We start from the raw sequence: 69,592 nt of genomic DNA, 5'->3' as shown, positions 1-69,592 counted from the left end.
ATAGGACTGCGAAGAATATTATTATTAAGAATATTTATGTATAGGTTTTCAACAAAAAGTACATCACTTACATAGCTAAATAAATAAATGGTTTGCTGTCCCCAAAGAGTTTGTTGTTGTTGGCAACCTTCAGTCTCGAAAGACTATGGTCCTATTTTGTTCAATGGGGCTTACTCTCAGGAAAGTGCAGTTAGGATTGCAGCCTGTACCAGATAAATAGCAAGGGTCTCCACAGAGATTCTTCAAGATCCTCATTTCTCACTTGCTACCGCTCTAAACATTTATTTCGACCCGCTGCTTCCAGTTCTTCAACCACTGACCTATTCATAAGAGAACTGGGTCTCATTTCAAAACTGCTACATCAATATAAACTCATTGAAGTGTGTGTGTGTTTTAATGACTTTACTTATTGTTATATATGTTACATTTTATTGTGTAACATTGTAACCCATATTGGGCATTTGTTCTGGCATGGGAAAAGCAGGATATAAATTTTTCAACAAATAGTAGTTGGCAACCTTCAGTTTCGAAAGACTATGGTATTGCGCTCTGAAAGGTGGTTCTGGAACAGCGTCTAGTGTGGCTGAAAAGGCCGATTCGGGAGTGACAATCCCTTCCACACTGGGAGCAAGTGCACACTGTTCCTGGCCTGTCTCTCTGGCTATGGGCCTTCCTTCTTTGCCTCTTAGCCTCAGACTGTTGGCCAAGTGTCTCTTCAAACTGGGAAAGGCCATGTTGCACAGCCTGCCTCCAAGCGGGCCGCTCAGAGGCCAGAGTTTCCCACTTGTTGAGGTCCACTCCTAAGGCCTTCAGATCCCTCTTGCAGATGTCCTTGTATCGCAGCTGTGGTCTACCTGTAGGGCGCTTTCCTTGCACGAGTTCTCCATAGAGGAGATCCTTTGGGATCCAGCCATCATCCATTCTCACGACATGACCGAGCCAACGCAGGCGTCTCTGTTTGTAATCTTAAAAAAAAAGACACTAAAGAGACATTAGCAACAGCCCCTAGAAAAGACTCCATGCTGAGTTGAAATGGGACAGTCACTCTCCCCCTGCTAAGTATACTGCTGTAAATGCTGCCTCTTTGTGCATTTAGGTGTAATACATCCAAAGTGAGCCTGGAATTTACCTTTGAGTCACCTTCTCCATGTATTCTGAAGAGCGAAGCATGTGGGTTGATGAACAGAGGAGTCCTTCACGACGACTGCTATATTTATGGATTTTGTACTTATTTTATGTATTGGCTTTCAGCTCATCAGTCCATTAAGACTTTCCAAGCGTCTGCAAAAGAATTTTAAAATCACAATATAACTCAGGCAGACTAGCAAGCTGTATTTCAGCATTAAATCAGAGTAGAAGCAATGAATTGAAAAGAACTGGTGTTTTTTTATTTATTTATTTTTGAAACCCGCATGTTATTCACTGTGTGCTAAAAGGAATCACAATATTTCATCCCCTTTCCTATATTATGCTGTGGGCAGCTGTCAATACAAAAAAATAAAAAAAGATGTGAGTGTAATGATTAACCCAAAAGACTCAGATCAGCTGTTGAGCAGTAATGAAGGCTGTTTATTAATACAGTTAATTGATTTAAAAACAGTGCACAAGGAACCCATGGCAGGCATCACTACACGTATTGAATACAGAAAAGATATAAACAAAAGTTGATCAAGAATGACAAATATTCCATCATGATCTCATTTACCAGTTTTGTTCCCATTCCAATAGTTACCGCCAAGAATTTGCCTGTTAAATCTCTAACAGTACAATCTTATCCCCCCCCCCACTCCAGCCAGCTCCATGTGTGTACCAGGTCATAGACATGGAGCAGAAAAGGTGAAGGTGGGAGTGTAGGTGATTGGGGCAGGGAATGGACAGAATGCAGGTGATGCAGTGGTGAGAGGGTGTGGATCTCAGCAGAAGTTGTGCATGCTGGGATCCTTTCCCCCCTTTCCCAGCTTGTTATGCCCCCTGAGACTCCTTGGACTTAATGCCGCTAAGTAACTGGTGTAGATGTGTGGAGATCCATTGGCAGCCAGGCAGCTTAAGGGGACTTAAGAATTATTTTGAATGATCTCACCTGGCCCATCTGGTCATTGTCTCCCACTGGTCACACCCACACACCCACTATAGGATGCAGTGTTCTGTTGGTGCCTTTGCATTATGTGGGGGGGGGGGTAAACTGGGTTCATCCATTAAGGGTGCAATCCTAACCCATTTTTCAGCACTGACATAAGGACAATGCAACTCTGAGGTAAGGGAACAAATATTCCCTTACTTTGAGCAGGCCTCAGTGAGTGCCATCCAACTACAGGATGCAGCGCACGTCCCATTGGCTCAGCTATGTCAGTGCTGGAAAGTGGGTTAGGATTTGGGCCTAAGTAATTTTTAGCTGGAGACAAAAGCTGGAGACAAGCATAAAACTCTCCTGTAAAAATATCAATGGAATTTAAAAGTGCTTGCATGGAGATGGATTGTGTGGATTGTCTTGCTAGTTCTCTGAAAATTGAATGTACATTTGGGAATGACAAAAATGTAACAAAAGTTGAAACGGTGCAAAAAAAATTCCCTTCAGCAAGAACATGTGTCAACATCACCTCGAGCACTCTCTCTTCCAGTGACATCATCACTTGAATAACTGATCAGTGGCATGTTTCAGAAAGGGTATGCATGTTTAAAAAAATTTCAAGCTAGTTATAATCAGCTATTATATTGATGGAAGGTGTCTGGTTCATATCAGATCCCAGTTGGAAAATAACTCTCAACGATGACTGAAAAAGCCTCAAATATTCAACGACAAAAAAACCAGAAGTGAATGAGGTCAGAAAAGCTTGAAGTGAAAACTCTCACATCCATGGGGAATAGAAATGAATGTAAATAAGTTTAGGGTTCAACGAGATCATCCATTTAGTCTGCCATCACTTATACATGAGCTAAATTCTACAGCTTGCCTTTTCTTTAAGGAGCACAACTGAACTCCAAGATTTTCTGTCTGTTTTGGTTATTTCATACCCAATTTTCAGTGGACTGACCAGAGGATGAAAAGGCAAACTCAGAAAGAAATGATGGCTTACTTATTATTCTTTGTTTAGATTAGTATGCTATGTTTTGTCATAGAACCTTAGAGTAGCTGGAAATCTGGTTAAAACCAGAATGTAATAAAAACAACACAGTAAAACACAATAAAATATTCTTATAATATTCATAATATTCTTGAGTTTAAGAATATAGATAGGGGAAAACTGATAGCTAGCTGCCTTATATGGAGTTGTCCCCAGTTGTAATCATAGCCCATGTGCCATTCAGGTCCAGGACCACAGAATGCCACCCCACCCAGGAGACTGCCATTCCCACTTATCGGTTGTGTCCAGAGCCTCACTCAGTTTCCTCCAGCCCAGTGAAAGCCTTCTGAGGTCTCCGAAGGGCCTTTATCATCAGAAAAGTAGAACTAGTGTTTAACGTCCCTCCAGAGGCCTCAGAAGGCCTTTGGAGGTCTGGAGGCCCCACACAATGCCTCCCTGGCCCACAGAAGTGCTTTGGAGAGTGGGTGACAGCAATGGTGGTGGGGGCATTGGCGGGAGTGCCGCCCCCCACAGGCTTCACAGGCATGGCTCCCTGGGGCATTTGCCCCCCCACAACCCTCCCAGGAATGCCAATGGTTGTCCTATTGGTTCATCCAGCTCAGTAGGGTCAACACAGATGGGCAGGGTTTCTCTAGAGTTTTTGAGCACGGACCTTTCCGAGCACTGCCTGGAGATGCTAGGGACTGAACCTGGGCTCCACTGTATGCAAACCATGTACTCTATCGCTTTGCTATAGCTCCATCACATTCATAAACCCACCCACCCCAAATTCTCTCAATGGTGCAATGGGATAAATATATGTTAAATTTGTTGGGGATGAATGGTAGAAAGAAAACATAAATTCCTCCAGGTGTGAATTCTTTTCCTTCCTTCCTTCCTTCAATTCTTGTCTGGGGGCCTCAACTTAGTTTCTATATACCTGAAAAAAATGGCATATTTACATGCCTTGGGAAATTAGAGGGGTCAAAAGTCCCATTGTAGCTGTCACAGAAAGTTGCTTTGACTTACTTTAGAACACTACTGTTGCACAAAAGATTCACAGCACACTCTGACATATGCCTGTCTACTCAGAATTAGGTCCCATTCGTCAATAGGGCTTACTGTTCACTCCCAGGAATGCCTATAGCAGTGATTTTCAATCTTTTTCATCTCATGGCACACTGACAAGGCCCTAAAATTGTCAATGCACACCATCGGTTTTTTGACAATTGACAAGGCACACCACACTGACAGCAGGGGCTCGCATCTCCCAGTGGCCTTATTAAAAAATGATCATCCCCCAAACCTCCGTGGCAAACTTGCAGACCATCCATGGCACACCAGTGTGCCACGGCACAGTGGTTGAAAATAGCCGGTCTATAGAATCACATCCTTATTGACTTCATTTGGGCTTGTCAGGTTGAAATCTTGTTTCACTAAAGTACATTCAGATTTTCAGAATAGTGTCAGCTCTGCAGGGCCAATGGGGTTGGCCTGAGGCACCTCAACAATTGGATAGCTCACCTTCAGTATCCCCCATCATTTACACCATTCCATTCTGTCTGAGGGATGCCAAACACAAACATAGAATTTAAAATTTTTTTAAAAAAGGTTCCTAAGCCTGTAGGCTTATATCTCTCTGTTTAACCAAGAAGAATTTTGCCCCATTAGGCTTTGATAACTTGTTAATTGGAGTGCAGTGGGCACATGTGGGGCAGTTCCCCATATCCACAGTTTCTGCATCTGTGGGGGGGTGTCTCTGGAATGGATTCCCCCAGCGGATACGGGGCAGGCCTGTATTCTTCTATTTTGTCAATAGAGGTACGCAATGCTCAATGATCTAATTTACAGGTCCAACCTTGTTATACATGGATTTTTTATACATGAATTTGACTCAACACGAATGGCCACTGCAAAAGAGAAGGAATGTGCTGATCCCTGGAGAAGGGGAAAATGCATCTCTTTGAAATCACAGTTTAAAAAACTGCTTTTCTTACTGTTGTAGAGAGACAGTCATGCAAATGATCATTCCATTCTTCAACTGAGCCAGGTAAAGGCAGGGGGTCCTTTACATTTCTAAATGCTGACTGCCTCTCTACAACAGTAGGAAAAGCTGTTTTTACACCACAATTGTAAAGGGACACAATTTTTACTTTTTAAAAATTCCTTTTATTTAGCACATTTTATGGTATCAGCAGGGAGTCCCAGAATCAAATCCCTGTGACTATCAAGACATTAGGAGCAATGCAGGGGCAAGAAACCTGGAAGTAGATCTTTAAATCTATTTTTAAGTCTATTTTTTCCACTGTTTTTTTATCCACTGGGATTCTGGAATGGAATCCTAGTGGATAACCAGAAATAATACCTATGATACTCAAATATACTTATAGAACAATCCTATGCATTTTTACTCAGAAGTAAGTCCCATGGAGCGTACTCCCAAGAAAATGCATATAGCAGTGATTTTCAACCTTTTTCATCTCACGACACACTGACAAGGCATTAAAATGGTCAAGGCACACCACCAGGTTTTTGACAATTGACAAGGCACACCATGCTGCTCACCATGCTGCTCACATCTCCCATTGGCTGTATTAATAAATGACCTTCCCCCAAATTCCTGTGGCACACCTGTGGACCACTCGCGGCACACCAGTGTGCCATGGAACAGTGGTTGAAAATGGCTGGCATAAAGGGTTGCAACTTTGTGTTATCATAAATATTAGAGGCATGTTCCTGCTGACAGTAACCACTTTTACATTCTTTTGACAAGAGAAGGGCAGCCCAATCCTAAGCTGCCTGGAGTTCCCAGGCTCGATGGCCCCATGGAGGGCTCCCACCGGATCCTGCACCTCCCGCGCTACCACGGGAAGCCCCTCAGGAGAAGGGGACATTCGTCCCCTTCCCCCAAGTAAGCTAAGCAGCCCCACAATGGGGCTACTCTAGCAGCAACCAAAAGGTTGGCGCTAAAGTAAAGGCGCTCGTGTAGGGCGAACAGCCCTGCACGAGCGCCTTGGATCCTGTGGAGCTCAGCTCTGCGGATCCGCCTCTCTCCCTCCCCCCAACACACCTCCCCCACACTCCCAGCAATGCCTCCCTCCTCCCCAGAACGCCACCCCCATACCCCTGGCCATGCCCCCACCTCTTGTTCCGCAGCCTGGCGGTCCGGGAGACTGCGGAGCTGCGGAACCCAGGCGACCACTGCACGCTGGCGCTGGGCTAGCTCCAGCAGGAGCCTGGCAGTGAGCACCACAAACGTGCCTTATAGTGCCTTATGGTGCCTTATGTGACTAAGGTCCGCGGTGTGGAGGCATGCCGCGAACCTCAGGATTGGGCTCTTAAGTACTGTAATCCAGGATGGTGTAATGGTTCAGGAGTTGGACTTAGACTTGAAAGATCCAGGTTCAAATTCCTGCTGAACCATGAAGTTTCCTGGGTAACCTTGGGTCAATCACAATCTCTCAGCCTCAACTACCTCACAGGGTTGTTGTGAGGAAAAAAGGAGGGGAGGACTGTGTAGACCTTTCTGAGTTCCTTAGAGGAAGTGTGGTAAAAAATTTGAAAAAAAAAAGAATTACGTGCATTTCTCTCAATCAGAGAAAGTAAAACTATGTATAGAGAGATGGGTTGTATCTTAGTTTTCTGAAGTTGAATCGCTGGCATTCCTGGAGGGGGGTGCAAAGCAGTAAGTTTTGACAGTCACCAGGATGTCTGTGTAAAGCGGCCTCCCCCCTCTGCTTCCAAGCCAGACGCATCTGCAAAAGCAAAGTGGAGGTGACCAAAATGGAGAAGTGTCCATCCAAAGTGGATGGACAAAATGTTCTCACCTTCCCAAACAGCTTGGAAACTGAGGGGGAAGGGCCACTACACAGGCACCCTGATGCTTGAAGAAACTTACTGCTCCCCCCCCCCCACTGCATGAATGCCACTGAGTTGATTGATTAATTGGGGAATCTGAAAATGTTCCAAATATGAAAACTGTAAAAAAAATTCCTCTTCAATAATTGCTTACCCAGTTCAGTTGCAGGCAGGCAGAGGCTTTGGGCAGCTCAGGCCTCACCCCATGGGAGGAGCTTTGGGTGCATTTGCTCCAAGCACCCAGCATTGCTGCTCATTTGCAGCACATCTTTGACGCCTCCCACCCTACCCTTTTTTTCAGTCTGAGGTTAGCTGGTTGCCCTTGCAGCCAGGTCGGAATTTTTTTCTGTCAGCCTGATTGACCTTGGCTTTCAGTTTTTTTTTTTGTTTTTTTTTGTTTTTTTTTTTGCCTACCCCAGATTGTATGAGGAGGTTTAGGTTCTTGGTTAGTAAGGATGTCTGGTCACTTTTGGCAGGAATTGGCAGGTCCAGTAGGCAGGAATTTATTTTGGTATCCATACTGAGTTGGCCTCGTTGGAGGCTAGCCAATACAGCTCACACAATTGCTTGTCTAGATCTATGAGGCTGGCTGGCTGGCTGACCTTCAGGTGGTTTCATGCAAAGGTCCCAGGGGCTTGCTTTGGGGGCCTAAGCTTACTGGCTAACTCAACCCTTATGGGATTGGCATAGATAGGACCACCTTAAGGACCAGGTGAGTCCTTAAGCCAGTGTAATGCCTGGGAGAGGTAAGGGCCAGGTCCCTTCCCCCACTTAGTGTCCCGCCCACTTTGGGTTCCAGTTAGCACCCTGCTGCAGTTTTATCTTACCTGTTAAAAAGTTAAATAAAGTGGCCCTATTTAACTCCAAGCCTGTGTCTCCTGTGTTTATTTGATGTGTATCAGGGTAATTGCATGAACAATCAACAATTTCCTGGGAAGGTCTGAAGAGTCTCTTGGTGGCAGTGCTGAATCATTTTAATAAAAGGATTTCAAAAGTGGTCACAGTCTTTGCTCAGACACTGTGCTACAGCAGGGTCATTCTAATTACCATCAACCATCAGACTGATGGAAGGCAGTGGGCTCTGGCATTCTGCAGCACTCATATTTCAAGAGAAAATCATTCTAAGCTATAAGACTGAAGCAAAGAAATCCAGCAAGACCAACAACAAGGAATAGCAATGAATGTAAGCAGTTCATTTTATCTTTTGCAATGTCTCTCTTTCTTCTTAACTCTGCTACATGTGGTATCTAGCTGAGTGGTTCTCATACTTTGAGTCAGGACTCACCAGTGGGTTGTGAGCCAATTTTTGGTGGGTTGCAAAAAGTTTTTGAAACCTTAAAAAAAAAAACAACCCAAAAAAACACTTTGCAAGCACCCTTGCCTTGTTCGCAGAAGGATTTTGTTAGCTAACCTGTGATATGAGATAATCTCCATACCCCAAAATTAAAATGTCACATTTTCTAATTTTATTTAGTATTTGGTGTGCAATAGATCACATGTGAACCTAGCTTCAGCCTTTTGTCTGGCCTGGAAGCCCCTAACTGCATATTTTGCTTGCCAGGTCAGCATTCTGGGTATTTGGGAATGACAGTTTGGGCACAGTTCTTGAGCTCCATTTCTAGGAAGAGTCTAGCAAAACTATATGAGTCTATATGTAAGGTCTCTAGTAGCCTCTGGGAGTACAGGTCCCTAATTATTAATCATCATCATCACTATTATTATTATTAACACTCTCTCTTACTCTCCCTCTCTCTCTCTCTCTCTCTCTCTCTCTCTCTCTCTGGTCTAGTAGGTCGGAATAGATTGTCATTTTTAAAAGGGAGCCCTGGGGCTTAAACGTTTGGGAACCACTGATATAGCTATTTGAGTTTTGCTAAACTGACTTTTGATGTTGAAAAAAAAACCAAAACTGGTTTCAGATAATTTGTTTAAAAGTCTGCAGGCCCAATCCTATTCAATTTTCCAGCACCGATGCAGCCATGCTGACAGGGCATACTCTGCATCCTGAAGTCAGGGTGACCAGATACAATGGAGGATACAGTGCCTATCTATGAGCCCAATCCTATCCACACTTTCCTGGGAGAAAGCCCTATTGAATGCAATGGGACTTACTTCTGAGTAGACAAGCATAGGATTGTGCTCTATACCTTTAACCATTGCATAGAGGAAGAAATTTTGGCAGGTGTAGCTCAACATGGAAGGGTTTAAAAAGCTGCACCTGCCAAAATTCCTTCTTCTACACAATGGTCAAAGGTATAAGCACCCTGTCCTCCATTGAATCTGGTCAGTCTGCCTGTGGTGGGGGGGCAGTTATGGAGTTGTTCTCAAGGTAAAGGAATGCTTGTTCCTGTACATCTGGGTTGCATTGCAGCTGCATCAGCACTGGGAAAGTTGGCTAGGATTGAGTTCTAAATCTACTTCCTTATAGTTTCAAGTCATTAGTTCTAGCCCCACCCTCAGAAGCCACAAAATGAAAGTTCACTTCTTCAGTGTTGCAAGCCTTTCAGGTACTTGAAGATGGCTGTATTAGTCTTCTATTTTCCTGACTAAGCAGACCAAGCTCTTTTAACCATTCCACACATAACTTGGTTTCAATCCCCCACCACCACCATCTTAGTTACTTTTCTGAGAACCTGCTCCAGCTTATCAATGTCCTTCCTAAAACGTTGCCCCAAACTGGATGCAGTATTCCAAGTAAGGTCTGACTAGTGCAGAATAGAGTGCAATGATTTCTTTGTGTGAATTAGACTCCATGATTTTGCTAACAGATCAGAAACCCCAATGAACTTGGCTATTCTTCACCTCCATCAAGTAAGATGTGACCAATCAGAAGAGGCACTGGAGTCCAGAGGCTAGCAAGACTCTTCCTATCCTTCTGTGTATGTTTTACTTCTAGGCTCTGTATAGCTGATCTCTGAGAAAAGTACAAGAAAGCTGTATTTTTTCCATAACAATGGTGGTATTCTTTAAGAGTTAGCATAGTTTGCATGATGAATGCACAAACATGACAAGAGAAGGAGAAAAACTGTGTGTCAAAGAGGACTGTTTGCAATTGAAATGACTTCCCTCTCCATCCCCTTCCAGAGTTGGGGGGGGGGGGAGAGAACACATGACAATGACAACTCTGATCAACTCCCAAGTAAGCAAGCCTAGGATTACATCCTGCCCAGTGAATTTGCAGGTGGTGAGAAGGAGATTCTTCTCAGTCCCTTGCCACAAAAGATGCCAAATAAATATTACAACTAGTTTCCTAATCGATCCCAAACCCAATCTCTTTCTCTTTACCAAATGCCTTTACAAATGCCTTTGTTGGTGGAACCAGGAAGGGGCATGGAGGCTTTTTGGTGGCCTGGTGTGGCAAGGCACCTAACTGGAGGCTCCTTCACACCATCTGCTCCTGCACACAAGCTGTGAGTAAGCACTTTCTAGTTCAATGGGAATAAGTCTGAAGTAGTTCAGGGGCCTCCAAACCACAGCCTGCAGGCTGGATCCAGCATCACATGATTATACTCTGGGCGCAGCACATCGGTGATGAAGGCTTTCTGTTCCATGCTGTAGGATCTCCTTTATGCAGTCAATCATCGCAGCAACCCCCACTTCTGCCTGGACATCGGGCTGCAGAATATGCTGGAGCAATGGAATAGAAGTGGCTGCCTGGAGCAAATTGCTGCAATGTTTGGCTACAAAAAGAACAGACTGGTGTGGAATGGAAAACTTTTGTTGCCAAAGAGCTGTGCCCAGACAGGTAATCCAGTGATGTAGAGTCTTGGAGACCACTTAAGTAGACATACTAAGGGTCAGGTAATTAGTCATGGTTTGCCTTTAATTAAGGAGGCCAACTTTTTTATCTTCTTTGGCCTTAATTAGGGACAAAAATAATTTGCCTGAAACACTTCACTCAGATGTGTAAACTTATGCACACATATCTGGGATGAAATGCCACTCAACACAAAAGGGCTTACTTCTGAGTAGACATCCATAGGATTGAGCTGGGAAGGCAATGGCCAGGGATGGTCCTGATCTGTCTTTCTTTACTTCACCAACAGGCTTCTGGACCTTGCACAAGAGTGTTTATTGATTTTCTTAAGGTTATGGTGTCTTGTGCAACTCCACATCTTTCTCACATTTGTTCTCTTAATTGTGGACAGCTGGGAATCTGCAGAGTAGGCCTGTAGCTCCAGAAAAAAGGGGGGGGGATATGCCAATTCAGAAGTCTACAGCACTGTCATTCCTGGAAGGGGGGGGCAAAGCAGTAAGTTTCTCATTCCTGGAGGGGGGGGGGAAAGCAGTAAGTTTCTTCAGGCTCCAGGACACCCATGTAAAGCGGCTCCTCAGCCTTGCTTCCCAACCAGTCACAGCTCTCGCTTAATAACGACTCAGAACGTCTTAGAAGCAGAGGGGAAGAGGCTGCTTTACATGGGCGTCCCAGCTCCTGAAGTAACTTACTGGATTCCCCCCCCCCCCCAACACCAGTGGTCTAAAGCTATCACAAAGATCATATACAAACCCAACCTTCTAGTGGAGATGGGGAACTAGCCTTTAACATTTACTTTGTCCCTCTGACACAAGAGGTTAACAGTTGAAGATGAAGGTATAAACTTGAAGATAAAGAGAATGTATCTGAAACCATGCTTAGAGAAACACTCTTGCTTTGAAAAAACTTATCTGTCTTTCCCAGAAGGAAAGCTGAAGGTTAGGCTGTTAGGACCATACAAAACTTGCCTCTAGGACTGAGGTTGGAGTATTTTACCAACATTTCTCCATTAATGATAAATTGGGAAATTATGCAAGGTACTTGTAGGCTGTAGGATTCAATGGTAGTAGTCAGGCTTCATCTGTGGTTCCTACTAGCCTCACATCTTAAAATTTGCTTCTGAAGTCAACCAATGCCAATTTTAAAACTTTTACCAGGATAGGGCATGCGGGTGTGGGTGAAGAAAAGAAAGGACCTATTTTCACAACTCATTCAACGTAACACAGTTTCTCTCTCCAGGTCACAAGCACTGAAATGAAAAACCAGTCAAGCGTGGTGGAGTTTATACTGCTTGGTCTGAACAGTTCTCTTGAACTACATATGCTACTCTTTTGGCTATTCACGTTCATCTATGTTGTGGCCCTAACTTGTAATTTACTCTTAATCATCTGCATATGTACATACAAGAAACTCCACACTCCAATGTACTTCCTGATCATCAACTTGTCCTTGGTGAATGTCTTCTCCATCTCGGTGACCACTCCCAAACTGCTCCAAACCCTTTGGACTCACAGAAAGGTTATCTCATTCTATGGATGCATCACCCAGATGTTCCTCTTCATATGGGCTTTGGGGACAGAACTGCTGCTTCTTTCTTTTATGGCTTTTGACCGTTATGCTGCTATCTGCCACCCTTTGCAGTACACAATGATCATGAGGAAGGAAGTGTGTGTTGGGATAGCCACAGGGGTGTGGGTTACTGGCATGGTTGATTCTGTAGTTCATGCTGGACTTATGCTTCGGTTGTCCTTCTGCAACTCCAACATCATCAACCACTTCTTCTGTGATGTACCTCCACTGTTAAAGCTCTCCTGTTCAGACACCAGCCTGAATGAGACAATGGCTACTGTAGCAGATGGGATCATTGGGGCTGGCAGCTGTGGGTTGACTTTCATGTCATATTGGTTTATCCTGAGGGCAATTTTTAGAATCCATTCCACGGAAGGGAAGAAGAAGGCTTTTTCCACATGTTCCTCCCATCTCATCGTTGTCAGTTTTTTCTTTTCCACAGTAATTTATACATATATGAGGCCTGCCTCAGCCTATTCTTTAGACAAAGATAAGCTAGTTTCCCTTCTTTATTCAGTAGTCACCCCTGTAATTAATCCAGTTATATATTCTCTGAGAAACAAAGATGTTAAAGAGGCAGTCAAGGCATTCATTGGAAGAGATAGGATGCTCCAGATACGATAATATACAAAATCTTCTAGAACACTAATTTTAAATAAGTTAGTTGAGGAAATGTTTGGCAACAAAAGATTAATGTATTTTCATTATGTATAGCAGAAACTATTGCCCAATTATTGCCTGTTACACTGTGAGGTATTAGTGGTTTCAGTTATCCATAGTTATTCACTGTATCAGTGGTTTCAGTTACCCATAGTTCTCTGGGAACCCCCTGCCCCCCCACACCCATTACCTTATGTTTTCTTATTTAACAGTCAGGTTTGTTTCTTGCTTTTACAGATGCTACAAGAGGAAAGCAACAAGTAGGCAGGCAGCCTGCATGCCAGGAGGACACAATCAGAACATTTACAGGAAGCAAGATAGTTCGAGAGCATGGGGGAGAGCGCCGCAGAGCATTGCACCTATAGGGTTCCCCCCCGTTGACAGTTTCCAGATTAGTGGGGAGGGGACTTTAAACGGATTCCCTGTGGGGGGCACCTGTATTTTGCTATTTAAACTGCTTTATGAGGTTTCTTTTTTTGTTGAAAATTGGTATATTAGCAATAATTAGCCGCCTTGGGTGCCCTTCAGGGAGAAAGGTGGAATATAAAGCAAATAAATAAATAAATACCAAGAATTCAACCTGTGGCTTCTCTCTATGACAGCAATAAAGCACATCATCACAGAAATTAGAAAAGAGCCCCTTTGTGTGCCCATTTGAAAGAAAAGCAGGATGTAAATTGGATGGATGGATAGAAGACTGACATGAGAAGCACAGCACCATAAGGATTGACTCAACACGGTCACGGCTTGACAAACTTCACCTGTTTTGAGAATCTCATTTTCCTGTTGGCCTTTGGAACCCCTCCTACTGTGGCAATAGTGGAAATTTTCCTAGTCAATGGAGTATGTGGCTTCTGCATGGAATTGAGTGGTGGATTTAGGATGGGTGGGAGACAGACGGGATAATGAACTAAATGGCCCTTTGCTTGTGTGTTTCATGGTATGTAATTTTGTCTGGAAATCCAAGCCAGTATTCACAAAAAATGACCAGACAAGAATGTGTGGGATTGATAATAACATCTATTGCAGCTTTTTTGATGTAGTTTTTAACCATCTTAAGACTTGGACTGCACATGGTGGGGGAAGCACACTTGAGTGCAGCAGTGACACAGGTAAAAAGGGATTAACCCTTCTCATTCAGGTTGGTTTTGCTATCCAGATTCCGCCCACCCCCACCAATATACACAAAAAGTCCCTTCATGTTTGGGATAGTTCCTTCATCTTTGTCACTCCTTCTTTCCACCAAGACTTCTGTGAACAAATGCACAACATTCTTTGGAGTGTTTTTTTTTCTTCTTTTCTTTTTCTAAGCTCAAAGTGCCAGAAGAGTGGGCAGCTTAGCAACCCTGGACTACATTGCAAGTTTGTCATTCGCTATGTTCTCAGTACGCCTTGGGCAGTGACAATTCTGGACTCCTTAGCAGAACTGTTGCAACTCACATTCTATCAGACAAAATCTTTCACAAAGATTTTACAGCCCAATCCTGAGCTGCCCGGCTTGAAGGGCTGCAGCGGTGCTGAAGATGGCTGCCACTGCATCCTGCATGCTTCAGGCAGCCGCCGACAGCTCTGCGGGGAAAAGGGGACATTCATTAGCCCAGCACTGGCCAGCTAGGTGCTAGGGCCTGCAATCATGCCTTATGGCACATTTGTGACAGTGAGCACCGGCAGTGAGCCAGCGCGAAAGGCTTAGGATTGGGCCCTCGGTGGCCTTGGACAGAAGTAAAATACCCTAGACACAGGTTTACTCTCAAGATGAATCAGGGCTGAAGCACAGGGAGGTGGCAAAAGGGGAGATTTCACCCAGACCTGGAGTGCTAGGGCATAGGTTACTAGCCTATAAACATGAGAGGGGAAAAGAGGAGCCTAAGTTGAAGGCATCCATGCAAATTTATTTCCCCTATGTATGAATACATTTGCCCCAACTCATTGCCCTTTATCTGTAAGGGGTGTTAGGAGACGACAGCAAGCACCATTCTCCACAGTGAGTAGATTGCCTAGGTGCAGAAAAAATTTGAAACTTTGGAAGGAAGTTCTGTAGTTTGTTGTTTCAAAGACAAAATGTGGTCTTAAGAATTATGAATACCTGAGTTTCTTAATTCCTGCTGGCATTTTCTAGGCAGTGGTAGGAGGAGCCAACAAGGTTTGTTGGTCCAGACTGATAAGTTATAGGAGGGAGAAAGAAGAACTGTGACAATAAGAAGCATTGAGATGCCCTGGGAGCCTATGCTGCTGAGGTTGAAAATTGCAGCACTAGCAGCATGGAAAGCAGGTATGAACCTGCTCTCCCAATTACATATTCCTACCACCTCACAAATGTTAAAAGTTTGGATTGTGAACAGGTGCCAAACATTTCAGTTATGGAAAAATGCAGCTTCAGCAACAGACGGCCTCATCAGCACCTTCCAAGGGATGCCTCAGAGGTTTTTCTCCCAGTGGCACTTCTGAATTCTTAAAAGGAAGATTTGAAAGCTGCTCACTGGTATTGTTCAAAAAGTGAGGGTGTTTGAAAGAGAATTGGTTATCTGACTTCAAGCTAATGGAAGAAAATTGGCTCTGGTACTTTCCAGATTTTATAAAACGAACAGGAAATTGTTCTGTACCATAAGCAGGAAAGACAACATCCACCAAGCAAAAAACATCAGCACAAAGAAATGTCTGTAAGTATTTCATTTCATTCTTTTCCTATGCTCTGTGTCCCTTTCTTATTGCACCTACGAATTGTGGCATCTAGCCATTCCAGGTCCACAGTGAGACCCTCCATCCACTCTTTTCATTATTGTAAGCCTGAACACCATTTCATTTTACAAAGGAACACAGTTTGACTCTGAATCAGTGCAAGTCACTTCAGCACAGGATAAACATCCCCAACAATAATAATAGATTTCCTCCCTCACCCTGCCTATGAGTTATACTACAAGGAAGCCCACTGTACATATCTTCCGAAAGAAAGAAAGAAAGAAAGAAAGAAAGAAAGAAAGAAAGAAAGAAAGAAAGAAAGAAAGAAAGATGCATAACATTCACAACACTACATTTGAAACCAGTGATACCGGCTGCTTAACTACATCGTAGAGACACATGCTTAACATAAAGATATTTCAAAATGGAATTAAATAATTACTCCATCTCTCATTGTAAATGCCAATATTATGAAAATGAGGTTGAAAAGGGTCATTTTCTGAAAGCACTTGGTTGTTCTTGATAAGCAATGGAACATATCAGAAATGTCTGAGCAATTCCACCTATAAGAAAAAAAGATATTATAAATTACAAAGAAGTGGATAAAAATGATTAAAAGTACTTGGTTGGAACTTAGACATAAATTAACAATTGGTTGAATTTTCTCTAAGTTCTCACTGACCTCCCGTGATCTTGAAAATGACTTTTGAAGTACCAATTTTCTGACATTCACCAAATTGAAGTATAGATGGCAATGACCTAAAGATCTCTCTTGATAACTTAATTCAATGCAGTTTATCTCTGTAGGTTCCCATCATTGCATATGCTGAAATACAGAATCGATCCACTATAATGGAGTTTATACTTCTTGGTCTAACCAGTTCTCCTGAATTACAGACACTTCTCTTTGGGGTATTTACACTCATCTATGTGACTGCCCTACTGGGTAATGCTCTTCTAATCTTTACCATTTGGACATGTAGGAGACTCCACACACCCATGTACTTCTTGCTCATCAATTTGTCCTTAGTGAATGTCTTCTCTATCTCGGTTACAACTCCCAAACTGCTCCAAACCCTTTGGACTCACAGAAAAGCTATCTCATTCTATGGCTGCATCACCCAGATGTTCCTCTTCGCATGGGCTTTGGGGACAGAACTGCTGCTTCTTTCTTTTATGGCTTTTGACCGTTATGCTGCTATCTGTCATCCATTGCGGTATACAGTCATCATGAAGAAGGAAGTGTGTGTTGGGATAGCAACAGGGGTGTGGGTTGCCGGAATGGTCAATTCTGCAGTGCATGCTGGGCTAATGCTTCGGTTGTCCTTCTGCAACTCCAACGTTGTCAACCATTTCTTCTGTGATGTACCCCCACTTCTAAGCCTCTCTTGCTCAGACACCAGCCTGGATGAGTCTATGGCTTTTGTGGCAGATGTAATCTTTGGAATCTGCAGCTGTGGGTTGACTTTAACATCGTATGCTTTCATCCTGAGCACTATTTTTAAAATTCATTCCACTGAAGGGAAGAAGAAAGCCTTCTCAACGTGTTCTTCTCATCTTTGCATAGTCAGTTTTTACTTCTCTGCAGTCATTTACACATATATTAGACCCACCTCAGTCTACTCTCTAGACAGAGACAAGCTAGTTTCTCTCCTTTATTCAGTGGTAACTCCTGTTGTTAATCCAGTCATATATTCTTTGAGGAACAAAGAGGTTAAGGAGGCACTGAAGACACTTGGTAGAAGAGGTAGACTGCTTGACAGACCTCACAATTAATCTATAAGAACTACTAAAACACTAGTCTCCAAATAGTTATACTGCTGCTGATATATAAAAATTTATGTAGCTGTATATAAATCATAATGCATGCAACTTGGGTTCACTGTATTCTTGTACTCTTCAGAAAAATGTGTGATGATTCCAGATGCCAATGACTTCCTGTTCTACAAAGAAATGTGCTTTTTCTTGTTCTCCCTCTGTTTTTTGACCATGAAGAATAAAAGGAATATGTTATTTCATGTTCCAGTTTTGATATTTCTCTTTGTAAAGGTACAGAATCAGACCTTTTGGGATGGCAGTTTCTTCTGTTTGTCACTGCTGGCTGGCTGTGAATCCTTGGTGGACAGTACCTCACATTTTTAACAGCAGATGTGGGCTTCATCATTGGGGTAGCTGAAATACCCATCACCTGAGCTGTTGATGTGTCAAGCAGAGGGCTTTTGGGGAAGATCTTCTTGCTGCACCATGAAAGCTTTCTTAGTACACCCACCACCCGAACTTCCCAGTAAGCCTATGTTATCATGGGCTTACTGGCAGGTTCGGTTGGCACACCATATTGCTTAAGACTGCAGTGCTACGGATTTTCCTCTGTGGTGTCCACCCAAGGGAGCTGTTCGCCAAGGGTAAGTGAGGCCAGTCCAGCTATGTCTGTGAGAAAGCAGACCTTCTCCTGACAAGGCCAGAAGGGGTAATGGATGAAGGCATTCTGAAGTGGATAAAAGAGGGGGTGGAATATACTGAGCAGCCAGAGAAAACCAAACACCCAGTATGAGGCCTATTTTCTCTTTGTTCACTACTTGCATTGAGAGGTCATGGCTGGGTTGCTGCTTCAGTACCAAAGCAGCAGCCCATTAATACAGTACTGCGATTAAGAGAGCAGCCCAATGGAATGAGATTGTATTTCTTCTCTGTAGATAGAACCAGTGCAGCAGCAAAGATGGATCATGGTGAGATAAGCCTAGTGCCTTGAGGTGGTGGTCCAATGTGTGTACATATAATGTACGTAACGGAGCTGGTATCCTGAAATACACTGCTGACAGGAGGCTACTGCAGTGGTTGGATGGGCTTCCAGGTAGAGTAGGATCTGGTGGTGAATGCCTTTCATATTGCATGTACTTAGAGCCAGGTGGAGGCTGCCTGACAAATGGTTTTGCTAGTTCTCCATCGTGGATGACTCAACACAAGGCCAGTGAAGCCTCTCATGTATGGTATCTAAGAACCAACAAATGAACGAAGAACACAAAGTGTCTGTGACCCGGTTTTGCGGATAGAAGCTACTGTGGAAGTAATTATCAAGTGCTTCTATTAACATAGACCTCAATTTGATTTGGTGGTGGAGTTGGTGAGGGCAAGTAGGGTGGGGACCCTTCTTTTGTGCATCTAATAACGTCATTTACCCCAAGTTAGGAATGTGACTTTTCTTCACCGGTTCAAATTTGCTAGGCAAGCACGGTGTGGCCAGTCATGGAATTTGCCCAAAAGAAACAAAAGAAAGTCAAGGCTTCCATGAAGCCAATCACCTAGAGTGGGGTAGAGAGCAATTGCTCTTGAGGTACAAAATATGTGGCCTTTTTTGAGGCCCATGGGACCTGAAGCCTCCTGAGACCAATCAATTCAAATGTCATGAATCTGGCCTAGGCCAGGCTGTCCTGTAGCCTGGGGCTGTTCCACCCAGCCCCATATACACACACCACAAATAAATATGTCTGATATCAATAAAAAGAACATGGCCAAGGATATGTATAGAAGAGGGAATTTTGGCAGGTGCAACTCAACATGAAAGGGTCTTAAAAGCTGCATCTGCCAAAATTCCCTCTTCTATGCGGTGGTTTAAAAGTACAGGCACTCTGTCCTCCATTGTATCCGGTCTTCCTGAAGATGGCAGGAAACACCACCCCAAGGCTTTGTGCTTCGTCCAGCAAAAAGTGGGGGCATAAAGTCACTCCTCTTGATCCATGACCAAAATGGAAAACGGTACTGCAGATGAGTAGTCTGGGAAGTTTGAAGAAGAATTCACTACTATAACAATATCCATAAACCATATTGATCTATCAATCTAGAATCTACAAGCAATGTCCTAATTCAGTGGTCTTCAACCCTTTTTGTGTCATAACCCCAGACAGACAGACTGGGGAACCACTGCAGTTCAGGACCTGATCTGCCTACCCCCACCCTTTTCCTGCTACCTCTTATGTCTTCACTACAACCCTGTAAGGTGAGCAGGTTCAGCCTTAGGAGCTACAGGGCCTTACAGCAAGCAAAGACTGTGCAGAATTATATTAAATACTCAATTTTGATAAGGCACTATCATTACTGGTTTAGATCCATGCCTCCTCTTGCTTAGGCTTTGAAATGTTGCTGCAACTCCCAGAATGATGCATTGTGACCTCATTGGAGTGGTGACCCTCAGGTTGAAGATCACCTCCACCTCCTTCAGCTCTGTCACTTCTGAGCGTGAGATGAACCTGTACACCTAGCCCAGGGGTCGGCAACCCGTGGCTCTGGAGCCGCATGTGGCTCTTTCAGCTGTCTGCTGCAGCTCCTCCCCGTGAAAGTGGCAAAGGGGGTGACAGGAGGCAGCTGTGTTGGGAGGGCAGCCTGCTTCCCTCCACCCTCTGAGCTCACTGCCCTCCTCTCCCTTCACCCCCACCTGCCCCGCATTGGTTTCCCTTTTCAATTTTGCTTGCTCTGCCGGCTTAAGGTCCCTGTTTTTCCCTTCCCCAACTCTCCAGCAGGACACCCTCCTCCTCAGCCATTGCGAGCCCTTGCAGCCTGCCTTTCCCTGAGCAGGTCCCCACTCAGTGCAAGGAGAGACTTTTCCTCCACAGCAGAGGAGACATCCTGTGTGTCTACTCAGTAGTAAGCCCTATTACAGCAGATGAAGCTTACTCCCAGGAAAGGGTGCCTGGGATGGCAGCCTTAAAGCCTGCTCCCATGTGTGTCTACTCAGTTGTAAGCCCCATTACAGCAGATGAAGCTTACTCCCAGGAAAGGGTGCCTAGGATTGCAGCCTTGGAGCCTGCTCAAGGCCAAGTGCAAGGATGGGTGAGTGGGAGCCTGAGTCCGGCAGGTCTGTTCTCAAGCAAGCCCCACTGTAGTCCCTGGGCTACTCCCAGGCAGGTGTGGAGTGCTGTAGTCTCAGCCCCCTCCTGTGCAGGTCTACTCACAAGTAGTCGGTGAGGCTTCCTCCCAGGAAAGTGTGGAGAGAACTGCAACCTGAGAGCTCCAACCAACTTGTCTGCTCAGAAGTCCCATTGTAGTCAATGGGGCCTACTCCCAGGATAGTGTGGAGAGGGTTGCAGCCTGAGTGAGGGAGGACAGTCAGGCAGGCAGGGCAGAAGCTGGCCTGTGGCTTCCCCCCCACCTTCCCCCCAGCTCTGGCTTCTTCTCTTCCCCACCTCTGGAGTCTGTGTCCTTTTTTCCTTCCAGCAGGGTGCCTCTGGAAGGTGGGGGGAGTTCTTTAGTATCCATGTAAGATAAGCAGATGTCATAACTGCCATATGTATTGGAATCCTGGAAGATCTGGTGAGGAGGTAGATGTGGTGTCAGCAGTGGCCCCTTTAAGGGTAAGGCCTGGGGATCCAGCAGAGTGTGGTGCACAGCTGCAGCCACTTGAAGGCAATAGGGCCCTCAGGGATATAAGGAGCACCTGAGGCAGGAAGGGGGTGTGGTTTGGAGAAGGAGTGCAGGTTGGAGAGGAGACTGATTTAACTTATTGCCTTTGACTTGGATACTCTGATTTGATTGACTTACTTTGGAATCTGACTTTGACCTGTGACTTGGCTTATTGACTTTGGACTCTGCCCTGGATACTCTGACTGACTTTGTGACTAAGGGTCTGCTGGAGACACTGGAGTTTGGTGTGTGGCTGCTGTGCCCAAGACCTGCTGATGACCCATGGTCTGCTGTAGTGGAGGGAGGCTGCTGGTAGGAGAGAGGACCTCTGCAGGTTGAACAGGCAGATCCAGCTGCTGGAGTAAGACATGCAGGTCCAGCAGATTTGGCATGTCAGCTCCCTTCCCAAAAGGAGCTCCTCCCCCTCCCCCTTTTGTCTCTCATGCCTTCACAACTGGTGCTAGATAATGAGGCCTTTTAGTTAGGCCCAGGAGCGGATGGTGGGATTACACTAGCAACTTGCACAATAGGGAAGATACCAGCAGGTTTTAGTAGAGCCCTCTTTATAGTTGCTGATGGGCACAAGCCAGCTACCCCCAGCATCATGTCCGAGGATTAACATGAAATTTGCTGCCCTTTGGCTTGTAAGGCTTCACTGGGCAGCCTAGTATCTGGGTATCTTTAAGGGGGTGCATTCCCCCCCCCCAACGGGCTGCTTGCCAAATCCAGGTTTGCGCCCTCCCCCCAACAAGAATTGTGGCATGATGATTGCAGGTTGAGTCTTAACACAACATACTGGCACCTGCAGATGGATGAGACTGACCAGAAGGGGCATGGACAATGGTGCAGTGGTGGCTCCCCTAACTGTTGCATCTGCCCAGCTTACATCAGTCCAACCACCCGCAACGATCTCCTTCCAGGCACCTGACCTCCTCCTTGTTAATACTTCTTCAGTTTCAGAGGATATTTAGAGGCACATGGAGAGCCCCTGGCCATCTTGGATTGCTTACAACATGCACTCCATCTATGTGGGAGCCACTTTGAAAGCTGCCTGGCCAGGCTTCAGCACCCAAGGAATTGAGCAGAGTGGATGGGGATGCGCTGGTGCATTTAATACTATGTTTTCCCTGGGCATCAGCAGGGCATTTAGCAACTCACTTGGTGGGCATGCTGCCCCTGCTCCTTGAGAGAGAAGATATGTCCCATAGCACCCTGCTTAACGGGTGTGCTGCCCCCTACACCTTTAAGGGAAGAGTGGTGTTCCATGACCAACCTGCTTAACAGGCATGCTACCCCTTCTCCTTAGGGGAGGATGGCGATCTGTTACCAGCCTGCCTAATGGGTGCGCTTACCCGACCCCTGTGGGGGTGGTGGTGTTCTGTCAACAAAATGCTTACCAGGAGTATTGCCCCTACTCCTTTCAGAGAAGGGGGTGTTTTGTTGCAGACCCACTTAGTGGGCATAATGCCCCTAGGCCTTTGGAAGAGGGGAGGAGGTTTCTGTTAACAACCCGTGTAGCCGCTTCTCCTTAGAGAGGGGTGATGTTTTGTTACCAGCCCACTTAATGGGTACACTGTCCCGACTCCTGGGGGAGGGGCAATGTTTGGTTACAAACCCACTTAGGATTTGTGGCCCCTTCTTCTTCGAGAGGGGGGTGTTCTATTAGCAACCATTTAATGGGTGCTCTGCCCCTCCTCCTAGGAAAGTGGTGATGTTCAGTTACCAGCCCACTTGACAGGATTGTGGCCCTTCTCCTTAAGAGGGAGGATTTTTGCTGTTAACAGCACGCTTAATGGGTGCTCGGCCCCCACTGCTTTAGGGGTGATGTTATTACCAACCCACTTAACGAGTGTGCTACCCCTGCCCAGTGGGAGAGGGGTGACATTCTGTCAACACCCTGCCAGCAGGTATGCTGCCCCAGTTCCTTGAGAGAGAGGTGAGGTTACACAGCCCGCTTAATGGGCGAGCGGCCCCTCCTCCATTGGGTGATGGGTGACTTTCTGTTAACAACCCGCTGGCAGGTATGCTGCCCCTGTTCCTTGAGAGAGGGGTGAGGTTACTAACCCACTTAATGGATGAGCGGCCCCTCCTCCAGCGGGGGAGGGGTGAGGTTATGTCAGCAATGTTGCTACCAAACAGCTTAACAGGCAGTGTTACTGACCGCTTTAATGGGTGTGCTGTCCCTGCTCCAGTGAGAGAGGTGGGATGTGCTGTCAACAACCTGCTAACAGGTACACAGCCCCTATTCCATTGTAGAGAGGGGCGAGGCCACCAACTCACTTAACCGGTGAGCGGTCCCGGCTCTGGTGAGGGAGGGGCGATGGACTGATGACAACCTGCTTAGAAAGGGCAGGGGTTGTGGCAATAACTTTTCTTTCCCCTCCTGCAGGATGCATCGAGAAGCTGGTTCGTGAACTGTTCTGTGGCCATTCCATGGTAGTTTGGGTCTGTAAGTGGGCGGCTGCGAGGCAATTTGGAAAGCAGCTTGGGCTCAGTCCTGCCATGCAAGTTGGCTGGCTGGCCAAGCGGGGGATGCAGTGGGGCCAGCTGCTGCCTGCAATGGTGGAGTAATTGAAGGATAACTTGTCGCCGGACGTATTGGTGATCCACCGGCGTGAAAATGATCTGTGTTGGATGTCCAAGCTGCCGCTCAGGCCCAGAGCAGGCAAGGAGCTTGACACCTTTCAGGGTTGGCTGCCCGGCATCATGGTGGTCTGGTTGGACTTCCTACAGCGGTGTGGCGTGGTGCCAGCCACTATGCTAAGGTGGAGAGGATGAGGTAGGTTGCCAAAGAGATTGGTCAGTTTGTGGCCCGGACCGGTGGACAGGTCATTGTGCATCCAGCCATTGCCTTCTCGATGCCTGCTCTCTACAGAGGAGATGGGGGCACTTGTCTGAGCAGGGGGCAGACATCTTTCTCAGAGACCTGCAGGATGGCCTTAAGGCGCTTCTCCCCCTGTTTGGGAGCGGGGGGGTCAAGCGCTAGGCTGACCCCTCCTTGTGGCAGGTGGTGCGGTTGAGGCATGCTTGGGACTTTGGAGTGCACCTTCAGACAGTATAAGCAGGGCAGAACCCAATAGCAGGGGCTCAGCGGCATGAGGATATTGACTGGGGCCCTGGCTGGGACCGCGGGGGTCCTCCTCAGAGGATCAGCGGCGGCATAGCCCACAGTCCAGCTGCCTTCCCCTTATGGGTCAGACCTGGATGAGTTGCGTCGCCCAACAATGGGGCACAGCTTGGAATCGGGTGCACATCCTGCCTGGGGGACAGAGTTGGTTCAGGGGCCGCCCAGTGGTCCCGCCTCTGCACCACACAGGGGTTTCGCTGCCCCTGCAACTGCAGGTCTCAGCCTCCTTTTCTGTATTAAAATGCTAATAAAGTGGCCCTTTCTCCCACGTGTGTTGTCTCGGGTGTTCATTGGACTGTGCCCAGACAAAACATATGAAAACCAAAACAAAACATAATTTTGATCTTTATGATATCTTCAGCTTTCAAGATCTTTTGCCTCTTTCAAGAAACCGGGCTCAGTTAAGGTTTGCACATCTAAATTTAAGGGTGAAGTATTCCTCTATAATGTATAGTTCAAATAACAAGGTATGTGTGCGAGAAACTGCTTCTGGAACAAGATGTATTGAGTGGAAAAATGATTTGATTCATTATGACTTTTTGGGAAAGAATCTGCTTCTCATTCATTAAACAAAACATGGAGATCTATCTATCTAATGATATATTAATAGCTAGCTATAATTTGCTAAAATTCTATTTCATAATAGTTGAAAATCAATTATATATTTTTATTTTGTCATTTTTTCTTTTCAATAACAGTACATAAATGACAGCAACATTATTTACAATTATACGACTAGGAATTCTAAATTATCTTATGGCGCTATCCTAACTGGCACAGAGATGGCTTCTGGTGGTGGCAGGTCAGCACATGCCCTTGTGGCAGCGTAGCCTGCTCCCAAGGTGGCAAACATTTGTGCATGAAGGAGCCAGTACAGGGGCCTGCATCTGCACAAGTAAAGGTTTGGATCAGACTGCCCTACGAATATGTTTTATTTCCCTCTCTCAAATCCACTATTTTATAGCTTCATCGACAATTTTCTGTGATAGTCATTTAGAACATTGTCTTTGAATGAATGGCAACCTTCAGTCTCAAATGACTATGGTATTGCGCTCTGAAAGGTGGTTCTGGAACAGCGTCTAGTGTGGCTGGAAAGGCTAATCCCTTCCACACTGGGAGCAAGTGCAGTCTGTCCCTGGTCTGTCTCCCTGGCTATGGGCCTTCCTTCTTTGCCTCTTAGCCTCAGACTGTTGACAGAGTGTCTCTTCAAACTGGGAAAGGCCATGCTGCACAGCCTGCCTCCAAGCGGGCCGCTCAGAGGCCAGGGTTTCCCACTTGTTGAGGTCCACTCCTAAGGCCTTCAGATCCCTCTTGCAGATGTCCTTGTATCGCAGCTGTGGTCTACCTGTAGGGCGCTTTTCTTGCACGAGTTCTCCATAGAGGAGATCCTTTGGGATCCACCCATCATCCATTCTCACGACATGACCGAGCCAACGCAGGCGCCTCTGTTTCAGCAGTGCATACATGCTAGGGATTCCAGCACATTCCAGGAGTGTGTTGTTTGGAACTTTGTCCTGCCAGGTGATGCTGAGGATGTGTCGGAGGCAGCGCATGTGGAATGCGTTCAGTTTCCTCTCCTGTTGAGAGCGAAGAGTCCATGACTCTCTGCAGTACAGAAGTGTACTCAGGACGCAAGCTCTGTAGACCTGGATCTTGGTATGTTCCGTCAGCTTCTTGTTGGACCAGACTCTCTTTGTGAGTCTGGAAAATGTGTCTTTGAATACTGTGTCTTTGACAAAACTCCGCCCCCCCCCACACACACACATACACACACAAAGAAGAGGCTGCGGTAAGTAACAGGAAGAAGGTAGCACTTAGGATTATTTCTCCCTGACTACTTGGATCTTCATAAGCACTGCATGAGTGGGGAGAAGCAATCTGAAACTGTGGCAATTTTTTTTATCTCCTTCCATCAGCCCTAAAGGGAGATGGGGGGCAGCCGCTGCTGTGATCCTCTTTCTGCATTGTCTCAGCAAGTGGAACTCTCCCCACTGGAGTGGCTGACTGGAGGGTGTGGTCAATATCCATGGACTCCCCATCCAAGAGTTCCACTCCATGCAATTGATTCAGATGATTCAATGGTAAAGCCAGCTCTGTATGCAATGATCTCTTTTCTCTTCTATCTCATGATTTCCTTTTCCAGGGAACTGAACTCAGTCAGGGCTTGCTAGCATTTGCAATGCAAAGCAAAACAAAAATGTTGCTCTTTCATTAAATAAAACCTAGAAAGATAATAGTACCCAAATATATGAAATTTTTTTTTTCATTTTTGAAAGCTCCTACCCATAGAAATCATGCAGATAGATAGATAGATAGATAGATAGATAGATAGATAGATAGATAGATAGATAGATAGATAGAAATGTAAGTATTTATTTTGAAAGCTCTTATGCATAGAAATTTATTTATGTTAGAAATTTATTTCATTTTTGAAAGCTCCTATCCCTAGAAATCATGCTGCTAAACACTGAGTGATGCATGTACTGATATTCATGCACTGGCCGTTATATGTTGAACAAGGACAATTCCCTAGTCAGTATAGGATCTATTGTATGCAGTAGTCTTCAGAGCATACATGCAAAACATATTTTGGGGTCTAGTCACTTCAATGAGACTTTGAAGACAATGTATAGTGTGTAGCTGAAGCAGATGTATGTTATTTAAAAACAAATAAATGTCATAAAAGCATAGCTTCAACCCACTTTCCACCATAGCTGGTGAAGCCTGTACTGTCTTCTCCATTCACAGTTATGCAAAGTCCTTCAAAACAATGACCTTTAAGGCACACATAACTTCAGAAAGTTATGGCAGAAATAAATGAGACTCTGGGGATGATGCCCAATGGAAATACAGAAACGAAGACTGTGAAAAAAGCCACTCCTCTGTAAAATGTCATATGTATATACTACTTCTCTTAAAAAGGGAGTGTTCCTGTCCCTCTTTAAAACTCACATTCATCAGGTGGATGTTTTATTAGAACTTTCTTTCCTTTTCCATTTATTTTCTCAGCCCTCTCAGCTCCTGCTTCCACTTCTACTAACTGTTCAGCAAGCTTATCATATAACGGTCATATGAAAAGGAATATGAAAGGTAATTTTAATTTTTATGATATATTCAATGCTCAAAATTTTTTTTACTTCAAGAAATTAAATACAGTTAAGTTTTGCATATCAAAATCCAGGGGTGAGATATTCCTCCATAGTCTGAAGTTCTGAAAACAAGCCATGTGTGCAAGAAACTGGTCCAAGAACAAGACGAGTAGGCAAGTGATTTGATTTGATTCATTAATACTTTTTGGGAATGATTTCTATTAATGGCTCACAATACATTGTACAGCAGATTCTTCTGTTACTGTTATTTTCCTCTGCCAGTAAGTTGCCACATTTTGTCAAAAATCTGCTGCTATTTCGTAAAAAAAATTGATATCTGTCTGTCTGTCTGTCTGTCTGTCTAATTTGAAAGAAATCATCCTATTTTTTAATATTTCACAACCATTTATGTATTTTTTTATTTTGTCAGTGTATTTTCAATAATAGTGAGTAAATGACAGCAGCATGATTTGTAATTATGCTACTAGGAATTCTAAATTATTGGAAACGAAAATGTTTTGTCAAAAACTCTATTCTATGGTTTCATCCACAATTTTCTGCAATAGACATTTAGCACATTTTCTTTGAATATTTCAAGGGAAATTGGGACCAGAACCACCACCCTGCAAAAGAAGTCTTGAAATCTATTCTGTTTAATTATATTGCTAGATTTTGTTCATCTCCAGCAGAAGTAGTGCAGGGGAGGCAGAGAGGGTGCAGTAAATAAAAGGAAGGTGAGGTTGGCTCAGGATCACTTCTCCCTGCCAACCTGGTGCTTCATAAGCAATGGGTGAGTGGGGAGAATTATTTCATTTTTGAAAGGTTTTATCCATAGAAATCATTTTCCTAATCATTGGTGTGTATTGATATACATATATTTGTCTTGCTATATTGAGCAAGGACAATTCCCAAGTCATCATGGAATCTATTATGCACTTTAGTCTTTAAAGCATACACATGAAAACATATTACTAGGTCTACTCAGCAGAATGAGACTTGGTGGACAATGTACTGTATGTATCAGAAGCAGAAGTATGTTATTTAAATACAGACACTCAGGTAGTCTGATCCTATGATTCCCGGCACCCTGAGGAACAGCAGCCAAAATAGTGGCTGCTGTATTCTGCGGGTTCAGGAAGGCCTTCGGAGGTCTCCTTTCGTCCCCTTCCCTGAGGAAATCCACAGCCTCCACAATGGGGTACTCGTGTGTGTGTCATATGTTTTGCAAGCGCAGAAAACACAAGACATAGGATTCAGTGGAGGAGGCCTCTGCAGATTCCGCCACCCCGAGCTGGTCGCTCCCCGTCCCACCCTCTCCTCGCCTCCCAGGTGGTGTTACTTATCCCCAGCAACCATGCATTATCCTCTTCCCGGCATCATCATCAGTGGTGCTCCCTACTCTCCGGGGACCATAAATGTGCTCTATGTCATGTCACGATACCTAACGCTGGTGTTTAACTCCAGTGCCAGTACTTCAGGCCCATAGGATTTGGCCCTGAATGTCAGAGATAAAACCATAGCTGAAGGGAGAGACTGCGGCTTTCCCTGTCAGGCAGCCCAGTACTCCCTACATTCCCCACACTGATGCACTGGTACCACCATGGCTTGTGCTGCATCCCATGGGGGAGTTTAGCAGGTGAAAAGTCTTGTCAGGGCAAGGGAACATTTGTCCCTTTGCCCAGTGGAAAGTTTCAATCAGTGCTATGGGTAAACTCAGACCAGCATGAGCAATATTGCTGGCACAAGTCCAAGTTGATCCATATCAGCAGATGAGGCCTGGGATTGGAATAGGATATGGTGTTCACAGGTGCTGCTGATTCCCAAATATGATCCCCCCACCCACTGCCCCCATCGCTGTCCTCCCCCACCGTTTCCCCAACCACTGCCCTCCCCAAAGCAATTCTACCATTGCCCGGCTCAGCATGAATCTTATGTTCTCTAAAAGGCATCACTCCTTCTCATAGTATGCTCAGAAAAACTTTGGCCTTCCCACTGTTGGACCTGGATGGTGGTCTGCCTCAATATGCCTCATGGCAAGTTTGCGATGGTCTGTGCTGGTCAGGGTGACCAGACGTTCTCTTTTTCCAGGACTTGTCCTCTTTTTTAGCCTTGTGCACTGGTAAAGAACTTAAATGTCCTCCTTTTCCCTGTGAGCAGGCCCCTGCAGGCATCACATAGTCTCCTTGAAATTAATAAATTAATTAATCTTGTAAATTAATAAATCTTGTGATTAATAAATTATGGGCGTAATCCTAACCCCTTATGTCAGTGCTTTCCAGCACTGGCATAGCGGTGCCAATGGGACGTGTGCTGCATCCTGCAGTTGGGTGTCACTCACAGCGGCCTCCTCGAAGTAAGGGAATGTTTGTTCCCTTACTTCAGAGCTGCAGTGCCCTTATGTCAGTGCTGGAAAGCACTAACATAAGGGGTTAGGATTGCGCCCTAAATGTAATATAGTTTTAAATTTAATAATAAGTAATATAGTGCTTAAATAAACCTCATGAAATCAATATATGAGTGTTTTTAGCTTTTCTTTTTGTCATGTCTTACATTTTTCTTGGATGTCCTACATTTTGGGGTGCCTTATCCTCTGTGGTGGTAACTTATGACATCTGGTCACCTTGCTGCTGATGGAGCCACATTCCGCCTGCACAAACTGATGTAGATTTTTAAGGGTTAACCTAGTTTCTCTCGTTAAGAAAATAGCTGAAATTAAGAGCCAAAGAAAACATTGGAGTTTTCCGTAAAAAGATAAGAGATCATGTTATATCAAAGTGACCTAAAGAGATCATTATTGACAGAACATGTAAAATTCCAGGAACTTGTGTAACCAGAGTGGTGAGCCAAGAACATTCGATCTCAGAGCAAAATTTCAGAGCAAAATAACCTAATTAAAGCTCGAACCATGCAGTGTCAATATATGCCCAAATAAGGAGGTGGAAGTATGTCACATGGTTGTCTTGGAGGTGGTGGAAGTATGTCACATGGTTGTCTTGTTCGGCCCAGGTATTTAATGTGGAGTGGTGGGTGTGGAGTGGTGGAGAGGCAGGATGAGAAGGAAGGAGTGCACATCTGTATCCAAATTGAACTGAATTGGCTTGTAACTATGTCAATAAAACCTCCAGATGATATAGACAAGGTCTATGGCTGTCAGCATTGCGTCAGACAAAAGAATCTTAAAATCTCTCCATCAATGGCAATCCATATCATAGGATTATGCCCATAATGAGTTTTAACAACATTTCTGCAGAAATTGATTGCAACCATTTTTAAATTTAATTTAATTTCTACAGAGTCTGTTTTCACCACTTGTGAATTCTAACAGTGCTTAATTTGTATCATTTTATAATACTGTTTTTTTTTCAGATTCAGTCTTCTGAATTTCTCCTTGCTCTTCTTCCTCCCCTTGTTTTCACATGAAATCAGGAAAATTTTCCAGAATCCATATTTTACATGCCTAGGGCAGGGGTGGCAACAACAATGCAACCTCACGGCTAACAGCTCAGTCCTAGCCAAACTCCCCCACATGGATGCAGTGGCACAAGCCCATGCTCCGCTGCATCCTATTGGGGAAATTGCAATGCTGATGGGCTCATCAAGGTAAGGGGACATCCTTCCTCTTGTTCTGGGATAAGGCCCAGCTGCCACTATGGGACAACTTAGACCTGTGCCTGCTAAATTGCTGGCACAAATGCACACTGACTCATGTCCGCGGATCATGACCAAGAAAGGGGGATATGATATGGCATGGACCTCTGCCACCGATCCTGCCCCATGGGCCTGATCCACCCACGAATGCACCCCCCCACCACCACCCTGCCGTGTTACACCCCCTCCCATACTGCTCCCATATCCCGCTCTGCTTCCCAGTACGGATATTAATTGCTCCAGAGCATGTCAATGCTGCAGGTCTTCCCTCTGGCTGTACTAACTCCTGAGCTGTTGCAACATAGCTGACAGCACATTTGCAACAGTCTGCACGAGCAGACGTGTTCTGCTGGTGCAGAGGGGGGATAGGACTGGGCCATAACATTTCCATTGCAGTCTATAGTTATACTTGCATTCTCATATTTTCTATATTGTTCAGTTATGTTAATTTCATCTGTTCTTCTTTCCAGATTCATCCTGATGCAGGTAGCAGAAGAAAACGAGACATTAGTGACTGAATTTGTCCTCATTGGTTGCTCCCTTTGGATCAAGCAGAGGATGGTCTTGGTGATCTTCTTAGCTGTTGCCTACTCAGCAGCACTCATTGGGAATGGAATTATCATTATGGTGGTCATCTCTGAACCAAGGCTCCACAACCCCATGTATTTCTTCCTCTGTAACCTCTCCGTTCTTGATTTCTGCTTTGTAACTACAATAGTCCCACAGTCCATAGCCAATTGCTTAGAGGATAGACCAGTGATGTTGCTTCAAAGGTGCTACACCCAAATGGTTACTTCTGTCATATTGGGGATGACCGAATGTTTTCTTCTGATGTTCATGGCTTATGACCGCTATGTGGCCATCTCCACACCCCTGCACTACATGATGATCATGAACTGGACCGTTAGCATTCTGCTGGTGACTGTTGCATGGGCTGGTGCTCTGATTATTGTCCTAGTTCCTCTCTTTGTTATAAAGATTAAATTATGTGGAAACAACCTTGTTAACCACATAGCATGTGAGGTTAAAGCCTTCATGAAACTCTTTTGTATAGATATGCATTTATACCAAGTTGCTCTCTACCTTGTCAGTCTCCTTGTCCTGGTTTTCCCCATCTGCTTCATCCTCTTTTCCTATGTCCGCATTCTTGTGGCCATCCTTAGGATGAACTCAGAAGGAAGCAGAATGAAGGCCTTTTCCACATGTGGCTCCCACCTGGCTGTGGTGACCATGTACTACGGCACAGCCATAGTTAGCTACTCGCTTCCTCAGACCAAAGAAACCCATTTTAGTGATGTGATTATGTCTCTTTTTTATTGTGTGCTGACACCTGTGTTTAACCCTTTAGTTTATACACTCCGAAACAAGGACATTTTGGAAGCACTCAAGAGACTCTTTGGTCAGAAAAGGTGATGTGAAGGCTTATTGCAAACATTTTAATATAGTAAATGAAGTAGCTTTCATGTGATTTTCCTGCCTGGAGTGTGACTTATGGCTAAAATAAGTGAAAATGAATGAGAGAAACCGAAGAGCAAACTGAAAGGAGAGATCTTTGAGAGGCTTTAGCCTATAGCAGGGGTGCCCAAACCCCGATCCTGGGGCCACTTGCTGCCCTCCAGGATTCCCAATCTGGCCCACAGCAAGCCCCCAGTCTCCAATGAGCCTCCTCCAGAGACTTGCTGGAGCCCATGCTGGCCCAACACAGCTGCTCTCAGCGCAAGGGTGACTGTTTGACCACTTGCGTGTTTTGGGATGAGGGTTTCCTCCACCTCTTGCTGTTTCATCTCTTTGAAAGGAAAGGTCAGCCTTGCTTTGTGCAAGGCCTTTTATAGGCCTTGAGCTGCTGCAACACCTTCATTCATTCATATATGTTCCATCTCTAATATATTCATTTATGTAAATTTATTCAAATTTTAAATGTAAATTAATTCTTCTTTTTTTCCTGGCCCCCAACACAGTGTCAGGGAGATGATGTGGCCCTCCTGCCAAAACGTTTGGACACCCCTGGCCTATAGAATAAAATATTTACACCTTGAAATGTTTTGTTGACTTTTCTGAAGTATCCGTTGCTCCCTCACCTATCACCCAGCAGGGTTCCTGGGAAGGAAAATGATATTCCCTTACTCTGAGGAGACTCTGGCAGCTGCTGTAGACCCACAGAGTAAAGCAATGGCTATTTTCCCTCACTGAAGTATACAAGCCCCACCACCACTACAAGGTAGTGTCCCTTGTAGGTGTGGTTATTGTTGCTGTTGTAACTTAATGGACTTTTTGGTTTAAGATGTCATTTCAGGAGCTTTCGTTTTTGTGCTCAACAAAAGTGTGGAAATAAGGGCACAATCCTAACCAGGTCTACTCAGAAGTAAGTCCTATTTTGTTCAATGGGGCTTACTCTCAGGGAAGTGTGGTTAGGAGTATGTAAATTTCAGTTGAATTTAAGACCTGAAATTTCACATGATGCAAGCAATGCATACTTTGTGTAGTCTCCTAAATTATACCACCTTTACATATTAGGGTTAGTTCATCCACCCTATGCCTTCATCATTCAGCTCACCACTGGACTGGGGTGAAGATGCCTCCATGCAGAATTTCAACAAAGAAAGCATGCCAGTCTCTTGCAAGGCATGTTGCATGTGTGCCCGAGGCATTTCTACCTACAGTCTGAAGTGATCTGATCCACAGCTCTGGTTGCTTCCTACTTCCGGAGGTCAACTGGAGCTGCATTTAAGACATCAGCCCTAATAGTAGGAAAATCCCCCAGCACCTTCAGAAATTCATTAGGATATATAAGCCTCTGGGATGCCCCAATACAGAGGTAAGGGGTCAAAAAGCCCAGACCCCACGACAAAGTGGTTTTTCCATGATCAAGGACAATGCTGGTAGGAATTGGGCTGGGAAGGGGAGGAATAGGGAATTATGAATGGATTCTACATGTTTCTACACATTTCTAAAGTGGTCCTGCAATATCCATGGAAAAACGGTGCATAACTAAAATCACAGATGTCAGATCTGCAGATATGGGGGGATGACGACGCTTGTGTGTGTGCGCGTGTGTGTTTTGTATTTTCACTGAAAATATTCAGTAAACAGTCACATAGCATAGCCTGCATGCTAGCAGGAGGCTCCCCAAATGTTAACAGGAAACAGGAACTTCCTGCTTCCTGTTAACAATTGGTTAGTTTCCTCTCTGTAGTGTGCAGGCTGCACATCACATTTTTCAGTTAACAGTTTCCTCCCAAAGGTGCGTTTGCAAACCAGTGCTAAGTAAGGGCTAAAAAAACCACTCCCACCAATGTTTCACAATTTTTTCTGTGAAAAGTAGAGTCCTGGTACTGCATTTCAGAACTTTTCCAGAGCATTAGGGTCACCCCATTTTTTGTCCCAAGGCAGCAAAGATTACTGTTTTTGGCATTTCGGGGTTCTCAAATTGTTAGCAGGGTATTTCCCTCCCTCCCCCACTGTAAGTGAAACTAAAGTTTGGCATATTTTGTATAGTAAGGGACTACGCTTTGTAATCAGAATTGAATGGAGATGTCTTACTGACACGAAAACATTTGTAATCACCTCCTGAAGGTGATGATGCATTTTCAGTTTAAGCCCAAGTATGACCTTTGTGATGCTGCAGGCTCACTCACAGCTTCTTTATTGACTGAGGGCCCAATCCAATAGAGCACTTGGGCTAACGCAAGTCCCTTGCTCCAGCCCGGGAATGTTGCAAAGGTACCCTAGGGCACTTGTATGCAACTTGCTGGGGAGATAGGCTGGCAAACGGGCGTGCACGCTGACATGGACCACAGACGACAGGTGAGTTGCACTGGCCAAGCTCGGCCAATGCAGGGGTCTGGGGGGCATGGGGAGGGTGGGGAGGAGGCAGGACGGAGCCATTCCGGGGTGGGGGGAGGGTGGACAGCAGGCATTCCTGGAGGAGGGGGGAGCAGGAGGCAAGGCTAGTATCCAGCAGTTATCCTGACCGCTGTCCTGAGCAGCATAGTTCAGGCTCTGGGCTGCTCAGATCTGTGCCACCTCTTCAAGTGGCAGAGATCCAAGTAGACCCATTGGGGCTGCTGCAACGTGACATGGGGTAAGGGGAAACATTTCCCCTTGCTGCGGGCTGCACTGCTTATGGCCCCAAATTTGTGCTGGATGAAACAGTGCATTTCATAAAGTTGCAAGAAATGGGCAAAGAGCTGTGTTGTGAAATCTCACTGGAAACTGGTGAAAAGTCACATTTTGGGAATTTGTTGGAAACGGGTGAAAAATCGTACTAAAGAAAAAGCAAAAGTAATGACCAAGGGCCTGGGGGATGCTACTATATTTACATAGCATTCCCCTGTACCCTCAGTTTCCATATCCGTGAGGTTGACCAGAATGGAACCCCCATGGATATGGGGTGATGTCTGCACTGTCTTCCCCATTCACAATTATACAAAGACGTTCACAACAATGGCCTTTAAGGCACATATAACTTCAGCAAGTTACAACAGAAATAAATGAGACTCTGGGGATGATGCCCAATGGAAATCCAGAAGCAAAGACTGCGAAAAAGCCACTCCGCAACAAAATGTCATACGTATATACTACATCTCTTGTAGTATATACAAGAGATGTATATACTCAAGAATTTGGTGGCATGTGAAATAACACGCCATCAGCGTTTGCCCTGCCCCCGCACGAGGCACAGGAGGGGCCAGCCCTGCAGCCTATTAGCTGGGGGCTAATTGGATTGAGGCCATGTGCCGGCTGCACGGGGGAGCCCACTCAGTCGGGATCAGGCAGTGATCAGGGAAGGATCTTCTTTGCGCTGCTCCCCGACACAGGCCACGTTGCTGTGGCCTCTGAGCCCAGCGGACTTGGCTGTGGGCAAGTGCCTGCCCACCTGCCCTCTTTTGGGATCTTACCTGGGGCAGTGAGCGGCTGCAAGCAGTTGTGCCCAGGTTGGGGCTGCTTGGCTTGGCTGTGGGGGTTTTCCTCACAGTGGCAGCGGTCTGGCTGTGCCCCTCCTATGCTGCATGAGCGCAGCTGGTGCTACCGCTGCACTGGTTGGGGTTGGCATGCGTGAGGGCTGGTGCAAGGGGGAACTCGAGCTCCCCGCTCATGGGCTGAGCAGCGGCCAGGCGTAGCTACCAGCTGGGCTACCCGCTGAGCGTGCGACCTCCCCCCCACCTCCTGCGGGCAGTTTGGCAGCCGACCCTGGGGTGCCTAGCTGCTCTGATTGGGCGGGTCCGTGCCTGAGCTTGCCCTTCGCCCCACTGGTTGAGTGGGGTGGCTGCAAGGAACGGGCCACCTGCTGGGTTTGCAGGCGCCCCGTGGGAGTGCAATCCAGGCATGTGCCTTGCCTGGAGCAGCGTGGCTGTGACTGGTTCCTGCCTGGATTGGGGCCGCTGGAGCATGCTGCCTGGGCTCCTCACCGGCAGTCTGTTGCGCCTGTAGGCAAAGGGCAACAGATGCTTGCTTCCACACTTGCCCTCCTGCTTGCAATTGAGGCTTGCGTGTGGCACTGGGCAGTTCGCCTCCCCCTGTGCGCAGTGCAAAAGCGCAGTTTCTCTCACCTCCTTCACTTGGCTGTGAGGGCTGGTGGCTGTGTGGTGCTGATGCTGAAGCATCAGCAAAGCTAAGCAGGGTTAGCTGTGGTCCTGGCTTGGATGGGAGACCTAGTTTTGGTTGACAGTTTTGCTGCAACCTTCACATTAAAAAAAAAAGGTTAAATAAAGAAAAGACAAAGGGGGAATAAGTTTTAATTCTTTATTAATAATTAGGGAAGTTATAATTAAAAATAAATAAAATTAAAAACAAAACAAAACAAAAAAAACAAATTAAAATTAAAAATAAATTGGTTATTTTACAGTGGCCACCCCTGCCCAGTTGTTCAATTGTAAGTATGCCTAAGAGAAACAAGAAATCCGGGGGGGGGGAGGCCCCAAGGCATTGCCCCCCAATCCCACACTGGCTTCTTCCTCGGATGAGGAGGATAATTCAGCTGAGCTGTAGCCCCTGGTTGCACGGGGGGAGGTGCTCGAGAAGGAGAAATCCATGCGTGAGGCTGGTCTGGGAAATGGTGGCAGCACATCAGGTGCTCCCCCCCAGTCGGAGGCCTACCAAGAAGGGGCGTGGTGCGAAGCTCATGCAAATCCTCTCTTCCAGATTCACCGCTTTGGAGAAACCTATTGAGCAACAGTCTCCAGCTGGACTTCCAGTTGTTCAGACACTGGCATTGGACCCTGATGAGCAGCAGCATTCACAAGCGGCATCTTCCCAGGCAGTGCCCATGCCTCCAGTGGGTGAGAGCGGGCAGATGGGTAGCTCAGCTTGGGCTGGAGTAAGGGATGAGAGAGAAGGAGTGAATGCCCCAGTGTTGGCACCTACGGCTGTGACGCCCTATTGGCCAGCTTAGGGTTATTCTCAGGTGTTGCAAGCCCACCCATTCCCGTATTCAGCAGGCATATGGCAGCAACCTGGGATCTCCCCAGGGGTGCCAGCACCCCAGGTGGGGAAGACTGTAGCTGCCGCTCTTCCATTTATGGGGGTTTCCCCGGTCTCCAGTCTCCCTTATGGCCTTGTCCCTTATGCCAATGTGCCGTATGGGGTTTCTTCTCAGGGAGCCACAGAAGGGTCAGGTGAGTGTCTTCAAGTGGCTTATGAGGATGTGGACCTGCCTTGGGGTGGTCACCTCACCTTGGCAGTTAAAGAAAAAAATTGGCGGGGCAAGTTTGTTGATGTGTTTTGTCTATTGCACAAGGATCCTGAGCCAGCCTTGAAGGTGGGTGACCCAGCGCCTGACCCCCAAGTGGTACGAAGGCGGAAAATTGATAAAAATTGGAATGATTGGTTGAATGGATTCATTATTTACGCTGCACTTGTTATCCAAATGCAGCCAACACGGGCGACTGCGCTTTTTAAGTACCTGGATATTATCCACAGAGCTTTCCGCGAATATGTGGGCACGGCCTGGCTTGCATATGATGAACATTTTCATTTACGTGCTTCGCATGACCCCGCCCTCGACTGGCAGGTTCCACAGTGGGAATTGTGGGTCCAAATTATCCTGCCGGCCTGGTCCAATTTAGGCGATCGATTCGATAGTGGGCATTTGATTGCTCGGAGTACAACTGGGACTGTGGCAAGGATATCAGGAGTGCATTGGGTTTAATCCCCCTGCTCCTGCTACGAGTTTAACGCCACGGGGTGGTGCGGCAAGGCAGGCTGCACTTTTGCACATGACTGCTGGCAGTGTAACGGCCAGCACTCGGTGTTCGTGTGCCCCAAGTTGGCAGGATTTAGGAGGGGTCCCAGGCCCCAAATGGGGCAGGCCTAGATAGGTGGCAGTCAGCCTCCTCAAGCTGGAAAGGGGGCCCACCCTGATTAGAGTAGAGGTGTTGGCTGCATTTTTGAAGGGGCATCTGAAGTTTCAGGATGCTCAACTGTTAATTGAAGGTTTTGACAAGGGATTTCGGATTCCTGCACCCCCTCCCTCTGGGCCTACCTGGGCCTGGAATCTCCCGTCAGTCAAGGGTATAGAGGAGATTGTTCAAGCTAAGATAGATAAGGAGTTGGGAGCTGGCTGTTTGGCAGGCCCCTTTAAGTTTCCATCGTTTCCCAATGTTCAAGTGTCCCCTTTAGCTGTAGTTCCCAAAAAGGTCCCTGGGACCTTCCGTCTCATTCACCATCTGTCCTATCCTTAAGGGGGCTCAGTTAGTGATAGGATCCCTGCACACCTAAGTTCATTACGACATATTCTTTGGACCAAGCTATCGGGGTGGTACGTGGCTGTGGGTGTGGCGCGCTCATGGCCAAGGCAGATATTCAGTTTTCAGTTTAATGGTTCCTTATATCTGGATACAGCGCTACCAATGGGATGTGCAATTTCCTGGGCCATTTTTGAGAAATTTAGCTCCTTTTTGGAGTGGGTAGTAGTGAGCAGGGCAGGACTCACCTCAGTGGTCCATTACCTGAATGATTTTCTTTTCATGGGCACAGATGGATCTGATCTGTGCCTGCACCTGCTGCATACCTTTGTGTCTGTGTGTAAGGAGCTGTGTGTTTCGCTTGCCCACGACAAGACTGAGGGCCCTGCAACTACCCTTACGTTTTTGGGTATTGAATTAGACACTATACAGCAGTGCAGTAGGCTGCCTGGCGACAAGTTGCTTAGGCTGCAGCAGCTAATTCCTGCTGGTCTCCAGGCTCGGAAATTGTCCTTGAGACATTTGCAGGTTCTGGTGGGACATTTGAATTTTGCCTGCAGGGTAGTTGCCCCTGGTTGAGCTTTCTTGAGAAGGCTGTGCGATTGCATGGCAAGTATTAGGAAGCCTCACCACCGCCTGCAGATCATCCAGGACATGAAAGCAGATTTGGTAACCTGGTTACAGTTTTTGGAGTCTTATAATGGTGTATCCTTCTGGTGGCAGGAGTGTTTACTTGAGGCTGAGCTGCAGGTTCACTCTGATGCTGTGGGTGGTTTTGGAGTTTATTTTAGAGGGAATGGTGTTCCGCCCCTTGGCCGGATGCATGGGTTTCAGAAGGGGTTACCACAGACATGACTTTTCTAGAGCTGTTCCCCCTTGTGGTGGCAGTTCATTTATGGGCAGAGGAATTTGCCAAATCCACCATGTGTCTGGTGCGACAACCGAACTGTGGTGCTTGTCGTTAACCAGCAGATGTCCCGGTCCCCATGGGCGATGAGGCTGCTGAGGGTGTTCGTTTTGCACTGCCTTAAAAATAACACCTTATTTTTGGCCAAGCACATACCGGGTCTTGACACCAGTATAGCTGACACCCTATCTCATTTTCAGGTAGAGCGTTTCCATCAGCTGGCACCAGGGGCGCTGCGGGACCCCGACCCGATGCCCCTTTGGCTTTGGACCCTTGGCTGTGCAGAGCACAACACGTAATTTGGTCTACACTCACAGCTTCTACCCATCACAGCTACCAAAGTAAGGCAAGGGAATTTGAGGCCTTTCGGGCAGCTCTGGCCTTACCCCAAGTCTGGCCTATTCTGCCAGAACACCTGATGTGGTTCCTTTTATACCTGCATGGGATTAATTTATCCTGTAGGTCTATCAGTGTACTTGGCGGCATTGGCATTCTGTGCCAAGGCCTCAGGTTTTTCTGATGCTACTACAGACTTTAGGGTAGACAAGTTGGTCAAGGGTTTGAAGCGAGTATGTCCCCCTGAGCCTGACCGGCATAAACCCATTACCCCCGGGATTTTAGTTAGGTTGACCAATCGTTTTGAGGTGCTGTGCCAACTCCTTATGAGTCCTTGCTGTTTCGAACCATTAGCATTATTATGTTTTTTCGTGCCTTCCGCCTCAGTGAGGTTTTATGTGCCTCAGTGGCGACGAATCTGGAAGGGCCTTGCAGCTGCACGATGTAGTTATTAAGGCTGACATGGTCATTATCACCCTCCATCGTTCAAAAACTGACCAGCAGGGGGTGGGTTTCAGGGTGCAACTGGGCCAGGCACAGAACCTAGTCTTGTGCCCTGTAAGGACACTTCGGTCCTATTTGGCTGCACGTCCTACAGTTTGTGGTGCCTTGGTCATGTTGATGCCTCACCTGTTACATTTTTCCAGTTTAGGGTCCTTTTTCACAAGGCAGTGGCAGACCTTGGATTCCAAGCGGAAGACTACGGCCTGCACTCTTTCAGGATTGGGGCTACATCGCCTGCAGCTGATATCGGCCTCCAGGACATTCAGCGGATTGGCCATTGGCGCTCCTGCACATTTAAATACTATGTCAGGGAGCCTGACGAGCATTGAAAGGGATTGGCTTGGCCATTTCCCCCTCCCCTGGTGGTAGGGCGAGGGGTGATGTAGACACCACAAAAATTTCCAGGTGCAGCCCATGACAGCGGTTGGGTGCTCTTTGCACTGGCATTGCCAGGTGTTTATATTGGCACTGCTACATGTTCATATATTGCATATTAATTTTCCAGGCTTGCCCGGTGACTGTGGTTGGGTGCTCACATCTGGTTCGGGAAGGAATGTAGGATACGGCATCTTCCCCATCTTCCACCTGCCCTAATACACCTCTCCTCACACTTCCCACACCTTTCTGTACCTGCTCCGGTGCATGTGAACACTTGCACTGCTGCCGGCAGGTGGCATAGACCTTCCCGCTGGAGCTACTAACTCCTGTACTATTGCAGTGTGTTTTATGGCATGTTTGTGCAAGTCTGTGATGGTGGATCATTCTCTCTGCTGGCACAAAGGGGGGAATGGAATTGGCCATAACATTTACATTGTAGTCTACTGCTATACTTGCATTTTCCCATTCTCTGTGTTGTTCAGTTACGTTAATTTCATCTGTTCTTCTTTCCAGATTCCCCCTAATACAGGTAGCAGAAGAAAATGAGACATTAGTGACTGAGTTTGTCCTCATTGGATGCAGCATTTGGATCAAGCAGAGGATGGTGTTTGTGATTTTCTTAGCTGTTGCCTTCACAATCGCATTCATTGGGAATGGAATGATTATCACGGTCATTGTCTGTGAACCGCGACTTCCACAACCCCATGTATTTCTTCCTCTGTAATTTATCCGTTCTGGACTTCTGTCTTGTAACTATAGCAGTCCCACATATCATAGTGAATTGCTTAGAGGACAGACCAGTGGTGTCGCTTCAAAGCTGCTACTTTGAAATGATGGTTTATGGCATACAGCAGGCAACTGAATGTTTACTTCTGACGTTCATGGCATACGACCATTATGTGGCCATCTCCAACCCCCTGCATTACATGCTCATCATGAACAAGACAGTTTGCATTGTGCTGATCTCTCTCACTTAGGGTGGGTCCACGAGTGTTGCCCTGCTTGATTTTTTCTTAATGGAAGTGAAGTTTTGTGGAAACAATGTTACTAACCACATAGCATGTGAAGCTAAAGCCATCATTAAACTTGTGTGCACAGATTTCCATTTATACGAAGTTGGTTTCTACATTATCAGTCTACTTGTCCTGATCTTGCCCCTCTGCTTCATCCTTTTTTCCTATCTGTGCATACTTGTGGCCATTCTAAGAATGCACTCAGAAGGAAGCAGAATGAAGGCTTTTTCCACATGTGGTCCCACCTGGTTGTGGTGGCCATGTACTATGGCACTTGCATAGTTAGCTATTCGATTCCTAAGACCAAATAAACCCATTTAAGTGACTTGATTGTTTCCATTATCTATGGTGTTTTGACACCCTTTAGTCTATACACTCAGAAACAAAGAAATTTTGGGAGCTCTCAAGAGCCTGTTTTGTTGGAAAATGTGATATTATTGGGAACATTAACTTATTGTAAGAATTTTAACAGAACAAATGCAGTCGCATTCATGTCATTTTCCTGCCAGGGGTTAGACTAGTGGCTGAAATAACTGAAAATGGATGAGAGAAACATGAGGAACCTGAAGCTGAGATCTGTGTAGGCTTTAGCCTTTAAAATAAAATATCTACACCTTGAAATGTCTTTTCTGAAGTATCCCTTACCCCAAGACCTACCATCTAATCCTACCCTCCCTTGCTGGTGCAACTACACCAAAACCGGGTGTGCTGTACCCTGCGGAGGGGGTGTGAATTAGAAGGTTTTGGAGTGGAAAGGGGATTTAAGGGAGCAGTCCTATGTTTCCCTAGAGCCCAGAGGCACAGCCGCTCCAAAATGACTACTGCTGAATCCTATGGTATCAGGGAGACAGCCGTAGTTATCCCTGTGTAAAGCAATGCCTTCTCTAATAGGTCTCCTCTGGTCTGTATCTGCTATTGAGCAGATGCAGAACCAAGGAGCCACATGTCAGGTTTTTTGGCTAAGGAGGGAGCATAGGATTTGGTGACAGGATCTGTCGCTGTCTCTATCCCCCTCTTGGGCCTGGTCCTCCCTGTGGACGGCCCTCCCTCTGCCCCGTTCTGACCCCTCCCCACCTTCCCTCTGACTACCCTGAAAAAGTCTCACTGGCCACTTGCAGGAAACTTACTGTTCAGCACTCCAGTGACACATCATTCCAGCACTGAAGCCCAGTGCCAACTGGCGCTGGCCTCAGAGTCAGACAAGCATTTTTACCGCTGATTCCAGAGAGACTTACAGCATGTTTTGCACCACCCAGTATGTCTGGAGCGTGCAGGGGTAGCCCGATAGCTTTGGTATGAAAATCTCCTTATACTTCCATGAGCCGAGCCCAAAACATTACCAAGCATTTTTCCCGTGATTAGATATTGATTCTGTCTTTCCCTAACATGGTTGTGTTCTGTAGCCAGTTTCGCTTAATAATTGTTTAATCATTTGATTGTGATTGGGATTATGTTATACTTTGATGTATATTGTTGCCTTGAGCATGACCCAATTAAAGTAGAGATAGAAAAACCATTAGCACGATATCCGCACTGTTGCCTGCCTCGCCTTGTGTACCAGGCTGAGGCTTCCCTCCGGAGGAGATGCGCTGGGGGTGGAACCAAGCTCTTTTAGGCGTGCATCTTTTGCGCCCAAGCTAAGTCCGACTTGGTGACTTCTCCCAGCTTCCTGCCCCACAGGCAGTCTGAGATTATCTGATCATTCCCCAAGGGCCAAGTAGGAATCTTTTGCTGTCAGCATTGTTGGCCCTGGTTGGTGGTTTTTTCGCTTACCCCAGACTGCAATGGGTCAGGTGCCATTTTAAAAGACTAGGTTTCTCCCTTTGTTGGTCATTTCATTTATTGGTTAATTGGCATGATGCGTGTGGGTTTGGGTAGGGTTTGGGTTCTGCTACATCTGGTGTCCAATCAGAGGCAGCAAGATATGGGGTGGACCATGACCACTCTTATGATGGCTCTCAAGGAGGCTGGTTGGCAAGCCCTTGACCAAACTGGCAAAGCTTGGCAAGGCTTGTCCATCTGGCTGAGCAGTTCAACTGCCTTGACCCTTTGGGGGGCTCCGAGCATGGGCTGACTCAGGCGTTGTACTGGACTTGACCTTGAGTCGGGTGGTGCACCCAAGATACTTACAGGGGAGGTGAATGACTAGAGTAGTTTCCCCTTACTTAGGGTCTCGCACCGTGAGAATTGGCATTTTATAGCCTATCCTGCCCTGCTGCATTTGTTGTAAATTCCTCAATAAAAGGGCACCAGTTAAAAGCCAAGCCACAGTCTAGTGTCTTATGGGTGGGTGCGGGGTAAGTATACTCATCCATACAATAATAAATACCTGTAATCAAAATGTGGAAAGAATAGAAAGAGGTATGATTGGAATATTTGAGAAGCATATCAGTGGAAACATGTAAGTTCTCCAAGAAAAAGTAATGTTCTTGCCTTTCTCTAGTTTACTTATGGTACAGGTGGCAGGACGGCCAGTGGTAGAATTGATTTCCCTTCTTGCTACTGGATTGCACCAAGGGAAATGCTCCATCACACTCGGATTGTCCGGTTACTCCTGCATTTCAAATGGACATGGATTGGACGTGATTTCAGATGATGATGAAGGACAAAGCTTTCTGCAGAGCCTGTCATCTCTGCTGGCACAGAACAGCATTTGTGTTGCATGGTTGCAAAGGAAAGGAGAACCAGATCTTGTCGAAAGTCAAATTTCAAAAATGAAGACAATGAAATCAGCCATGTTACCAACTGAAGTCAAAGTGATTATTGTTGGTGGGGACTCAAAGTTTCTTGCTTTGTTTATATTTTTCTTGGAAAGGATTAAATCTGATATGGGGATCCATATAAAGAAGGATTGAATCATGCCTTCTAAGTGGAATTTTGCTGCTTTAAGCAATGGGGTATTGGTGGGGTCAAATATTCTGCATGGAGCATTGTCTTTCTTATTCCACACAAATGCTGTGCCAGCATATAAGGATTTTCTTCTGACATTAAAACCTGATGAGAATCTCAGGAACTTTCCTATGGGAATTGGAAATCATACAGTGTCAAAAATGTAGAGGGGACAATAAACTGAGAAAACCACCTCTGTTTGAGATGAGTATGGTAAGAGCTACAGCATCTACAGTGCTGTCTATGCTGTGGCACATGTCCTACATGCTTTATACTTGACCAGAGATCCCTGCAACACAGAAGCAAACCTGAGTGTTTCAGTATATATCCATGGCAGGTATGTCAACCAGTACAGTAAATATGAGCTGGTTTGGCATGATGGTTAAGAAAATGAGCAGATGTTCGAAAGTGAACATCGCTGGTGCATGTTAAAGTAGACCCACTGGGCAGTGGAGGCTTACCCTGGTGCAAAGGAACTTCGCCTTTTCTGGAAGAGACCTCCTTCACTGCCAACTCCCCCCCCCCCAAATGCAGCTTGCTCTCTGGTGGTTCCATTGCATTGGGGGCAGGAGGATTTTGATAGGACTGGTATATTAATGGTTTTCTGTTCCACTCTGTTCCAATCAGAAGGCCACTGCCGCTGCCACTACCACCTCCTTCAGTGCTGTTGTTTTTGAATGTGATATGAACCTGTCCACTGATCGGGTCAATAACATAACGTCCCGTCCCAGTATTGCCATTCTGGAAAAGCCAGTGTGGGCAGCTGCACCTGCTCAGTGAGGCTGCTCACAGCCTTTTCCTGGTCCCTGCCAGCTCTGTCCCCTTCAAGCAGGTGTTCAGCCAAAGTGGCTTGATGATGAGGCCTAGGGGCATCTGCCTAGTGTCACTGTGCAGGCCTGGTTCACTGTGCCGAGGCTTGCCTGATCCAAGGGTGTAGTTGCAAGATGGGTCCTGGTCCAAAGCAGAGGGTGCAGCTGCTTCCTGCAGGGAGTACATGACACTCCTCTGGTCTTTCCAGAAATGACCTGTTGTTGCCTTGTCCTTGTCAGGGTTGGTTTCTCCCAGCCTCCTACAGGTGGTTTTTTTGGAGCAACTGCACACCCCTCCTGTATGTATTCCATTCCTGAAGATATGACAGGCCTTGGCTACTCGTACTCATGAATAAAGGCCATGAATGGGCAGGAGGTCTGGTCTAGAGGGTTAAGCCTCCATTTGCCTGAAGATAACATCCAAAGGTCGCCAGTTCGAGGCCACTGGCACTATGCGACCTTGAAGCAGCTGTCAAGCTGAGCCGAGTTATTCCATCTGCTCTAAGCGGGGGAGGATGGAGGCCAGGATGGAGACCAGATCAGAACGAAACATCTGAATTGTTGTAGCTCTTGAAAGATAGAGCCTTCTTTCAATTGTAAAAATCCCTATGGGGATTTAAATTAGCCTGCCTATGTAAACCGCCTTGAATAAAGTCTGAGGAGAAATCTGAGGACCTAGAAAGGCGGTATAGAAATACCTGTATTATTATTATTATTATTATTATTATTATTATTATTATTATTATTATTATTATTATTATTATTATTTTTCCACGTGTGGGTCCCACCTGGCTGTGGTGATGATGTACTATGGCACAAGCATAGTTAGCTACTCACTTCCTCAGACCAAAGAAATCCATTTAAGTGACTTGATTATTTCTCTTTTTTATTGCGTGCTGACACCTGCATTTAACCCTCTAGTTTATACACTTCGAAACAAAGACATTTTGGAAGCACTCAAAACACTCCTTGGTCAGAAAAGGTGTTGTGTGGGCTTATTGCAAGCATTTTAATTGAAAAAAAATGAAGTAGTATTCATGTGATTTTCCTGCCTGGGGTTTGACTCATGGCTAAAATAAGTGAAAATGGATGAGAGACACAGAAGAGCAAACTGAAAGGAGAGATCTGTGAGAGGATTTAACCTATATAATAAGATATCAACACCTTGGAATGCTTGGTTGTCTTTCTGAAGAATCCATTGCCCCACACCTATTGTCCACCGGAGTTCTACACAGTGTAAGGGAACGGAGCAGACTCCCACAGCTGCTGTGGACCCACGGAGTAAAGCGGTGGCCATTTTGCCTTTGAAGCATGCAAGCCCCACCACCACTACAGGGTAGTGTTCCTTGTAGGGAGATTGTTGTTGCTGGTGTAACATAAAGGGCTTTTTGTTTTAAGATGTTATTTCAGGTGCTTTCAATTTTTGCTTGTGCTCAATAGAAGTGTGGAAATTTCAGGTGAATTTACGGTGTTCACCTTAAATTCAACATGATGTAAGCAATGCATACTTTGTGTAGTCTCCTAAATTATACTACCTTTACAAATTAGGGTCGGTTCATCCACCCTATGCCTTGATCACTCAGCATAACACTGGGCTGCAGAGAAATTCATCCAGGCTGAATGTCAAGAAATAAAGCTTGCCAGTCTCTTGCAAGGCTTAATGTACCTGTTGAATGTGTGCCTGAGTCATTTCTACCTACAAGTGATCTGATCCACAGCTGTGGTTGCTTCCTACTTCCAGAGGTCAACCGGAGCTGCATTTGTGACATCAGCCCTAGTAGTCGGAAAGTCCCCTGGTGCCATCAGGAATCCATTAGGATCTATAAGTCTCTGGGATGCCCCAATATGCAGAGGTAAGGGGTCATGAAAAGCCCAGACCCCACAATGAAGTGGTCTGTCCATGACTAATGGCGGTAATACGAGGAGTGCGGCAGGGAAGGGGAGGGACAGGGAATTGCGTCTGGCATGGAAGGGGGGGAGGAAGGTGAATTGGAAGAAGGAGGGGTGGATGCTGCAGGGACTGCCTTTTTACTTCCCCTTTATTGGAGAATAATAAAAGAAATACAATAACATAACAAAGCTACAAATGCAACAAGAGGAAGTTAAGGGGAAGTTAAAGAGACAAAAAGGGATAAAAGTGTAAATTTCACACACACACACACACGTAGACACACATAACATATACATATATGTATAACTTGTATATACTGGCATCCCATGTATCTGTAGGGGGTCAGTTCCAGACCCGCTCCCCCTGATATCACGAATCTGTGTATTCCACTTTTAAAACGTGTAAAAAATAAAGGAAAAAGTCAAGTAAAGCTTCACTTAGTTGTGCATTTAGAGGGCTCCAGTCTTCTGAGTGATGTGTTCTGGGGCGAGACTCATTGAAGGGCCTCATCCTTCAACCTCTGTGTGTTTTGTATTCAGATCGCATTGCCTTGCACACCACATTTTTCAGTTGTTTCCTCCCAAGGTTGCATTTGTGAACCAGTGCTAAGTAGAGGGATTAAAAAAAAAAAAACTGCCCCCACAAATTTCACAATTTTTTCTGTGAAAAGTGAGGCCTGAGACTGTTTTTCAGAACTTTCTCCAGTCACCCCATTTTTTTGCCACAAGGCAGCAAAGATGACTGTTTTTGGCATTTTGGGGATCCCTATTAGCAGGATATCCCCCACCCCACTGTAAGTAGAAACTCAACTTCGGAATATTTTGTATGGTAAAGGATGACACTTTGTAACGACATATACATACATACATACATACATAACTGCTAGAGAATCAGAGCCCAAACCTGGGCTCAGCACGTCGGCTCACTGCTGGGCGTGTGCCTGTGGTAGCCCAGTGCCTCCCAGTGCTGGGCTAGTACTGGGCGAGTGCCCGAGCTCCGCCACTCAGCAGTTGCACAGACCGCCAAGCTGTGGTAAGGTAAGTGAAGGTGTGGGGGGAGGTGGAGAGGAGGTGTTCTGGGGAGGGGGAGGGGGCAGAGGGCAGGTTGGAGGCGTGTTGGGGAGGCGGGGAAAGAGCATGGGAGGCATGGCGGGGGAGGGTGTGGGGAGTGAGGGAGGCAGGACCGGTGGAGTTAAGGGTTCAGCACCCAAGGTATCAACAGAGAGACCCAGGGACTGAGGGCACAATCCTAACACCTTATGTCAATGCTTTCCAGCACTGGCATATTGGTGCCAATGGGACATGAGCTGCATCCTGCAGTTGGAGGCCTCCTCACAGTAAGGGAATGTTTGTTTCCTTACCCCTGAGCTGCATTGCTCTTATGTCACTGCTGGGTTAGGATTGCGCCCTGAATTTTGTGAAAAAATACTTAAGTCCCGCTGGTTGCACAGTGTCTGAGATAATAGCTCTGAGTAAGGTTGCCCACTCAGACACATAGCCAGTATTTAAGAAACCTGGCCCAGGCTAATGTCTTGAGGCGAGTTTGTCCAGTCTCTAAACACAGGGTGACATATGAGACACAGTGCGGTACTCCCATAATTTTGTATAGAAAGACTGACTGAGCTCTCTCTACCTCAACGTTGAGATCAGGCCTCCAGATCTGTATTCCATATGAAAGTTGGGAGACAACCTTTGCGTTCAATATGTTGATAGCAGCCAGGACATATGAGCTGTCGAGAACAGAAGAATCTAGATAAGGCCTGGGTGGTAATTTTAGCAGTTTTAAGTGCTGACATATGAAAGGCCCATTGGCAACAGGAGGCCTCATCAACACCTTCCAAGGGGTGCCTCAGAGGTCTTTCTCCCAGTGGCACTTCTGAATTCTTAAAAGGAAGATTTGAAAGCTGCTCACTGGTATTGTTCAAAAAGTGAGGGTGTTTGAAAGAGAATTGGTTATCTGACTTCAAGCTAATGGAAGAAAATTGGCTCTGGTACTTTCCAGATTTTATAAAACGAACAGGAAATTGTTCTGTACCATAAGCAGGAAAGACAACATCCACCAAGCAAAAAACAGCAAAAAGGAATGTCTGTAAGTATTTCATTTCATTCTTTTCCTATGCTCTGTGTCTCTTTCTTATTGCACCTACGAATTGTGGCATCTGGCCATTCCATGTCCACAGTGAGACCCTCCATCCACTCCTTTCATTATTGTAAGCCTGAACACCGTTTCATTTTACAAAGGAACACGGTTTGACTCTGAATCGGTGCAAATATATTGTGTTCAACTTGTTACATACAACAAGTCACTTCAGCACAGGATAAACATCCCTAACAATAATAATAGATTCCCCCCTCACCCTGCCTATGAGTTATATTACAAGGAAGACCACTGTACATACCTTCCGAAAGAAAGAAAGAAAGAAAGAAAGAAAGAAAGAAAGAAAGAAAGAAAGATGCATAACATTCACAACACTACATTTGAAACAAGTTATACTGGCTTATTAACGACATTGTAGAGACACATGCTTAACATAAAGATATTTCAAAATAGAATTAAATAATTACTCCATCTCTCATTGTCAATGCCAATATTGATTATGAAAATGAGGTTGAAAAAGGGTCATTTTCTGAAAGCGCTTGGTTGTTCTTGATAAGCAATGGAACATATCAGAAATGTCTGAGCAATTCCACCTTTAAGAAAAAAGATATTATAAATTACAAAGAAGTGGATAAAAATGATTAAAAGTTGGAACTTGGTTGGAACTTAGACATAAATTAACAATTGGCTGAATTTTCTCTAAGTTCTCACTGACCTCCCATAATCTTGAAAATGACTTTTGAAGTACCAATTTTCTGACATTCATCAAATTGAAGTATAGATGGCAATGACCTAAAGATCTCTCTTGATAACTTAATTCAATGTAATTTATCTCTCTAGGTTCCCATCATTGGATATGCTGAAATACAGAATCGATCCACTATAATGGAGTTTATACTTCTTGGTCTAATCAGTTCTCCTGAATTACAGACACTTCTCTTTGGGGTATTTACACTCATCTATGTGACTGCCCTACTGGGTAATGCTCTTCTAATCTTTACCATTTGGACATGTAGGAGACTCCACACACCCATGTACTTCTTGCTCATCAATTTGTCCTTAGTGAATGTCTTCTCTATCTCGGTTACAACTCCCAAACTCCTCCAGACACTTTGGACCCACCAAAGGACCATCTCATTCTATGGATGCATCACCCAAGTGTATCTCTTCATATGGGCTTTGGGGACAGAATTGCTGCTTCTTTCTTTTATGGCTTTTGACCGTTATGCTGCTATCTGTCATCCATTGCGGTATACAGTCATCATGAAGAAGGAAGTGTGTGTTGGGATAGCAACAGGGGTGTGGGTTGCCGGAATGGTCAATTCTGCAGTGCATGCTGGGCTAATGCTTCAGTTGTCCTTCTGCAACTCCAATGTTATCAACCATTTCTTCTGTGATGTACCCCCACTTCTAAGCCTCTCTTGCTCAGACACCAACCTGAATGAGACTATGGCTTTTGTGGCCGATGTAATCTTTGGAATCTGCAGCTGTGGGTTGACTTTAACATCGTATGCTTTCATCCTGAGCACTATTTTTAAAATTCATTCCACAGAAGGGAAGAAGAAAGCCTTCTCAACGTGTTCTTCTCATCTTTGCATAGTCAGTTTTTACTTCTCTGCAGTCATTTACACATATATTAGACCCACCTCAGTCTACTCTCTAGACAGAGACAAGCTAGTTTCTCTCCTTTATTCAGTGGCAACTCCTGTTGTTAATCCAGTCATATATTCTTTGAGGAACAAAGAGGTTAAGGAGGCACTGAAGGCACTTGGTGGAAGAGGTAGACTGCTTGACAGACCTCACAATTAATCTATAGGAACTACTAGAACACTAGTCTCCAAATAGTTATACTGCTGCTGATATATAAAAAATTATGTAGCTGTATATAAATCATAATGCATGCAACTTGGGTCCACTGTATTCTTGTACTCTTCAGAAAAATGTGTGATGATTCCAGATGCCAATGACTTCCTGTTCTACAAAGAAATGTGCTTTTTCTTGTTCTCCCTCTGTTTTTTGACCATGAAGAATAATAGGAATGTTATTTCATGTTCCAGTTTTGATATTTCTCTTTGTAAAGGTACAGATATCAGACCTTTTGGGATGGCAGTTTCTTCCGTTTGTCACTGCTGGCTGGCTGTGAATCCTTGGTGGACAGTACCTCACATTTTTAACAGCAGATGTGGGCTTCATCATTGGGGTAGCTGAAATACCCCTCACCTGAGCCGTTGATGTGTCAAGCAGAGGCCTTTTGGGGAAGATCTTCTTGCTGCACCATGAAAGCTTTCTTAGTACACCCACCACCCAAACTTCCCAGTAAGCCTATGTTATCATGGGCTTACTGGCAGGTTCGGTTGGCACACCATATTGCTTAAGACTGCAGTGCTATGGATTTTCCTCTGTGGTGTCCACCCAAGGGAGCTGTTTGCCAAGGGTAAGTGAGGCCAGTCCAGCTATGTCTGTGAGAAAGCAGACCTTCTCCTGACAAGGCCAGAAGGGGTAATGGATGAAGGCATTCTGAAGTGGATAAAAGAGGGGGTGGAATATACTGAGCAGCCAGAGAAAACTAAACACCCAGTATGAGGCCTATTTTCTCTTTATTCACTACTTGCATTGAGAGGTCATGGCTGGGTTGCTGCTTCAGTACCAAAGCAGCAGCCCATTAATACAGTACTGTGATTAAGAGAGCAGCCCAATGGAATGGGATTGTATTTCTTCTCTGTAGATAGAACCAGTGCAGCAGCACAGATGGATCATGGTGAGATAAGCCTAGTGCCTTGAGGTGGTGGTCCAATGTGTGTACATATAATGTACGTAACGGAGCTGGTACCCTGAAATACACTGCTGACAGGAGGCTACTGCAGTGGTTGGATGGGCTTCCAGGTAGAGTAGGATCTGGTGGTGAATGCCTTTCATATTGCATGTACTTAGAGCCAGGTGGAGGCTGCCTGACAAATGGTTTTACTAGTTCTCCACCATGGATGACTCAACACAAGGCCAGTGAAGCCTCTCATGTATGGTATCTAAGAACCAACAAATGAACGAAGAACACAAAGTGTCTGTGACCCGGTTTTGTGGATAGAAGCTACTGTGGAAGTAATTATCAAGTGCTTCTATTAACATAGACCTCAATTTGATTTGGTGGTGGAGTTGGTGAGGGCAAGCAAGGTGAGACCCTTCTTTTGTGCATCTAACAACGTCATTTACCTCAAGTTAGGAATGTGACTTTTCTTCACCGGTTCAAATTTGCTAGGCAAGCACGGTGTGGCCAGTCATGGAATTTGCCCAAAAGAAACAAAAGAAAGTCAAGGCTTCCATGAAGCCAATCGCCTAGAGTGGGGTAGAGAGCAATCGCTCTGAGGAACAGAATATGTGGCCTTTTTTGAGGCCCATGGGACCTGAAGCCTCCTGAGACCAATCAATTCAAATGTCATGAATCTGGCCTAGGCCAGGGTGTCCTGCAGCCTGGGGCTGTCCCACCCAGCCCCATATACACACACCACAAACAAATATGTCTCATATCAATAAAAAGAACATGGCGAAGGATATGTATAGAGGAGGGAATTTTGGCAGGTGTAACTCAACATGAAAGGGTCTTAAAAGCTGCATCTGCCAAAATTCCCTCTTCTATGCGGTGGTTTAAAAGTACAGGCACTCTGTCCTCCATTGTATCCGGTCATCCTGAAGATGGCAGGAAACATCACCCCAAGGCTTTGTGCTTCGTCCAGCAAAAAGTGGGGGCATAAAGTCACTCCTCTTGTTCCATGACCAAAATGGGAAACGGTATTGCAGATGAGTAGTCTGGGGAGTTTGAAAAATAATTCACTACTGATAAAACAATATGCATAAACCATATTGATCTATCAATCTAGAATCTACAAGCAATGTCCTAATTCAGTGGTCTTCAACCCTTTTTGTGCCATGACCCCAGACAGACAGACAGACAGACAGACAGACAGACAGACTGGGGAACCATTGCAGTTCAGGACCTGATCTGCCTACCCCCACCCTTTTCCTGCTACCTCTTATGTCTTCACAACAACCTTGTAAGGTGAGCAGGTTCAGCCTTAGGAGCTGCAGGGCCTTACAGCAAGAAAAGACTATGCACAATTGTATTAAATACTCAATTTTGATAAGGCAGTATCATTCTTGGTTTAGATCCATGCCTCCTCTTGCTCAGGCTTTGAAATGTTGCTGCAACTCCCAGAATGATGCATTGTGACCTCATTGGAGTGGTGACCCACAGGTTGAAGATCACCTCCACCTCCTTCAGCTCTGTCGCTTCTGAGCGTGAGATGAATCTGTACACCTAGCCGGTCAATAGCATAATGTCCCATCCCAATGTTGCTGTTCTGGAAAAGCCACTGCAAGGCAGCTGCACCTGCTCAGCATGGCCGCTTGCAGTCTGTTTCTGGTTCCTGCCTGCTCTGCCCCCTTCGAGCAGGTGTTCAGCCAAAGCAACCTGGTGATGAGGCCCCACTGCAGCAGGCTTGGGACCGGTATCCTAGAGAAGACTGTCTTCCTCAAATGCAATATGACTAAGTTGGCCTGACCACCAGGCAGTATTAGCGTGGCTCTTCAATAAACAGAACCTGTTCCAGCAGTAGTGTCACCCATGTCTGACTGCTTCATCGCAGTGTAGTCATGGGTCACTTGTAGGGGCAGGGGGATGTTCGCCCTTCTTCTCCACCAGGCATCTAACAAGCTGGTGCCAGCTGGTGGACAAGCTGGTGCCAGCCACGGCCACAGTGGTTCTCCCAGTCCACTGGACTCTTTGGTTGTAGTCTGTCTCCTCCTGGGCATTTGCCCCACCTAGTGGGCATCTGCCTAGTGTCACCATGCAGGCCTGGTTCACTGGGAGGCCAGATGCAACACAATAAACACTGATAAGAGGCTCAGGGTGGATGGGAGGGCTTTTATGAGCATGACAGGCCTTGGCTACTCGTGCTCATGAATGAAGGCCTTTTCCACGTGTGGGTCCCACCTGGCTGTGGTGACGATGTACTATGGCACAAGCATAGTTCCCACTCACTTCCTCAGACCAAAGAAATCCATTTAAGTGATTTGATTATTTCTCTTTTTTATTGCGTGCTGACACCTGCATTTAACCTTCTAGTTTATACACTCTGAAACAAAGACATTTTGGAAGCACTCAAGAGGCTCTTTGGTCAGAAAAGGTGTTGTGTAGGCTTATTGCAAGCATTTTAATTGAAAAAATGAAGTAGTATTCATGTGATTTTCCTGCCTGGGGTTTGACTCATGGCTAAAATAAGTGAAAATGGATGCACGGACCACAGTTGCAAACATGCCGTAAGGCACGTTTGCGGGGTTCACCGCTGGAGGTTCACCAGCTGGCGCTGAGCCAACACCCAGCAGGAGCCTGTGTTCTGCAGCTCAGCAGTATCTGTGACCGCCGGGTTGCGGAATGGGGAATGGGGCGGGGACGGGGGCATTCCGGGGGCGGGGAGGCCAGTGTGACGTGGGGAGGGGGGCTTGCCAAAGGCGTGCCTGGGGTGGGCAGGAGGAAGATCAGTGGAACTCTGCTCCGCAGGATCCTAGGCACTCGTGGAGGCTGCATGCCTTACACGAGTGCCTTTACTTTAGAGAGTAGCCCCATTGCAGGGCTGCCTCCCTTACCCAGGGGAAGGGGATGAACGTCCCCTACTCCCGAAGTAGGATCCAGTAGAATCCAGCAGGAGGCGCTGGATTCGGCAGCAGCCCTCGTGGTGCTGCCGAGCGGGGGCTCCTCAGGCAGCTCAGGATTGGGCTGCCCCTTAGGATTGGGCAGTGAGTTTTTGTAAGGGTGCAAATTTGGATTATCAATATAACTGCAGTAAGTAATTAGAACTTTTTGGTTTTGCTCTTGCTACACTGTTAGGTATACTATGTAGTTTTTTTCCCCTTTTTCTTTTTTTCTTTTTTATGTATTTACGTAGTTTTTTGTATTAATATTGTTTATTGTTTTCTTTTTAATATTGAAATAAAATAAATATAATTCATAAAAATCCTGACCTTTTTCCTAAGATATCTGCACAAGCTTGGATGTCACACTTCAGAGATCTCTTTTTTGACGCTGCATTATCAGCCCATTCTTGATGTAAAAGTCCCTACCAGAGCTACCTGAGTGGCCTTCAGTTTCTGAAGCAGATATTGTGGACATAATAAATAAATTAAAATCAGGTAAGGCCACTGGCCCTGACTTAATTCCTCCCAATTAATTGCACCTAATTGGTGGAAACCCATACTTACTGGACTTTTTACTCTAATTAATAGATCTGGGATTATACCCAAAATGTGGTTACAATCTGTGATTTGCCCCATCTTTAAGAAATGGGACAGAACTTGCCCTACCAATTTTAGACCAGTAAACCTTCTTTCAATATGTGGCAAGCTATATGCAACCTACTTACTGAACAGACTTAATAGTCAAACACCAATGAAATTTTAGGCTTTGAACAAATGGGATTTAGATCTGGCAGTTCAGCCATTGATCACTGTGCAGCTCTATCCCATGTCATTTCCGAGAGACAGCCCAACCACATTCAAGACTGTGATACGTAGTGAAATGAACCACTGGGAGGGACAAAGAACAACTTCTGTCATAAGCAGTCATATATTTCACTTTTCATCATTCCACCCCCCCCCCCCAAAAAAAATCTGAAACCAAAGTAGCAATTTCTTTTTTTTTAGAGGGGGCAGGGCCCTGTCTTTGTGACAGGCTTGAATTTAGATGTCTTACTGTCACAAAAACTTCTGTAATCACCTCCTGAAGGTGATGATGTGTGAATCATTTTTTCCAAAGGGTTATCTTTTGTGGTGCTGCAGGCTCATTCACAGCTTCTTTACTAAGGAAGTAAGATGGGGTCCCATCCATCTCTTACCACTCCTATCAATGCACATGACCTCGCTACATCTTAGATGACCTTCCAGACACATCTGGATGTTTCAGAAATTTGGCAAAAACAGGCAAAAACCTGGTTTTGGAAACCCATCAAAGACAGGTGAAAACACATGTTTTGGAAATTCACCAAAAATTCACTTTTTGGAAAATCACCAGGAATGAATGAAACTCCACATTTTGGAAACTTTCAAAAAATAGGCAAAGAGCCGCTTTTTGGCAACTTGCAGAAAACAGGTAAAAAGCTGCATATCAGAAACTCGGTGGAAACAAGTGAAACCCCACATTTTGGAAACTCACCTAAAATGGGTGAAACCCCACATTTCAGAAACTCGCAGGAAACTGGCAAAACCCCAAATTTCAGAAACTTGCAAAAACTGGGCAGAAAACCACGCTTTGAAAACCCGGCAGAAATGGGTGAAAAGTCATGTTTCAGAAATTTGCAGAAAGTGCCTTCGAGATACCTCTGGGAGGCCTTCTGAGGTAGGTGGCTGAGGGAGGTAGCTCATAGGGAGTTTCCCTGTGCCCCAGACAGCTTCCTGGTCAATGCCTGAAAGGCACTTCCTTTTTTTGGTGAAAACAGGAAATGCCTTCCAGATGCAACCAGGAGGTTCTTGAGGACCTCTGGACAAGGGTTAGGCACCTGCATTGAGTCAAATCTGCTGATCCACAACCTATGGATAAGGAGGATCATTGCAACTATGTCTGTCATAAGCCTGGAAAACACCCTCAGCTGCTCTTTTAGCATATACCTCAATTGCAAAAAAGGATTTTTTTTCTCCAGGGTATTCTTACTCAAACCCCCCACCCCCACCCCACGAAGACATATTCTCCAAGATCCTGAAGTATTGGAGCTGTGTGCTCAGTAAAAAATAAAATAAAAATGGGGGAGGCTGTACATAAGCACCAAGGACAGCACTGGAGAAAAAGTAATAAATGCTTCCTCCTGGTGGTTTGCATATGAACCACCTCTGATTCAGGTATATGGAAACACCTTTAATTTTTTTTGAAGGCATTTCTCTCCCATTGAGAACTAAGAAAGAGGTTGTTACGATGCAATTTTTGGAATTGATGTGCAAATGCACCTCCTGAGGGATATTTAAGCAAGAATCTTTCTTTGTTAACAAGAAATACCCATGATTCAAGTGCTACTAAAGAAAAAAAAAACCGAAAGTAATGATGGGGGGGGGGCCCTTAGGGCTGCTACTGTATTTATATAATACATATATATAATCTCCCATACCCTCAGTTTCCATATCCACGAGGTGGGCCACAGCAGAACCCCTGCACAGTGGTGTAGCTAAGGGGGTGCAGTGGGTGCAGGGGGTAGCAGGGGGATGCCGGCATCAAGCTTTAGGGGGACAACAAGCTGAGCTTGACACAAGTGACCAAAATTGTGAAAGTCTTGGTATGTATGAATAATACCATCATATTATATATCATTGGAAAGGTAATTTCATGCAGAATGCAATGAAACAAACCATAGTAGAATATCTCTATTCTATCAAAAGTTATGGCCAATTAACCAAAAAATGAAAACACAACTGCTTTTATGGAACAAAAAGTGGATTTTCATAACCCAAAACTGACCTATGAGACTGACTGTTCTGAGTGCCATTGAGATGTTATTATGATACAGCATGGAACCAATAACTTTTTATTTACTTAATTAAATTTGATTTTGTTATGGAGGGGGAGCTACAAAATTTTCTTTGACCCCAGGTAGCAGATAGATGCCTTAGCAATGCCACTGACTGGGGGGAGGCAGGGGAGCAAGTGGGTGGTGAGCTGCTATGGGGAGGAGGTGGATTCCTCCCAATTTTCACTTTTTAAAAAGCCTGGGCATGACGTCACTTCCGGTTGTGACTTCACTTCCGGGGCAACATTTTGAGCTTGGCACTGGGCTACATGATCATTAGCTAAGCCACTGCCCCTGCAGATATTGCGTGATGACTGTATTGTCTTCCCCATTCACATTTATACAAAGACATTCAAAACAATGACCTTGAAGGTACACATGCAAAATAACTTCAGAGAGTTACTAGATCTTCAGAAATAAATGAGGCTCTGGGGATGATGCCCAATGGGAATAGAGAAACAAGGACAGTAAATGAGATCCCAAAGTCACTCCTTACCAAAACGTCTTATATATACAGTATATATAACTTCCCTTAAGAAAAAGAGTGTCCCTTTCCCCTTTCTAAATTCATGTTCATTGCGTAGACGTTTGTTAGAATTTTGTTTCCCTTTTCATTTATTTTCTCAGCCATATCAGCTACTTTTCCACTGTTTCTAACAGAATATTTCACCGCTTATTACAGATTCAACATAAGAAAACCAATACGAAAGGTAATTTTGATCTTTACGATATCTTAAGCTTTCAAGATCTTTTGCTTCTTTCAAGAAACTGGGCTCAGTTAAGGTTTGCATATATAAAATTCAGGGGTGAAGTATTCCTCTACAGTCTGTAGTTCTGATTACAAGGTATGTGTGCGAGAACCGCTTCTGGAACAAGATGTGTTGAGTAGGGAAATGATTTGATTCATTATTAATTTTTGGGAAAAATTTATATTAATGACTCACATTACATTCTACAGCAAACTCTATTGTAATTTTTCTCCATCATGTTTCATAAAGAATCTGCTTCTCATTCATTAAGCAAAACATATCTACCTATCTACCTATCTACCTATCTATCTATCTATTGCTAGCTATATTGTTCACCTCAATCCAATCCAATAATCTTGATAATAAATGTTTTGCATGGCTAGGGAAATTTGGCAAGATCTTCCCCCCAAAGAAGTATTGAAATCTATTGTGATTTTTAAAATTTTATTGCCAGCTTTTTTCCCATTTCAAACAGTGCAGAGGAGGGAGAGGGGCTGTGGTAAAGAACAGAAAGGTTTGTGCACTTGGGATCATTTCTCCCTGACTATTTGGAGCTTCATAATTAATGTATGAGTGGGAAGAAACAATTTGAAGCTGTGGCTTGTTTTTTCTCATCTCCATGCATCAGCAGCAAAGGGAGATGGGGCCGCCATTTCTGTGATCTGCCTTCTGCATTCTCTCAGCAGGTGGGGCTCTCCCCACTGGAGTGTCTGGCTGGAGAGGTTGGCCAATGTCCACAGACTACCCCTCCAAGAGTTCCACTCCTTGCAGCCCATTCTGATTACTGCATTACAGCAAAGACAGCTCTGTATGCAATGATCTCTTTTTTTTAGCTATCTTTTTCTCTCTTTTTCCTTCCCCAGGGAACTGAACTCTGTCAGGGCTTGTTAGCATTTGCAATTAAAAAACAAAACAAAAATGTTGCTCTTTCATTAAATGAAACCTGGAAAGATAATAGTACCCAAATATATGAAATTTATTTCATTTTTGAAAGCTCCTACCCATAGAAATCATGCTGATGTATGTACACACAGACACACATGCCATCATATGTGTATACACTTGCTGTGATATTTTGAACAAGGAAGACTCACCAGTTAATGTAGAATCTATTATATTCAGTAGTCTTCAAAGCATACATGTGAGACATATTCTGGTGTCTACTCAACTAAATTAAGCTTTGGGGACAATGTACAGTGCGTAGCTGAAACAGAAGTATGTCAGAGTTAAAAGGATAGCTTAACCCACATTCCACCTTAGGCGTGTTTGTGAACCTCTGCCAATGGTGTGTTTTTGCAACATGTTCAGTAGACCTCCAAACAGGAAATGTGTTTTTGGAAAAACTGGAAGTGACTCTCTAAGGCTTACCAGAGCAGCCTCTCTGGCCCTCAGAACACCCTCTTGACCCCACAGGTTTGGGGACTCACAGATACTGAAATCCACAGGTCCTAAATCTGCTGATACAGCGGGACCACTGTATTGTGTTTTCTGATTATAGGTGCATTGACAGGAATAAACACTCATTAGATTTTTGTCCTCTCTATTCATACAAATCAGATCAAATTATACTTTGCATGCATTTGAACAACCTACATGGGGATAATGGCACTTTTGGATCACTCTGTAAGCGTGTAGCAGAAGCAGAACTATGTTATCTAAAAACAAAAAGGCCGAATTCTTGTACACACTTTCTGGGAATAAGCCCTATTTAACATAATGGGACTTAGTAAATATGCATAAGATTGTGCTGTAAATATCAGAGATAACCATAGCTTAAGAAAGAGGATGCTGCTTTCTTGCCGGGCAGCTCGATCCTACATAAATTGCCCTGCAAAAGTGCAGTTGTGCTGGCACGGCTGGGGAATTTGCCGGGGGATTTGGCAGGTGGAAAGTCTCACTGGGGTAAGGGGCATTTGTCCACTTCCCCTGGGGAGAGCCCTATGAGTCAACACAGACTGCCGCTAGCTGTATCGCTGGCAAAAGTCCAAGTTGATCCTTCTCAGTGGATCAGGCCCTGGAAGGAAGGTAGGATATGATGCATGTCAGGCTGCAGATCCCCCCCCCCCAAGTAAAGAACTCTAATCCACCCACTCCTTGCCCCTGTCTCTGTCCACCCCAATCATTCCACCATTTTCCACACTCTCCGGCCCCTCCCATGTGCTGCTCAGAACAAAGCTTTCTTTTTCCAGCACTTGCTGCTCCTTCTGTGGCATGGATGGGAAGGCTTTGGTTTTCTCATTGGCGAGCCCGGATGGTGTGCTGCCAGAATGTGCTTTATGACACGCTTGCGACACTCTGAGGGCACCAACCCACAAACTAGGATGGTCCTCATAACGCGTCTTGACAACATCCCTGCAGAAATTGGTTGGGCCACCTTTCTTTTTAAATTGCATTTCTATGGCAAGTGTTTTCACCACCTGTAAATTGTCAGTGTGCTTGGTTTGTACAACCTAATGCTTCTTTTCCTCAGATTCAGCCTTCTGAATTTCCCTTGCTCTTTTCTGTTGCTGTTTTCAGTGTTTTCTATATACACACATGTTTGTGTGTGTCTGTGTGTATATAGACATATGCATATATACATACATGCAGACAAACACAGAAAGATGGGGGAGGCAGAGAGGAGCTACATGCATGCATTCACATAGTGAAATGGTCAGTCAGCAGGATTGTGTACATCAGATTGTCTGCCACAAAACCTTTGGAGAATTTCCCAGAATCCATATTTTGCATGACTAGCAAAGGGGTGGCTACAAAAATGAGTCTTGTGGCACCAAAATGATTGATAGTTGAATCCCACCCAAGCTCCCCCATGCCAATGCAGCATCACCAGCATGTGCTCTACTGTATCCTATGAAGGACATTATAACCCTGGAAGGCCCTTTTGGTGTACAGGGACATTTGTCCCCTTGGCCCAGGCCAGGCCCCACCTGCATAATAGGACAACTCAGGCCTGTGCCTACTAAATTGCTGGCAAAAATCTGCGTTGCCTCATGTTGGCATGTCTGGTCCGGGAAGGACTGTAGGATACGGCATCTTCCCCATCTTCCACCTGCCCTAATACACCTCTCCTCACACTCCCCACACCTTTCTGTACCTGCTCCGGTGCATGTGAACACTTGCACTGCTGCCGGCAGGTGGCATAGACCTTCCCGCTGGAGCTACTAACTCCTGCACTATTGCCATGTGTTTTATGGCATGTTTGTGCCAGTCTGTGATGGTGGATCATTCTCTCCACTGGCACAAAGGGGGGAATGGAATTGGCCATAACATTTACATTGTAGTCTACCGCTATACTTGCATTTTCCCATTCTCCGTGTTGTTCAGTTATGTTAATTTCATCTGTTCTTCTTTCCAGATTCCCCCTAATGCAGGTAGCAGAAGAAAATGAGACATTAGTGACTGAGTTTGTCCTCATTGGATGCAGCGTTTGGATCAAGCAGAGGATGGTGTTTGTGATTTTCTTAGCTGTTGTTTTCTCATTCGCATTCATTGGGAATGGAATAATTATCACGGTCATTGTCTGTGAACCGCGACTCCACAACCCCATGTATTTCTTCCTCTGTAATTTATCCATTCTGGACTTCTGTCTTGTAACTACAGCAATTCCACGTATCATAGTCAATTGCTTAGAGGACAGACCATTGGTGTCGCTTCAAAGCTGCTACATCCAAATGTTGACTTTTGGCATACAGGGGGTAACTGAATGCTTGCTTCTGATGTTCATGGCATACGACCGTTATGTGGCCATCTCCAACCCCCTGCATTACATGCTCATCATGAACAAGACAGTTTGCATTGTGCTGGTCTCTCTCGCTTGGGGTGGGTCCACAAGTGTTGCCTTGATTGCTTTTTTCTTAATGAAAGTGAAGTTTTGTGGAAACAATGTTATTAACCACATAGTATGTGAAGCTAAAGCCATCATCAAACTCGTGTGTTTAGATGTGCATGTATACAATTTATACGAAGTTGGCTTCTACATTATCAGTCTAATTGTCCTGTTTGTACCCCTCAGCTTCATCCTTTTTTCCTATCTGCGCATTCTTGTGGCCATTCTAAGAATGCACTCAGAAGGAAGCAGAATGAAGGCTTTTTCCACATGTGGGTCCCACCTGGCTGTGGTGGCCATGTACTATGGCACAGGCATGGTTAGCTATTCACTCCCTAAGAGCAAAGAAACTACTTTAAGTGACTTGGTTACTTCGTTGTTTTATGGTGCTGTGACACCTGTGTTTAATCCTTTAGTTTACACACTCAGAAACAAAGAAATTTTGGGAGCTCTCAAGAGACTGTTTTGTAGGAAAATGTGATATTTTGGGGAACATTAACTTATTGCAAACAGTTTAACAGAACAAATGCAGTCACATTCATGTCATTTTTCTGCCCAGGTTTAGACTAGTGACTGAAATAACTGAAAGTGGATGAGAGAAACATGAGAAACCTGAAGCTGAGATCTGTGATATCTAATAAAATATCTACACTTTGAAATGTCTTTTCTGAAGGATCGCTTGCCCAAGACCTACTGTCCAATCCTCCCCTCCCCTGCTGGTGCAGCTGCACCAAAAAGCAGGTGGGGTGTACCCTGCAGAGGGTGTGTAGATTAGAAGGTCTTGGAGTGGAAAGGGGATTTAAGGGCACAGTCCTATGTTTCCCTAGAGCCCAGGTGTACAGCCGCACCAAAACGACTACTGCTGAATCCTATGGTACCAGGAGGTGTCTGTTCTCCTTGGTGTAAGGGAACAAATATTCCCTTAACCTGTGTAAAGCAATGCTTTCTCCAATAGGTCTCCTCTGATATGTGCCTGCTGTTGACTGGTGCTGGCCTCAGAGTCCGCTCAGCATTTTTACGGCTGGTTCCAGAGAGCCTTGTCGCATGTTTTGCAACACCCAGAGCCACCAGTACGTCTGGAGCGTGTGGCGGTAGTCTGATAGGTTCAGCCTAAAAATCTCCTTATCCTTCCATGAGCAGAGCCCCAAACATTACCAGGCATTTTCCCCATGATTGGATATTTTCTGTCTTTCCCTGACATGGTTGTGTTCTGCAGCCAGTTTTGCTTAATAATTGTTTAATCATTTGATTGGGATTATGTTATACTTTGATGTATATTGTTGCCTTGAGCATGACCCAGTTTGAGTAGAGATAGAAAAGCTGTTAGTACACCATCCGTACTGCTGCCCTGTCACGCCTTGTGCACCAGACTGAGTCTTCCCTCCCATTGGAGGAGTTGCACCGGGGATGGAACCAAGCTGTTCTAGGCATGAATCTTTTGTGCCCAAGCTCAGTCTGACCTGGTGACTTGTCCTGCTGGCTAAGCTGTTCAGCTGCCTTGACCCTTTGGGGGTGACAAGGATAGGCTGACTCAGAGGTGTTGTATGGGACTTGGCTTCGAGTTGGGTAGTACGCCCAAGATACTTACAGGGGAGGCAGACGACTAGAGTAGTTTCCCCTTACTTAGGGCACCTCGCGCTGGGAACTGGCATTTTATAGCCTATCCTGCCCTGCTGCATTTGTTGTAAATTCATCAATAAAAGTGCCCAGTTAAAACCAAGCTGCAGTCTGGTGTCTTATTGATGGGTGCGGGGTAAAAATACTCATCCATACAATAATAAATACCTGTAATCAAAATGTGGAAAGAATAGAAAGAGGTATGTTTGGAATATTTGAGAATCATATCAGTGGAAACATGTAAGTTCTCCAAGATAAAAGTAATGTTCTTGCCTTTCTCTAGTTCACTTATGGTACAGCTGACAGGTCGGAAGGAGGTAGAATTGATTTCACTTCTATGTACTGGACTGCACCAAGGGAAACTCTCCATCACTTTGGGATTGTCTGGCTGCTTCTGCATTTCAGATGGGCATGGATTGACCTTGTGGCTTCTGATGATGATGAGGGAGAAAGCTTTGTGCACTTGCCTAGATCAGCATACATATTGTATTCTTGCTTAGGGGTATAAAAATAAACTACAAACCTAATTCCATTATAGGTATCTCAAAGACTGAATTAACACTTTTATTAGCTGAAGTCAATGTGATTGCTCATGGTATGAACTCTCAATTTATATTTTAACCCTATATTTAGAAACTATTGTATCTGATGCAATGACTTATATAGGGAAGGTATGGATTATGCCATCTAAATGGTGCTTCACTACTGCATGCAGTGGAGAGTTTATTGATACAAACATTTTCAATGGGGCTCTGTCTTTCTCCAGCCACACAAGTGCAGTGCCAGAATTCCGGGACTTTTTTCAAAGCCAGATGAGACATTGATGCACTTTCTCTGTTTATTCTGGAAAAGTGCATTTGCACAGTGTGAATATTGTATAGGGGAGGAGAAACTGAGAAATCAACCAACGCCTTTGTTTGAGCTGGATATAACTGGTGAGAGCTATGGTCTCTACAATGCTGTGGCTCATGCTCTGCATGGCATATACCTGTCCAGACACAGAATGGTGCTGGAGAGAAGCAAATACAAGTATTTGACCATCCAACCATGGCAGGTAAAGTCATCATTGTCATCACTGATTTCTTTGTAGGACTGTAATCAGGTCTGTTGGCTTAGCCAACTTGTTGGAGACCTTGGGTTGAGAATCAAAATAAGTGACACTGATGATGAGATCCTGTTGTATGGTGGTGATAGGAAGAAAGGAATCTGCTGTTCCCTGTCCCTCCGCTATTCAAGTATATGGTGAAAAGACTCAACTGTAAACATATTAAGAGAACCGAACACATTTTATAATCATTGTTGTCTTGCCTATTCCAACTCCACACCATACAACAATTAACCACCCAGTCCTATTCAAACCTATTGGCACTGGAATGAGTGTTCTGGTGGCACTAGTCACTTCCTGACTGTCACTTCCTGGCTGGAGTGCATGGCCTGGCCAGACACCTGCCAGCCCTGGTAAGTATGCCTAGAAGGTGGGCAGGATGGGATGGAAGGTGAGCAAAATGGGGTGGCAACTGGTGTGGGGGGAGAGCAGATTTGGACTGGTAAGGGAACAGGGTTCAGCGGCAGCAGAGTCTGCCATATCAAAGCACCCTACCTGGGTCTTCATTAGTCTGTGCAGTCTTGTCTGTGCAGGCTTGTGCCAGCAATATCACTGATACTGGTTCGAGTAGACCCACCAGACCAGTAGGGGCTTGCCCAAAGGAAGCATCTGGGAGCCAAAACGTCCCAGCAGGATGCAGCAGGCATCACCATTTGTGGAGTTACGGTGGATTGAGCTACGCATCACACAGGAGCCACCTTGCTTTACAGTGGTAGGTTTACAGAGAGTTCAGGGAAAACCCTTGGACCTTATTCCTTTGCACATCAGGTCCAACTGTAAAATAATTCCATGATAGGACTGGATGGTAGATTGAGCTCACAGGAATGTGGGTCAAATCCAAAGAACACAAATCCTAACTAAACACCATTGAAATCAATGGGACTTCTGTTAACTAATTTATCTCCATTGATCTCAATGGTGTTTAGTTAGGATTCTCTTTCTTAAGATGCAGCCCAGTGTTTTCCATTCTAGAAAGACATCCACTTCAACAGTGGTGCTGGTCATGAAGTCTTATTTGTGAATGGGGAATTATCAGCTGGTTATGATATCATCAACTGGGTCATTTTCCCAAATAAATCCTTTTTAAAGTTCAAGTTGGAAAGATTTCTCCAAAACAGGAGTTTTCCGTCAGGGAAGATGCCATTGTGTGGAATCATAGATTTAAGCAGGTAGGGAGAACATGCCCTTCTAAAAGCCACAGCTGAATAAAATGGAGCTGCTGTACATGGGTTATTGCTCTACTGTTGTGGACACTCAGTTCTTTTGTCCCAGGGAGCTTTACAGTGTGGAGCCTGTTTGGTAACTCTAGGCCCATGCCAAAAATATCCCACATAAGACACTTATTTCTGAAGCCATTAAGATATAGTACCGCTAAAGCTACCATTCTTTTAAGAGGGAATTTGAATGAAATTTGGGGTTAATTGCTACAGGTGAGGAGCCATTGTTGTTTTCTTTTATATATCTGAAGCCATATAATGAACGAGAGGTGGCATCAGAGTTACCAGCCATTGTAAAATCAAATATCCAGTTTCACACAGTACTCCCCCACTTTTCTAGGGACAACTTAAGATCTGTGTTCCCTAAGGGTGCTCATGCCAGAGGCTTATAACACCAGCTCCTAAAGAGACAAGCACTGACCTGAGAGTTTTATTACTCTACCGTACTTTTTAAAAGTACCGTATTTTTCGCTCCATAAGACGCACTTTTTTCCACCCAAAAAAGTGGGGGGGGGGGAAGTGTGTGCGTCTTATGGAGTGAATACTGCAAAAAAGAGTGCACGTTGGGGACCTTAATGAAGGGGGGATCTTCATGCCAGTTTATGATCCCATTCACCCTAATAAAGGGAGGGATCTTCATGCCAGTTGATGATCCCATTCACCCTAATAAAGGGGGGGATCTTCATGCCAATTTATGATCCCATTCACCCTCAGAAGGGGGGATCTTCATGCCAGTTTATGATCCCATTCACCCTAAGAAGGTGGGGATCTTCATGCCAGTTTATGCTCACATTCAAAAAATGTCATTCAAAAAATGTGGCATTAGCAATGCCTTAGATGGAAGTGAAGACAGTACCTTATATGAAGACAGCGAAGAAAGTGATGTCAGTGATTGTGAGCAAATGAGCTTCATAAATTCTGACTCTAGCTATGATGAGTTCTTGGGGTTTCCTGAAAACTAGAGTACTCAAACCTTTAAGTCTCTCCATTTGTTAATGACAGTGATAATGGTTCTTAATGCCACTGTTGACTGCTGTTCACTTTACATGGTTCAAATGTTATTCTGTTATAGTTTATTAAATATTTTATTACACTATTTGGTTCAGAATTTTTTTTTTCCTGTTTTCCTCCTCTAAAAAATAGGTGCGTCCTATGGTCAGGTGCGTCTTATGGAGCAAAAAATATGGTGCGTTGTAAGCTTCCCAAGGTGTTAGATAAATTCCAAGAAAAAAATAAGTAAATGAAAATTTGGAAAGGATGTTACATCATTTAGCTGTATTGAATGTGTATGCGGCATCACTAAGCAGGGGTCATGGGGGCAGACCAGCCTAGGTGCCATGCCCCAGGGTGGGACGGGATGACAGGCACATCACTATAGCCCCTGCAGAGAGGGGCTCCATTTGGTGGCAGATGGGTCCCCCCATCTTCCCATGGATCTGAACAGCTGCAAATGGAGCCCCCCCCAAAGGAATTTGACAGTGGTGCAGTGACTGGATGACTCCAAAGTACTTCCAGAGGCCATGCAGTCACACCTGCATGCCTCGATCATAGAAAATTCTATTTTCCTTTTGAGTCACATTTTCCTATGTTAACAAACAGAAATAGGGCTGGTCCCAGGTTCCGTAGAACCTAATCCAACTGCCCTGCTCCCTATCATGTGAATTCTATGGACACAGAGAAAGTCTCAGTTATCAGCTCTGGACTTGCCTGATGGTCCAAGGCCCTTGTGGGCAGCTGCATGATGTCAGCTCTTCTGGCACTGACCCTACTAACAGGTGTGGAAAGATTGGTGCTACAACCCTGCCATCTCTTACAAGTACGAGTTCCTTGTAAGTAGGTTCCTTGTAGGTAGTTCCTTGTTCCACTGTGTCAAAAGCTGCCATGTTGGACACAACAAGATGATTCAAGAGGGGAGACTGGTCTGCTGCTATGACTGCACTCCATGCCCAGAACACATGATCACTAACCAGTGCAAGACACAGTACACAGTTTTGCAAGGGAATAATTTCAGATAGGTGGTTCCTCTCACAGAGCTACATTTCACATGGAGACACATGACTGCATTTCTCAAGGACTTTCTTTTATAGTGCAAAGCAATTGATCCAGTACAGCAGCCATTTTCAACCACTGTGCCGTGGCACACTGGTGTGCCATGAATGGTCCCCAGGTATGCCATGGGAATTTGGGAGAGTGCCATTTATCATTGGGGGATGTGAGCCCCCATTGATAGCACAGTGTGCCTTGTCAATTGTCAAAAAGCTGACAGTGTGTATTGACCATTTTAGTGCCTTGCCAGTGTGCCGCAAGATGAAAAAGGTTGAAAATCACTGCACTACAGTTTTATTCACACACACACACACACACACAAACAGTCTATTCCTTCAGAAGGGAAGATGAGTCAAGATCTTTCTCTCTCTATCTCTCTTTCCCCATACATAAGAAGAGAGAGTGAATGAGTACAGTTTGCTTCACAAAATGTCTGTTCTAGAAACTGCTAAAGCCAGGAACTGTGTTGTGATGAATCCCTGTGTGTCCTTGAGGTCTCCTGTTTCTTTTTCTGTCTTATTTTCCTGTAGTTTGGGTTCACCTGCATTTTCTGGGAATTCAGCTTGTGGGGGGAGCTACTTTCAACCCTTATCCCTTTCTTTTGTAAATCTCCATAAGCCAAGAGGGAGAAGAATTTGTCTTCTATTTGAGCCAGAAATGAGCCAGCTGATTGGTTCATGTTCCCACCAGTTCTGCTCCTGGGAAGGCAAAAGGCAGGTGGGCTCCCTCATCCAATCAGTTAGACAGATGACCTTCATTACAGCTAAGTGATAAATCTTCCAAGCCTGAGAGGAGTTATTCTTCATTATAGCTGCCCCCAAACCCATGCAGCGAGTCCCTGGTAGAAGAGTGAACACAGGTGAGTGTAAAGGACTGGAGGTTCCATTCTTCAGGTAATTAAGACAGGGAATAAATCTAGCTAGTAACCATAGAACTTACATTATTTTTTCATATTGGTAGTCACTGTAGCAAATATACAAAGCTTCAGGTTCAACTTACAGCCATTCCAATTTAATGCTGGATGCATGAGCTCCCATAGTGCCTCTGCTCAGATGGCAGTGGACACATTCTACCAAGGGTTTTCCCCATTCAGCTGCATGCCCAACCAGGGAAGAGAGAGGAACAGGGAGGTAGTGAGTGTGCTAACTA

General features: G+C 45.2%; 2 protein-coding genes across 3 annotated transcripts; both read left to right on the top strand.

The window, feature by feature from the left end:
• Positions 1-11,928: 11,928 nt before the first annotated feature.
• LOC136652785 (olfactory receptor 5F1-like) lies at positions 11,929-12,867 on the top strand. The gene has a single exon (XM_066629706.1). It carries the CDS (start codon positions 11,929-11,931, stop codon positions 12,865-12,867), a length of 939 nt encoding a protein of 312 aa, XP_066485803.1.
• Positions 12,868-49,190: 36,323 nt separating this feature from the next.
• On the top strand, positions 49,191-51,538 carry LOC136652056 (olfactory receptor 13G1-like). Of its 2 annotated transcripts, none has more exons than XM_066628897.1 (2): positions 49,191-49,333; positions 50,187-51,538. In XM_066628897.1, exon 2 carries the CDS (start codon positions 50,232-50,234, stop codon positions 51,153-51,155), a length of 924 nt encoding a protein of 307 aa, XP_066484994.1. In that variant the 5' UTR covers positions 49,191-49,333; positions 50,187-50,231; the 3' UTR covers positions 51,156-51,538. The 2 variants fall into 2 exon arrangements, with proteins under 2 accessions (XP_066484994.1, XP_066484992.1); XM_066628895.1 differs by having other exon boundaries at positions 49,191-49,337.
• Positions 51,539-69,592: the final 18,054 nt, after the last annotated feature.

This window comes from Tiliqua scincoides, chromosome 5, assembly GCF_035046505.1.
Source record: "Tiliqua scincoides isolate rTilSci1 chromosome 5, rTilSci1.hap2, whole genome shotgun sequence".
Classification (NCBI taxonomy): Eukaryota; Metazoa; Chordata; class Lepidosauria; order Squamata; family Scincidae; genus Tiliqua; species Tiliqua scincoides.
This window is presented reverse-complemented; position numbering and strand designations above follow the sequence as displayed.

What these genes read in the sequence shown, in the direction of transcription:
- LOC136652785 (XM_066629706.1), top strand. Translation starts at nt 11,929, where the DNA reads ATGAAAAACCAGTCAAGCGTGGTGGAGTTTATACTGCTTGGTCTGAAC.